The following is a 70,060-nucleotide window of genomic DNA, read 5'->3' as shown; positions in this document are numbered from 1 at the left end:
GTGGGGATTAGGGGATACCAGTTTGCCCTTGGGCTAGGCAGGAGGAACAGGTACAGTTCCGGATCTAGAATTGAAGAGCTGGCTTCCTGCCCTTGAGCCTCTGGTTGGGATGTGGGCATTATTCCGGGGGGGGGGGGCGGCTGTCTTGGGGGCACCCTGGTAGAGGGGGTTGGCAGCTCCGGTCGTGGCACTGGAGGCTGGTACGCAAACAGTTCCTTGGCCATTGGCTGCCCAGCCCCAGGAGACTGGCTGGCTGAGGCTCTCAGGGAGGGAGACAAGTAAGAGAGAACATCTGTGGACCAGGCCTCACTGCTCACCTGAGTGGGTCTGAAGTTGATGTGAAGGAGATGGAGGACCTTACAATTACTGTAAATCATGTTTACTTCTGCAAAACTCAGAAAGAAATGTAAGAAACTTTCAGGCGTTTGCAGAAATATCCACTTTATCTAGTAGAGTAGCAGCTGGAAATGCTAATTAGCCATCCTGTATAGGAACCCCTGGATAGCCATGATTCCACTCATCAGAACACCTGGTTAGTCTGCATTCTATTAAAGAAACTTCCAGGGCTATTTAGGTGAGTTGGTCTTGGTGGCGGCCTAAGTCCCTATGAGGAACTGTGGCTTTGGGGTGAAGTCTGTTTTCTGGGACTTAAGTCTGTACTAGGTTAACCAGCAGCTGGTTCCTGAACCAGGAGGCTGGGCTGATGGACTTGGTGGTAAAAGGGACAGGATAGAACATTCGGAAGAGCCAGGATGAGCAGGCCCTTTCTCCCTGCCTGGACGCCAGGCCCCTTCCTTCTGGGAACTTCTGGGCTGGGGCCTTCAGGCCTGGGGTCCTGTGGTCTCCTTTGGTGTCTCCCCAGCTCGTGGGCATCCTGGGGAGAAGGGAGGGGCTGAACGATGGCTCCCCTGGGCTGAGGTTTCATGGGCAGATGAGCTGGCTGGTGGGGCTGCGGCAGTGGTGGGGGGCAGTGGGTGTTGAGTTCTGGCTTCAGCCCGGGGAGTTGGTGGGACTTGGGGGCTGGGAAGTGCAGGAGGTGCGTTGCAGCTGTACCCTGCTATGCCCGCTGTCATGGTGTGATCTTGACCAAGTCACTTCACTTCTGGGCCTTGTCCTGTCCCACCATTTGTCAGGAGGGCCAGGGTGCTGCCTCTTGAGGCCCCACACAGGGCTCTGGTAAGCAGGGCTATGTGTGAGCCCTCAGTAGAGGGTGCCACCCCTGGGTGGGGGAGGAGAGCATTCATTTTGTCTCCTGCAGGTGCCTGTGGTGCCCTGGTGTGGCTGCCTGACCTTGGACATGTCACTTCCCCTCCCAGAACCCTAGATTCCTCATTGCAACGCAGCCACCCAACTGGGTGTCCATGGTAGTCAGACAGGGAAAAATATATAAAAAGTTCTGCGAGTGATAGTAAGAGTTAACCTGATGGCAGTGCACACCCATGCTCAATCCTTTCTACAGGGGAGACTGTCACCTGTCTGTCGGGGTGTCCAGCTCTGAGGGATGGTGCAGAGCCCACTCTGCCCTGTGGGTAAGAGCAAGGCTCTGGGATCAGGGTTCAAGTCCCAGCCCCAGCGCTTACTGTAGCTGTTCCCTTCCCAAGCGTCAGTGTCCTCATGCCATAAGGCCGCTTAACTCAGAGGAAGATTGAGATGGTTCAATGAGAAAATTCCAGCAAAGTGAGTCCTTAGCACATTACATTAAGAACTCGAGACTTTTTTATATTTTATTTTATTTTATTTTTTTTGGCCATGTCCCTCAGCTTGTAGGATCTTAGTTCCCCAACCAGGGATTGAACCCCAGCCCGGGATTGAACCCCAGCCCACGAAGTGAAAGTGCCAAGTCCTAACCACGAGACTGCCAGGTTAAAACAGTAACTCTGTTGCTAGGGTCTCCAGGTGGGCCTTCTGAAAGGGCCAGCACTCAGGGTGACCCAGGGCTGGACATGGGTCTCCTTTTTGACTCCTTACCACTCTGGTCAGCTCTGACCTGTGGGCATCACCAGGGAGTACCCAGGGGTGGGGTGAGTCGGGGCGGGGGGCGGTCTCTCCCTGTATCTCTCCGGGGCAGGGATTGGGAAGCTCCCAGACAGATCTCAGTCACTCAGTGGCTTGGCTTCCTAGGGATATTTCTCCCCGTGTCTTTACGTATTTTTTTTTTTTTTTTGCCTGCGCTGTGTGGCATGTGGGATCCTAGTTCCCCGACCAGGGATCAAACCCGTGCCCCATGCAGTGGAAGTGCAGAGTCTCAACCACTGGACCACGAGGGAAGTCCCCGCTCCCCATGTCTTTAATCCACCTGCCGCAGAGGGTCTGGAGGGCACTGCCAGACCCAGGAGCCTGGACTCAGTTCTGATCCACCCCCCAACCCCCCCACCCCCACCCCACCCTGCCTGCAAAGGGGTAGGCAAGCCACTGCGTATCAGGTCTCTGACCTGCATCCTCCCCTTTTCACCATCACCCCCACTGTAGGGGCAGGGAAACTGATAGAAAGGAGGTGCCCCTGGCCCAGAAGTTGGGGAGGCAGATGCCCGGCTGCCTGACCCTAAAATTGTGTCCCTCCCACTCTGAGCCCTAAGTCTCATTTGTAAATGGGGGTCGTGGGCCCCCTTTCCAGTGCTGTGAGGGAACTGTATCTTGGGGAGGGTCCCAGGGAGACGCTGGGGGTGCTGGTGGAGGACAGGGCTTCAGACCCCCAGCAGCGGCTGATGTGGAGCCTGCTCCCAGCCCACCCCCAGCTGATGACCCTCTCTGTGGGGAGAGGAGGCAGAGACCCAGGAGAGGGCAAGAGCGAGTTTAGGGTCCCTCAGGGAGCTGCGGGGGGACAGGTGGGGCAGGCCGGGGGGCCAGCAAGGCCTCGGTTTTATCTAGCTGTTGCAGATGTGCTCCTCTCCTAGGTTTCCAAGCAAACTCCTTTTTGCCTAGGGATGGGCATGGGAGCCTGGGCACCTACCTCTTTGAGCCCAGGCTCCCCCACCAATGGAACAAGGCTGCCCAGAATCCTTTCCCCATTCTCCTAGACCCAGAGGTGTGAACTCTCTTGGCCCAGGCCTGGACCAGGTCACCCCAGGAGGGCCCCTCAGGAAGAAGCCAGGGCTGTGGCTTTGGGTGGGTCCGGTGGCCTCTTCTGGGAGCCCAGCATCTGGAAGCCATCAGTCCAGGGGCGGGGGAGTTTCAGGAGAGGGCCTGGAAGGGGAGCATGCCTCCTCCAGGCCACACACAGGCCCACCTCTCGGGAGCAGTGGCGTTGGGCCCACAGGCCCCGCTGCAGTCTCTGCCTCTTGCCAATGCCTCTCGGCTGGCAGCCTCGCCCCCTACCGCTTGCTGCCTTCTCTCTCACCCCACTGGCTGCCGCTCCTGCAAGATGCAATCACATAATATGCAATAACATCGCCTACTGCATGCTGGGAGCCTCGATTCTCTGGCACAGGGTGGGCTTGCCTTTTGGGATGGGTGGGCTTCAGGGAGAACTGTCCCCAGGGGAGGTTGGCCGGGTCCTCTTCCTGGAGTGAGTGGTACCTGTCTTGTCTTAGCTCAGGGTCTGGGGCCGGGCTGGGGGCTTATGTAGTAGCTTGTGGCTGTGGGGATGGGAAGGGAGGAGGGACATCTCCCTCAGTCCTCAAGCCTGCGACCTTGGAGGGGGTCCAGGTGCATAGCAAGGAGCTCAGAGGTGTCCCAAGAGCAGGTGTCTCTGATTATCACCTGAGGCCACCTGCATCAGAATCACAGGGATTCTTAGCCATGTGGGTTTCTGGGCCCCACTCAAATCTGCTGGCCAGACACTGGGATCGGGACCTGGGGTCTGCATGCTTATTTTGACACCCAGGCATCCCAGAGCACGCTACTCCATCAGCCCCCTGATCTACTGGGGGTGTAAGCATCAGACAGAGCTGGTATCTTCTGTAGTGGGAGGGATGCCTGTTACACTTAGGCCCCTCTGGAGATGAATTGTAAAGACAGGGGCCACTGGGGGCAGGGCATGGAGGGCCCCCAGCCTGAGCCTGTCCCTGTCCTCCCCACAGCCTTGCCAACATTCCATTGACCCCTGAGACTCAGCGGGACCAGGAGCGGCGGATTCGACGGGAGATTGCTAACAGCAACGAGCGGAGGCGCATGCAGAGCATCAACGCGGGCTTCCAGTCCCTCAAGACCCTCATCCCCCACACAGATGGAGAGAAGCTCAGCAAGGTGGGCAAGCGCCAGGAGGACTTCCTGGAGGAGGTGGTGGGCTGGAGCAGGGAGATTCGGAAAACACTGTCAGCCAGGGTCCCTGATTTGTCTGTCCCTCCTGCTCTCAGGCAGCCATTCTCCAGCAAACGGCCGAATACATCTTCTCCCTGGAGCAGGAGAAGACCAGGCTCCTGCAGCAGAACACACAGCTCAAGCGCTTTATCCAGGTAGCGCCCTGCCCTCCTCCTGGCTCCCTCTCACTGACATGGGTGTGTCCGGGCCCAACCACTGGCTTGGGACTGTGATGTGGCTGTGGGTCCCTTCTTCCCCACTGACCTGCCTACTTTTGGCACTTGCCTTCCTGCCCAGGCCCTGATTTAGCCAGGGTCAAGTGCAGTGGAGTGGGCTCTGGAAGGAACTGGGTGACTTTTGGGAAGCAAGTCCATTCTGCCTCCTTTCCCAGCCTTGGCTGTCTGGTGGATTTGCACACTGGGGCTCCCCAGTGCCGGTGCACCTGGGTTTGACAGCTTTGGGGGGCTGCGATGGAGCTCCCCACCCCCACTCCTGGTGGTGGCGGTGGTGGTGTATGCAGTGTCACAGCACACTCACCGACCCCTTGGGGTCCTCAGGAGCTGAGTGGCTCATCCCCCAAGCGGCGGCGGGCAGAGGACAAGGACGAGGGCATCGGCTCGCCAGACATCTGGGAGGACGAGAAGGCAGAGGACCTGCGGCGGGAGATGATTGAGCTGCGGCAGCAGCTGGACAAGGAGCGCTCGGTGCGCATGATGCTGGAGGAGCAGGTGAGGCAGGTGGGCGGGCAGGTGGGGGATGCTGTCCAGCTCTCTTCCTTTCCTCCTGTTATTTACGGGAGCTCCTGCTTTGTGCCAGGCCTAGGAAAGGGGTGTCCAGTGGGGAGCAAACCACACACGTCCCAGTCTTTGGGGGTCACCGTCTGCCTGGGGAGAGATGAGTCAAAGGCTCTCACATCGTAATCATGCAGCTGTGATAAAGGCCACACCGGATGGGTGGGCATCAGGAGGGGGACCTGGGCTGGTTCCAGATGGGACGCCCCATAGCTCCTCTGTGGAAGTGACCTGAGCCGAGGGTGGGAGGGCAAGTCTCACCACTGACCAGGCAGAGAGGGGAGAAGGGTGCTCCAGGCAGAGAGAACAGCATGGGCAAAGGCCTGGGGCTGGAGGCAGGAAGGGAGGGAGCATGGCATGAGGGGGGCTGCATGGGAGGGGAGCAGAGTCAGGGCGGGCCTGGCTGGCTACGGTCAGGACTTTGGTCTCCACCCCGAGGGTGGCAGGGAGGCCGACCTCAGCAGTCTGTGGGCCCTGAGCTGGGGGAGGCGCCAGGGTGTGGCCCGGGTCCTACCCCTGAGCCTGCCGTTCCACCCCCAGGTGCGCTCGCTGGAGGCCCACATGTACCCGGAAAAGCTCAAGGTGATCGCACAGCAGGTGCAGCTGCAACAGCAGCAGGAACAGGTGCGGCTGCTGCACCAGGAGAAGCTGGAGCGGGAACAGCAGCACCTGCGGACACAGGTGAGCGGGAGATGCCTGGAGGGGCAGTTTGGGCCTGGGCCGGGGCCTGGGCCGGGGCTCTCAGACTCAATGTTGGTGCCTCTGGGTGTCTAGCAGGGTGGACCCCGGGCCTAAATCGGTAATGCAGATGTTCCTGGCTTCCAGGTGTCTTGCATACATTATTCCATTGAATCCTTCTTGTAGCCCTTTGAGGCCTGAGCTGTTATTACTCCTGTTTACTGATAAGGAAGGCACAGAAAAGTTCAGTAACACACCCAATATCCTCAGCAGTTTGGCGCAAGGATTTGAACCCTGGCCATCTAAATTCAGTCTGAACTCCCAACCACCACTGTATTTGTTAGATGTGAAGTGCTGGCTTGGCTCTGGAGAGGGAAGGGCCATGCAGTCTTAGACAGCCTAAAGCCCCTCTCCAGGCCACCTTTTCTTCATTCTTAAAATAAGAGGGGTGGGAGGGGTCACAAACAGGACAGCCCCCAGCAAGTGAAGGAGGCCGATGGGCTGTGGTGATCGGTGGAGGCTCTCCAGGCAGCGGGCAGAGGGAGATGGTTTTGGAGGGCCGTCCCACACCCTCTGTGGCGGACAGAAGGGAAGGGGCAGCTCCCAGAACCTTCGTAGAAAGACTGAGGGCCTCTGTCTTGCAGCTCCTGCCCACTCCAGCCCCTACCCACCACCCCACGGTGATCGTGCCGGCGCCAGCGCCCCCTCCCTCCCACCACATCAATGTCGTCACCATGGGCCCCTCCTCGGTCATCAACTCTGTTTCAACATCCCGGCAAAATCTGGACACCATTGTGCAGGTACCTGGCTTGGGGAGGGCGCAACACATGGGGGGTCGTCCTCTGAGAATGGGCCCTTTGTGGGGAGATAAGAAAGTGGGCGACTGGAGGGGATTGAGACAGAGCTTGAGCTTTGTGGGGAGGAAGTCTGGAAGCCAGATGGGTCTCCATCTCTGCATCTGGGGTGAGGGGCAGAGAGGGGGGACTGGATGGCCCGGAAGACCCCATTCCTTCTCTCCACGTGGCATTTGCTGAGGGGGGTCCTTTGTTCCCAGAGCCCCTGCTTTCAGAGTTCCTGCATCCAGCTCTTGGATTGGTCCAGGACCTGGGATGGGGGTGGAGGTGGCAGTGACCGGTTGGGTGACAGTGAAGCCTGGCTTCACTGTCAGCTCTGAAGGTCAAACCTGAAGTCACTATTGTGCCCAGCCTGGGGCAGAGACCTCTCGGGAGGCCCAACAACATTGCAAAGAAAGAAACAATTAACCCAAAACGCCCAAACAGAAAAAAGGCCATCAACCCCCAGAACTTGAGTTGCACATAAACCCGACAAATCGAATAATAAAATTTATAACAGAGACCTTCCATAAGCCAACAGGCAGGCTTTGAAATACATAAATGAGCGTAAGAAGCTTGTGACTTCATGCAGCTGGGCACTGTCTCCCCTCCAAGTCTTTTTCAGCTCAGCAGAGGGCTTCTGAAGTTTGTTCCTCCTGACACTGGCAGGCTGCCCCTGCTTTGCCAGGCTTACTTTTGGACCTTTCTGGGGGGGGGGGTGTGGGTGGTGGGGGAGATGGTGGCTGTCCACATGGCCCCACCATCCTCATGGCAGCCTCTCCCCCAGGCGATCCAGCACATCGAGGGCACCCAGGAAAGGCAGGAGCAGGAGGAGGAGCAGCGTCGAGCCGTCATCGTGAAGCCGGTCCGCAGCTGCCCCGAGGCCCACGCCTCCGACACCGCCTCCGATTCGGAGGCCTCGGACAGCGACGCCATGGACCAGAGCCGGGAGGAGCCAGTGGGGAACGGGGGGCTTCCCTGACCACCCCCCAGCCCTCCTCTCCCTTCTGGGGGCTGGAGGGGGCGGGGCAGCAACTGGGAGAGATGAGGGTGAACGAGTGATGAATTTTTACAAAATTACGGCATCATTTGGGTCTCTTTTATGACCTATTTTTCAATACTGTAAATCGACCTTTGAGTGAAGCCACCCAACCCGAGGTCCGGGGCTGGAGCGGCAGGAGCGCGTGGCAGCACCGGGACACCTGGGGCTGGGCCTCGGCCCCGGAGGCTGGGGAAGCGGACACGGAGGTGCCTGGCCTCTCTCCGCCAAAAAGCATTTTTTCATTGAAACATGTTTTTAAGAACAGGGAAAATCAAACAAAACCCCAAGGTATTTCTGCCCTCCCCAGAGCCAGCCCTATGACCGTCAGTTTTTAATTACCCCTTCCCTCCTCTTTTTGGTGTTCTTTCTCCTTTAAGCACTTACATGGGTTGGGGGTCTGGCTGGGTCGGGGCTCTCGGGGTCCGGGAGTCTCCATTGCTTCTCGGTTGGGGTTTGCTGCTGCCCTTCTTCCCTCCCCTCCCTGTCTCAGCACTAGGAATCGCCACTCTCCACCACTGTCCGGCCCTCACCTCTCCCTCCAGGTTTCCCATCTTCCACCCCAAAAAAGTCTTTGTCTTTCTCTTTTTGTTTTGTTTGTTGTTGGTTCTTTTTTGGTTTTAGTTTAGTTTTTTTTTTTTTTTTGGTTTGTTTGTTTTTTTTTTTTTTACAATTTTGAGGTCTTTGTGTTCAAGGAGAAGCTATTATATTTTGTTAAGAAAGTGGGGGGGAAAAACCAAGAGGCCACTGTGCCTTTATAAAGAAACAAAATAAAGTTTGTACTTTGTTTTTTAGATTCTGTGTCTCCTGGATGTGTGCTGTCATGAGGAGCTGGCGAAGGCTTCCTGGGGTAGTGTAGGGGGTGTTCTCTGGGCCCACTGGAGGGGATTGGATGTGGGTGAGCGTGATGACTCCCCCAACTTATGTGTGGTGTTATGATGAGAAATTGGCGTCCTTAGACTCCCTGCGTTTACTCTGGGGATTCTGCAAAGATGAGAGATGGTGTTGGGGCCGAGGTGAGTGGCTCCCAACTCCTCCTTGGTGGGAGGCAAGGAGAGAATGAACAACGAAGCCATAGGTTCCTGTCTCCTAGAGAAAGGACACAAGATGCTCAGTGGTCCTGATTGATCCCTAGGCTTTGCAACTTCCTCGGCTTGTGTAACTTCTTGGAACTTCAGTATCCTCATCTACAGAAGAGAAGTGAGCACTCCCTTATGGTGTGGTGTTTAAGAGCTCAGGTCCTGGGGTTGGTCTGCTGGTGATCAGATCCACCTTGGGCAAACCACTTGATCTTTGAGACTCAGTTTTCTCTTCTGAAAGTTGAGAATCATAATGGCACAAGGACATTACATCTTAACTGGTAAGGGGGTGGTCCTTTAAATTCCTTAATCCTCCATGACCAGAGATTGCTATATAATGTGTCCCTCTTGACCTGCTTTTCCTCAGGTACATGACAGGTACGTGGGGACTGAGGCCAGAGAGGAAGAATAGCTGATTCACATCTCACCCCACAATGAATGCCTCCAGACAGGAATTTGTTGAATAGAAAGGCAGGCAGGAGCCTGCATTTTTTTTTTTTTTTTAGAACTTTTAATACTTTTTTTTTAGTGAAATTCACATAACTTAAAATTAAGCATTTAGAAGGGAACAATTCAGTGGCATTTACTACATTACTATGCTGTGCAACCATCACCTCTATCTAGTTCCAAAACATTTCTCACTCCAAAATGAACCCCTTACCCATTAATCAGTTTCTCCCCATTCCTCCCTTCTCTGAGCCCCTGATAACCACCAATGTGCTTTTTGTTTTTTAGTGTTTAAAGAAATTAAAGTGTAATTTAACTTCGGTAAAAATTTAGTTTTTGCTTGTGGGAGTTTTGACAAATGTGTAACCATCACCATAATCAAGATATAGTTTCTTCATCCTTGTGTTCCCCTATGTCCCTTTGTGGTCCGCCCAGCCCCTGGCAACCACCGACCAATCTATTCCTATGGTTCCTATAATTTTGCCTTTTTCAAAATGTCATATACTATAAATATATTCATTTACAGTATATGACATTACATATTTAGCTTGAGTCTGGCTTCTTTCACTTAGCATTATTACTGTAGTTTTCTCTTTTGGGATATATTTAGATATATTTACATAAATTAAATGCGTGTTTGAGGGAGCCGTCTTCACTACGATATGGGCGGGGACGCCCCTTCCCAAGGCCAGCAGAGCGACCCCTTTTGGCCAGGTGCAAGGCGCGTCCGACGGGTTCCAGGCAGCTCCTGAGAGGGTCAATAGAGGGCGCTATGGAACCAGGACTTCTGGCCCAGCAAGGCGGAGGCTCCGCCTCCTTCCGGTGTCTGTGGAACTACGCAGTTCCTATAGGCCAGAGGCGCGGCTCAGGGGCGGGGCCAGGGGAATACCCGAAGCCCAGACCTGTCGTGGCGCGCCCAGCGGCCGTAGGCGGTCTTACCAGCAGGCGGCGGGAATCAGGGGCGCGGCCTCCGTCCCGCCTCTTCCCGGACTCGCTCCGCCCCGCCCCTCGGTGCGCATGCTACTTGGTGCCTCAGGCCATCTCGCGCGCTCCCGACTGCAAGCTCCTCTGGCCCAAGCTCGGCCCCGCCCCGCGCGCTCTCACGCACGCTCCGCACGCAAACGCCGCGAGCCCGCGGTTCCTGCGTGTCCTCCGCGTGGAGGCGCTCGCCGGCTTTCCCTTGCACCCGCGGGCTCGAAGGACGCGGCCACGGGTGGTGGTGCCTGCGCTGCCCGGCGGAAGTCCGGTACGCTGCACACGTGACTCACGACGGTCTAGAGGCCATGGTCAGAAAGGAGCAAGAGACATTAATTTTAATAGCACGTTTCCTTTTAACCCACAGTGTCTGAAACGTTGCCATTTCCTCACAGGTGATGAATGCAAGAAACTGCCCACGAAGTATCTCATTCTTTTCTTCCTGCCGAGTCTGGGAGCCCTGTGTGTATCTTGCCCTGGCTACACCTCCGTGGGTACGGCCGCGGGTCGGGGTGCGTCGGGGGCACGTGGGAGCCAGGCCAGGGGGTCGGAAAGGGCACGGTATCCTGCGGGCAGTGCGGACACCGGCCTGGGAGGAGGAAGAAGTGGAGGGACCAGATCGTAGAGGACTTCCAAGCCACACTAAGAAGCTTGGATTTTATTTTTTGTGATGGGAAGGGGTCTAGGAGAGACACGATCAATGCAAAGTTCAACAAAACCTGTCTTAAAAACCTTTTTATTGAAGTACCGTATAAAGTACACTCAGAAGAGGGCTCATAACTGAAGTGTTTAGCTCCATGAATTTTCACAAACGAATATACACCCGTGTAGCCGGCACTCCACCAAGCCCTCAAGTGGTTTGCTTCTTAAAACTTAATTTTTGGAAGTATAGAAATGTACGGGGAGGCCCCCTGCACCCCTCACCCCGTCTCTCCCAGTGCTAGCGTCTTGTTTGCCTAATGTATGGTATGGAAACCAGGTGATTGCTGTCAGTGCCCACCACAGGGCTTATTCAGATTTTACAGTTTTACATGCTCTCACTTATGTATGTGTGTGTACAGTTGCTGTGTACCATTTTGCAGCAGCAGTGTTTGAGAATTGGAGTTGCTGTGCAACCTCATCAGCACTTGATATTGTCGGATCATTATATTTTTCAGTTTTTTTTTTTTTTCCAGCAAATTTGGTAGGTGTAGAGTGGAATCTCACCACATTTTTATTTATTTATTTATTTTTGTCCACACAGCCTGGCATGCGGGATCTTAGTTTCCCGACGGGATGAAACCTGCACCCTCCGCAGTGAAAGCACAGAGTGCTAGCCACTGGATCATCAGGGAATTCCCCACAGTTTTAATTTCTATCACTATAGATTAGTTTTGTCTATTTAATTAATTTATTTATTTTAAAATTTTGGTCGTGCCACACAGCTTGCAGGATCTCAGTTCCCTGACCAAGGACTGAACTCCTGGACACAGCAGTGAAAGTGCTGAATCCTAATAACCACTAGACCACCAGGGAACGCCCTAGTTTTGTTTATTTTAGATCTTCATACAAATCATACAGTATATATACTCTTTTTGTCTGGCTTCTCTTAATATAATTTTTTGAGATTCATGTATGGTTTTGTGTATATTAGCAGTTAGTTCATTTTTATTGCCAAGAATATTGCATTGTATGAACATACCACAAATTTGTTTAGCCAGTCACCTAACAATGGGCATTTAGGTTGCTTCCAACTTAACGGCTATTATGAATATATTTTAGTAGATGCTGTCCCCCAGATAGATTGTGCTAGGCTATTGATTCTGCCACCAGTGTGGCTGTGGAGGGACATTCTAAGCATGTGACTCTCTTTGGTGATGGTTTCTTCGGGAGGGAGCTAGGCATTCTTGGTTCCTGGTGGCCTCCCCCACCCTATTTTAAGGTCTTTGTTAGGGATTAAATCTCATGGGAAATGTATGTCTGCTCTGATCTCAAGGGTCATTACACCATGTCCTCTTTGTGAAGATCTTCAGAAGAAATTCCTGTTGAGTCTCAGCAGCAGAAATAATTTCACTTCTCCCGAACAGTTGGCTTGTTCTTATTTTAAGGACACTGTGAATTGGCAAGTGATCAAGTTACACACATGGGAAGACTTACGTATGTAGTGCCGTTTGCTTTTGTATCAGCCTTACAAATGGCTCCATTTTGTGTGCCTGCCTTTGTGTGGTTTTCATCTCCTGTTACATCCAATTCTTGCTTTCTTGGTGTACTTTATGGATATTTGGGAGTCATCTTTATGCTTTCCTGGCACAGGGTGGGTTATGATAAATAAATGCTGCTTGTTGCCCTGATTTCGGGGCATCCCTGTCAGCAGGGCATTCGCACCAGCTCTGTGAGATGTTTGAAGGGTTGTCCAGTGGAAAGGGGTGGGGGGGGAGGGGGATTCCTGTGACCTTAGCCGCCTTAGCGGTTGGTTAACTGGCCTCAGACCAGTACATAAAGCACATGCAAATCCTCCAGCCGCCTCTTGGAGCTGGCTGGCCACTCTGTCCTTAGCCTGAGACTTTGTAGTCTCTGGCTCTCCCGTATCCCACCCGAGCCCATCCCACGGGCCCTTCTTTATCTGGCTGCCTCTCTGTGCTTTCCTGGATGCTACCATCCTTGTGGCATTTGTCTTTTTCCCTCTCTCTGGAGTTCTGTGTGCCTCCCTTGCCCTGCAAGTCCTGCGCTAGGGGTGAGGTTAGTGCCATCCCCTGCCTTGGTCCCCTCTCTCCTCTTGCCCTGCTGAGTTGCAGCTTCTGGTGTTGATTGATGTGAGCGTGTGCTGGCTGAGAGGAGGGGTAGGACTGGGGGCTGGGGGGCAGGTCGGGCCCTGAATCCGGCAGCTGTAGGAAGGAATGAGCTCCCCAAACCGGCTCTTCCCCCACTACACCCCTGGTGTTGAAAAGGAGCTAGGAGTGACAGCTGCAGAGTTTCCTGAATTAGGGGGCCTAGGTCACAGGTTCCTGCTGGTACGGCCTGTCTCCGTGGCAGCCTCAGGATCAAGTTCAAGAGGAAATGGCAAAGTGATTGGAGAAGGCTGCGGTGCTGTACACATTCCAGAGATTCGTTGTCTGCATCACGTTGCCTCCCCTCCTGTGGGAGATAGAGAGGATGCTCTGAAAATTCGGAAAGAGAATTGACGAAAATCTGTTCCCTTGTAGGGAGGGATTGTCTGGGGTGGACAGGCACAGAGGGTTAGTGGGGGGCTGCATGTTTGAGATCAGGGGAGAGGCGGTCTCCATTCTCTAGGGGACTCTTGTGGTGCGTGTCCCTGGCTTCCTGCGGGAAGGTGTGGTGGCAGGTGAGGAGGAGATCTGGAGCATTGTGGCTGGTTGTGGGCCTCACCTTGTATTCAAAACAGCAGAGTTAGTGCTCTGTGGTAGTGAGTTCCCTGTCACTGGAGGTATTCAAACAGAGGTCTCTGTCAGAGCTATTGTGGGGGGGATTCCTGCACTGGGTATGAATTTGGGTCCTTCTAAGGTAGACAGCCTCTAATTCCTGAGGTAAATGGGAAGGTTCTCTCAGTGAGGGCTACTTCAGAAGAAATGAAATCTGCTGACACCTTGATTTTGGACTTAAACAGCCTCCAGAACTATGAGAAAATAAATTTCTGTTAAGTCCCCAGTCTGTGGTATTTTGTTATGGCAACCCTAGCAAACTAATATACTGTCCTTTTGTGACTTTTGTTTCACTTAGCATAGCATTTTCAAGGTTTATCTATGTTGTAGCATGTATTAGTATTTTTTTTTAATGGCTGAATAATATCCCATTGTATGGATGGACCACATTCTGTTTATCCATTCATCTGCTGGACTTTTTTTCACCTTTTGGCTGTTGTGAATCATTGCTGGCTGTACAAGGATATGTTTGAGCCCAAACAGGGCATGTTTAAATCAAATGCAGTCAAGCCTTTAAGCAGTGCTGGGCTCACCCTCCCCGTCTGCCTAGCTTGGGTTCCTGTGGTTTCTCCGACCCTCTCTCTGTCCTGCACCCCCCGGCCCCTGTCATAGCCCTCCACCCTCTTCCCTGCCCTGCTAATTCCTCTCCTCCCCCCGCCCCATGGATGACATTCACTTGATTGATGGGAGAAGCCCCGGGTTTGTGAGTCGGGCAGATCCGGGTTCAGGCCCAGCAGCTCCGTTCTGAGTTGGTGACGTTGAACGAGTCCCTTCAGCCCTGAGCCTCGGGCTCCACTGTGAGGTGGTGACATCTGCCTCTCGTCCTTTGAATACCCTGGTGGGGCGGGCGCCTCCTTGGCTTGGACGTCCTTTTCTCTCCTGTGACCAAGCGCTGCCTCCTCCCTCATGGGGAGCCCCCCCCAGTCCCCCAGCCGTGAACAGGGGTTGGAAGACTCAGTGTTGGTGTGTCGGTCAGGGTCTCCCGAGAAACAGCCAAGGGGATATGTGTTTACAGAGGGAGGTTGGGGGGACCGGAAAGTCGGAAATGCATGGGGGAGGCGGCAGCTGGAGAGTCAGGCGAGTCCACGAGTCCAAGTTGCTGTCTAGTCTGAACGCAGAACTCCTTCCCCCTCGGCGGACCTCAGTCTTTTCTCTTAAAGCCTTCAACTGATTGGGTGCGGCCCACCCACATTAGGGAAGGTGGTCTGCTTGAGTCAGAGGCTGTGGATTTAAATGTTAAGCACGTCTGAAAAACACCCTCACAGCAGCACCAAGACTGATGTTTGACCACACAGCTGGGCGACATGGCCTTGTCAGGTTGACACATAATGTTAACCATTGCAATCGATAACTCATCAGTTCTCTTCAAACTGATCTATAGATTCATCCTAATCCAATTAAACTCCAAGAAGTCTTTTATTTTTTTAAATTTATTTATTTTTTTGCTGTACGCGGGCCTCTCACTGTTGTGGCCTCTCCCGTTGCGGAGCACAGGCTCCGGACGCGCAGGCTCAGCAGCCGTGGCTCACGGGCCCAGCCGCTCTGCGGCATGTGGGATCTTCCCGGACCGGGGCACGAACCCATGTCCGCTGCATCGGCAGGCGGACTCTCAACCACTGCGCCACCAGGGAAGCCCTCCAAGAAGTCTTTTAAAAAAACAATTGACAGGCTGATTCCAAAATTCAAGTGGAAGTGCATGAAAGGGACGAGAACAGTCAAAACAACTTTAAAAAAGAAGATCAAAGTTGGAGGCTTCACACTACCTGTTTTCAAGATTTATTAGGAAGCCATGGTGATCAAGATAGGTATTAGTGAGGGGACAGACACATAGATCATTGGAACAGAATGTAGTCCAGAAATAGATTCACACATATATGGTCAATTGATTTTCAAAAAAAGATGCAAAGGCAATTCAGTGGCCATTTTAACAAATGGCCAGTTGTGCTGGAACAACTGGACATCGATCTGTAAAAATCTAAATTTTGCTCCACATCTTGCAACATATTAAAAAAATAGCAGAAAGTTGATTATAGGTCTAAATGTAAAACCTGAAACTATTACATTTCTAGAAGAAAACAGGAAAAAAATCTTTGTGACCTTGGGTTAGGCAAAGAGTTCTTCAGTATGACACCAAAGCCATAATTCATAAAATAACAAATTGATCAATTGTACTTGATAAAAATTAAGAACTTCTGCCATTTGAAAGACACATGTGAATGAAAAGTTAAGCCACAGACTTGGAGAAACTATTTATGAATGATGTTTCTGATAAACAGCTTGTCTCCAGCGTATGTAAAGAACTCTTAAAACTCAATAAAAGAAAACAACCGGTAAAAAATGGGCAAAAGATTTGAACAGGCACTTCATCGAAGATGCACTGAAGAAGTGGATGACAGGGAATTCCCTGCTGGTCCAGTGATTAGGACTCCATGCTTCCACTGCCGGGAGCCCGGGTTCAGTCCCTGGTTGGGGAACCTGCAAGCCGCATGGTGCGGCCAAAAAAAAAAAAAAAAAACCAAAAGAGAAGTGGATGACAGATATACACATGGGAAGATGCTTAATATCATTAGTCGTTAGGAAAATGCAAATTAAATCTACAATGCAATATCACTACACACCTGTAAGGATGACTAAAATTTGAAAGACTGACCAAGTGCTGGCAAGGATGTGGAGGAAGTGGTGGTGGGAACGTAAAACGGTACAGTCATCTTAGAAAAATAAGGGGGCAAGGGATAAATTAGGAGTTTGGGATCAACATATACACATTACTATATATAAAATAGATAAACAACAAGGACCTGCTGTATAGCACAAGGAACTATACTCAATACCTTGTAATAACCTAGAATGGAAAAGAATATAAAAAAGAATATATATATATATGTAACTGAATCACTTTGCTGTACACCTGAAACACAATATTGTAAATCAACTATACTTCAATAAAAATTTTAAAAAATTAATTAATAAAAGGAAAAATTTAAACAGACACCTACCAGCCATTCCACTCCTAGGTATTTACCCAAGAGAAATGAAAGCGTGTGTCATAATGAATTGTACACGAACGTTCATAGCAGCTTTATTGGTAATAGCCAAAACTTGGAAACCACCCAAAAGTCTCTCAATAGATGATGGCTAACAAACTGTAGTCCATCCAGGCCATGGAATCAGGATCAAAAGGAGTGAACTATCCATACGCGCTGCAATTTGAAGAAATCTCAGCGTAATTATGTTACGTGAAAGAAGCCAGATAAAAAGAGCACATATGGGGAGATTCCATTTATATCAAAATCTAGGAAATGCAAACAAATGTGTAGTGACAGGAAGCAGATCAGTGGTTGCCTGGGAAGGGGTAGGAGGGAGGGACATGAGGACAATTCGCGAGTGAGGAATCTTTGTTATTTTGATGGTGGTTATGTACGTGTGTCAAAATGTATCGAATTCTACACTTTTAATACGCTGTTTGCTGTGTGGCCGTTGTACCTCAATAAAGCCATTTTAAATGTGAAGCACATGAAAGATGCCAAACTGACTTTCGCCCTTTCCTCCACGGCCGACTGTCACCCCCACAGGGACCCCTCCTCCCCAGCAGGACCAGCCAGTGCTACCCCTCCTAGAACTGGCTTTCAGGGGCCATCACGTGCCCTCAGGAAAAGAGCATTAAGTAGCACATAGCACAGGCACCGCTGGAAAGGGATCCGTCCCTCCACTGTCTGACCCACCACACTCAGAGCATCCAACGCGCCTCCTCGCACCCCCTTTTTCCCTCCCGTCACAATTCTGTCTCTTCCAGAGGCCTGGGAAGGTGAAGCTCCTCACCATCGACCTCAAAGGTCAGGTCGCGGGGTTTCCTTAACTTACCATCGAGGCTCTCCCCTCCTGACCTTCGGGGAGGGGCTAAAACCTGTGTCAGTGGCTGTCGAACAGGCCCTTCGTTCACAAAACTGAAGCGTGTGAATGTCACTGATTGCCCAGACTTCAGCTCAAGTTACTGCAGATGCTGGGAAGACTCGGTTCCTGAGTCCCAGACTTGACCCAAAGGACGCCCCACGTTTTCTCTGCTACCCCGCCCCGTGACCCCTGTCACGTGACCCCAGGCAGCTAGGGGAGAGAATCCAGACGGGGCCCTGCCTTCCGGGGTCGGCAGCTGGCGCAGCAGGGGCAGCCTTTGGGGTCTGAGCGGCCTCCTTGCAGCCTCTGGGGTCTGAGCTGCTTGCCCATCATGTCCGTCCAGCTGCCCTAGTGACTGTGTGACCCTTCTCCCCCGCCCCGCGCTGCCACCCACCCTATAAATAGAGGCGAGGAGCAGCTGGGCTCTCTTGGCAGTCACGATGAAGGCACTAGTCCTGCTCTGCTGCTTCGTGGCCTCGCTTCTGCTCCCAGGACAAGCAGGTATGACCCCTGCCCTGTCAGCCAGGCCAGACTGCGACCCCCGCGAGCCCCCGAGGTTTTATATTTACCATGGGGTGGGAGGCTCGGGCGGGAGATGGAGGATGAGGCCTCCGTGATTCCTGGAGCTGATGGCAGACCTTTTCTCCCAGCCGGTCTCACCGAGAAGGCACAGGGTGCAGAGACCTGAGAGCACTTGGGGCTCGTGGGGAGGCCAGAGGGAGCGGAAGCCGTGACCCGAGAGGTGCAGGCAGGTGCAAGGCCTGGAGGAGGGGACCAGGGCCAGAGACAAGGGCTGGCCAGTAGATGTTGCGGAAGAGAACCCCAAAAGTCAAGACTAGAGCCTCCTAGATGGACAGAAGACCCCGATTTTGGAGGTGGAGGGGCCCCTGGAGGTCATTGAGTTGACCCTCCCACCTGGTGGAGATCGCAGGGGCCTGGCTTTGCATGAGTGAGGGCAGGGTAGGGGGGGCACGGCTTGGAAACAATGGGACAGAGTGGGGGTCAGTTTGGGACGGGATTGGAGATAAAAGTTGGGGATCAGGCTGGAAACCAAATTGGACACAGTTCAGAGGAGGAATGGGACCCACTCGAGTGAAGCTGGGCTAGGCTGGGGGCTTCATCGGAAGGGGGCTGGGGCCTGCGTGCCGTGGTTTTCCTTTGACATCTCAGCACTTTGTGTGGCAGAGGCGGTGGCTCTGGTTACGGCATGGGGGTTATTTATAGGCGTGGAAGGGGTACCCGAGCATTTTGCCACCTCTGTTCCCAAGACTCCTGGGGCTGAGTTCCTCTCAGGAATGCTCCAGGGGTGCTCTGGGGACCCCCCAGGATCCCGGAACTCCTGCTTTGCCTTTTCACGACGGCTGGCTTCATCTGCACTGGGGATCGTGGGGCCTGGGAGCTTGTTTCTTGAGGTCCCAGACCCAGGCAGGAGAGCCCGCGGCAGGCAGGAGAAGCAGCCATTCCCTGGGGTTTAGAGACCAAGGTGGGGGGCTCTGGCCTCGCATGTGCCGCTGGGCCCTGCCCTTGTCTGCCCTTGAGTTAATTTGGGCTCCGTGGGGCTGCAGTGGCTGGGGTGGCAAGGATTCCAAGCGGCTGTCAGGCGGCTAAGTATGGAAACAGCCGTGTCATTTGATCCTGAGCCCGGGATCCACTGCCACCCTCTCCCCAGCTCCGCCCGGCCCCAGCTGCCACCTCGTTCTGCTTCCACGCCGCTGCCCCAGGAACTTTTAGCCTTTTAGGGACATCCTTTATCTTTCCTTCCACGAAGGGAACTGGACATCTGGAATGTTCCACAGGCCTCATTGGGGGATCTTGTTGTTGGGAAAGGAGGCGGGTGGGTGCTTTGTGCAAAAATCCTCTCTTTGCAGGCCCTTTCCTTCCCAAACTTTGCGGTGTGACCCTGACCTGGCTTCCGGGAAAGGGTTGTCCACCAGTGTGCGAGGTTCCCGCCCTCCTCACCCCAGCTCAGGACTCGGGCTGTGCGTTCTTCCCGGCGGTGGGCTTTCTCACCCCTCCAGTTGCATATTGCACACCCCAAAGACTGCTTCCTCCTGCGATACCTGGGGGAGATTTCAGCCATAAGAGTGGCTTCCCCCCACCCCCATAATGACAGTCCTTCCTACTGGTTGACTTTCCCCTAAAATATGCCACCCGGTAAATGCCACTGTGCCCACAGGCAGCAGCTTTGGTCCTGAACTTCCCACCCCACTGCTGAATCCTCATTTCCATTCCCGTGTCACTCGCCTCTCACTGGTGGCAGGCAGACTTCTCTCTAACTCCCCTTCCTGCTTCCTGGGGGGACCATACAGAGCTGCCCTTCCTTCTTTTGTGGCCATGTTGCTCCCGTGGCCCTCTGATCTGGGGTGATGGGCTCCACAGCCTCCCCCCTGAACCCTGATCCACCCCAGTCCTTTGTCTCAGGGTCCTCCTCTTTGTCTCAGGGACCTGGCTTGGGGACAAGCCTGCTCAAGGACAGAGGAGAACAGCCCCAAGAGGGTTTACTCAGTCTGCTCCTTGTCCAGGTAAGGGAGCGAAAGCCAGAGGAAAGAGAGCCATGTTCAAGGTCAGACAGCAATTGAGTGGCAGGCACACCCAGCCAGGGCTAGGCTTAGCCCACCTGGGAGTTTCTGTCCTCCCTCAGCTGCTCTCTCTCTGACACGCCTCCTTGGACGCCCCAGTCCCTCTGCCTGTGGGCGTGAGGCCACTGGAGGCTAGCTTCCCTCGGGATACAGGGCAAGACTGATGCCTTTGAACTTGGACTCCTCAGAGAGCATGTGGGGTGGGATGGGGGAAGGGCTGAGAAAACATTGCTTTGGGCTTAAGCTGCTGGTGTTTGTTAGGCCGAATTTGGGACATCCTTGCTTCCCATTACCTGCTTGAGGCAGAGATGGGGGGATGGCAGGTGTTCTGAGTCTGCTCACCTGTTTCCTCCAGCCCAGCCCTGGTTTGCAGACTTGCCCACCTGCCCTGGTCCCACCCTGACATCCAATGGCGAGAGGTTGGTTCACACTGGGGCTCCCCGGGCCCTCCATGAGCAATGGGGGTCTCTCAGGAACTCCTTCATGACCCTTCCTCACCCACCCGGTAGGAGGCGGTTTTCATATACCCTCAGCACGGCAGCCCAGATACCACGATCCACCATGGGGAGGGCTCTGAGAGAAGGTCATGTGCTCAGGGGTCCTGGGGAGATAGCAGACCCCAGAAGCCTCTCCAGCCCTCCTGCAAGTTGTGTCCCCAGCAAGGTCCCTGACTCCTGGCTCAGTGCAGCTGGACGAGCCATAGGGAGCACGTGGTCCACCGTGTGAGGCACTAGTCTGGATTTGCTCAATGGATGCAGCCCTCAGATGTGGGCACCTTGCCTGGTGGCCTGTGGAACCACAGTTTGGGAAATGCTGGCTTTGCCTCCCATCTGGGTGTGACAGTGAAGCTCAGACAGCTAGTTCAAGGGCCAGAGCTGGAATGCTGGACCAGAAGGAGGTCCCGACGAGGCCGGTTGCATCCACCTGGCCCTTTGGTGCTCGCTTAGGTGTGGTGGGCTGGGAAGGAGCCTAATCCCTATGGACACAGGAGAAAGATGGCTGGTCCTCCTTCGACCTGGTCTGAGGGGCCAGTACAGGGCATAGATATGATGCCTTCTGGCCTGGAGCAAGGGTGGTGGCTGGGGGAGGAGGAATGGGTGGGGTCTGCCGCTGTGGGATGCCCCTCCCCTACTCCAAATCCAATCTAAAGCTGGACTCACAACCCCTTACATTTAAATATTGCTCGAGGATAGTGTAGGTCACGGCTGGCATGACCTTGCCAGAAAAAAAAAAAAAAGGCCAGGATCATAAAAGAACCAATTTTAAAAGTTCATCTGGGATCCTTATGAATTTTGGGTTCTGGGGGACATCTGGATGGAGATAGTTAGCTTAGGAGGAAAGTCAGGTCTGGGGATCCAGAGATGAGATTTGTTTGAGTAAAGATGAGGGCGAGGGGCTTCCCTGGTGGCGCAGTGGTAGAGAGTCCACCTGCCGATGCAGCGGACACGGGTTCGTGCCCCGGTCTGGGAAGATCCCACATGCCGCGGAGCGGCTGGGCCCGTGAGCCACAGCTGCTGAGCCTGCGCGTCCGGAGCCTGTGCTCCGCAACGGGAGAGGCCACAACAGTGAGAGGCCCGCGTACCGCAAAAAAAAAAAAAAAAGATGAGGGCGAGGCTGTGAGATTGCCAAGGAAGCTCTTGCAGAGAAAGAGATTCAAGGACCAGTCCCTGGGGAGTGGGAAGAGGAAGAAGATAAATGGATTTCAGGAAGATGGGATGAGATCCAGGCAGAGGTGTGACCTGACAGCGGAGCGGAAGGATGCTTCCTGGAGAGGCAGTGAGTCTCACAGAGAAGCCGTGGAAGGTGAGGCGTTAGCTTGGACACCAGGAAACCGAGAACTGTCAACGAACGGCTCATGTTATTCAGTGAGGACAGGGAGGCAACACATTCACCCAGTGAGACTTTTAACATTAAGTCTGTGAAGGATAAATGACCCTAAGAGGAGGTGGCGGCGGGTGGGTTTGCCAGAGGAAGCTGTGTGTTTAGGGGCTGATGGGAGGGTGCAGAAGAGCAGGAAAGGCTGATGAACACAGTGGATGGAGTGGCCTGGACGTCAGAGCTTGAGTGGGATGCGCAGGTCCTAGGTGGGTCTGAGGGGACATGTCGTGGAGACCTCAGAGGGACACCATACACTCGAGGTCCACTCAGCAGCCCTAGTACACGTCAGGGAGCTGCACTAGGAAGTGCGGATCCTAGTCTATACTGGGGATTGCTATGGAGCGGGGAGGGCCATGGAGGGGAAGGAACCAGCTGATCTGCCCAAGAACCCTGTGGGGTGGAAAGGGAGGCTGGTTGTCCCAAGATGTGTGGACTCGCACAGCAGGGCCCAGACCAGAGCCTGGTCTCCAGTCCCGTCCGAGATGAGGCCAGGAGACGGCCAGTGAATCAGCATTTTAGTCACAGTGGATGTTGGTCTCTTGCTGTTGGTTTACCAGCCCCAAAATCCGACCCCAGGCTCCACACCCGAGGTGTGCATTCTGCAGATGTGCACTGGGCCTGCACCCGAAAGCGCTGTGTTCAGACTCCAGTTAGATTACCTCAGTGGAAGCCGCTGGGGGGCACACAGCCCAGAGGCAGCTGGGCTCAGGTTTCCTCCAGGGTGTTTTCCTGGTGGCTGCAAGGCCTCCCTCTGTGGCTCCCTGGCCCATCGGCGGGACTCATTTTGGGCTGAGGGGACCCACGATCTACTCTGGGAGGCCAGGCCCCTCTAAGACCACTCACCTGCCTCACCTGCCTTCTCAGGGGCCATCTGGACTCGGGAGCTAGAAGTCTGGCTTCAGACTCCCACCTCTGCCCTGTCAGGTTCCTTTTCTCCCTCTTGGTGGTTCCCTTCTCTTCCCCAACACTGGCCCTGCTCTGTCCCCCCATAAGACATGCCCTGAAACTTGTTCCAACAAGGGCCAATGGCTCAACACTTAGACCGTCACTTTCCCAAACCACTTGTTTCAAAAGAGTCAGAAGATTTTACCTTAAGGAATGCATCTCTAACATGGAATTTCTCATTGCTCTGATGGGCAAGGTCTTACCCAAAGTCCCTAATCACAGCATTGAGGCAATAGATAGTCCATCGATTCTGAGTGCCAAGGGGTGAGCTGTAGAGCGGGGCTTTCTCTACTGGACCCTGAAGGAGGGAGGCAGGGAGTGGACTGGAGCCACGGTGGCCACAGCTGCAGAACTTGCTCAGTCCTCAGGAGGCCCCATCCTCTCTGCTCACCCTCAGCCTTTGTGACCTCAGCTGGAGGCGAAGGGGGTAGCGTAATTCGGCAAATGGGATGGGTCAGTTTTAGGTGAGTTTCTGGAGACATCCATTTCCTGGTCTGTGTCACCTGTGCTGTGTCTTTCTCTGGGTTCAGGGACATCCTGTTCCATTTGGTTTCAGCTTCATCCCTCTCTAGCCCCAAAGGAGGATTTGTTCAGAGTCAAGGTCCCAGGTACCCCTCTGCCCCGGGGACAAGCCTGCATTTTTCGCTTCCTTGTCCTCCCTCTCAGAGAGCTCCAGATCAGCCTGTCCTGAGCTGCCCATCCTCAGCGTGAGGGGCTTGGGCGGGGAATCTGCTTTTAAAATGCCTGAGCTGTTAGGTCAGCTGTTCACAGCCCCAGGCAGGGCCTACAGTAGCTACCTCTCTACCCTCCAGCTCTTCCCTGGCTGGGCTGGTGTGGAGGGGAGCCTGGTTGTGGGTGTGCCCAGAGGTCTGCTTCTGAAGACCAGGAGACCATGGGGCTGGCTGGCTGGCAGCCGCTGCCTGGCCCCATCCCAGGAGCCTGTCTTTCCTGGGACTGTGTCATCAGGACCACAGGAAGGCACAGTCGCTGTTGCTCTGTCCAGCTCTCAGTCTGAGACCCAGAAGGATTTCGGGTGGGAGGTTGGCCCAGCTGGGGCAGGCTCCCAGGTTCATTGCAAGGCTGTTAAGTGATCAGAAGAGGCTTTTCTCCTCTGGCCCTTGGGTGGGCCCTCCCCCAGGGGTCCTTGTCTTTTGCAACCTGGAGAGCACTTGACCGCTAGCCCTCTGTCAACTCAGAGAGAGTGCTCAAGGGCACAGAATGAGCACAGGCTGTGTGGCCAGTCCTGGGGAGAGGAGGGCTCCTCAGAAGCAGAGGGTCCTGAAGAAATGGGTGATGTGGCCATCCCTGGGGAGCTCACCCTGAGTCAGGAACCAGGATGGACTTGTGATTTGGGGTGACAGGCAGTACGTGATCAGCAAGAGGCATGAGGGTGCAATGTGGATTTGGACGCAGCAGGAACAGAGGGGAGGAAGGGTGGGGCTGGTTAATCACAAAAGGTGGGCACTTGATGGGAGAGGCTGGAAAGATGAGGCGGATGGGGGCCCTTCTCCGAAAGGCCCAGCTCTCCAGCCCCAAGGCCAGGCTGTGCCCATTGTGAGGTCCCAGCTGGCCATGCTGTGCAGGCAGGAATGGGCTATGGCCCTGCCCCCAGGAGCCACATTCTATTTAGGGAGATGACACTGCACTGAAAAAAAATGTAACTAACACCCCCAGCAGCTCTGGTTGGAGTTCAGAGGAGGGCTGGAAGGTTGGCCTCATGGAGGGGCAGGGTTTCGGCTACACTGGGAGGAAGGGGACCATTGCTGGACTGTGAGCTGCAAGAGGACAGGGCTGTGCATTTGTTTAATTTGCTCACCACTCCATTACCAACACTTAGCACAGCACTGGGCTCACTGGAGGCACTTGACAATGTCTGATGAATGAGGAGGCAGAGACAGTGGAGTATCTGAAGATGTGATCAAAGCCAGGAGTGGGGGAGCTCGGAGCATTGCGCTGGCAGGAACAGGCTGACACTGGCTCTGGCTAGATCGTGGGGCTCCTGTTTGGGGAGATCAGACCACCCTGATGGGTTGGAGCCCATTTGGAAGGGCCTTGAATGCCAAGCCAAGTGGCTGTCTCCCTAGCCCTCAGCATACTCTAGCCTGCTCCCCTTCCAGTGAGCCCCTCCCCTTCCCCTCCCTCTCAGATATTTTTGGATACTTCTAGAGTGGGGACTGTATTTTGAGCTCAAACAGGTGCAGGCAAAGTCTGGCCTGGAGTTCTGGGCCCGCAGGAATTGGGTTGCACTGGGAGATCAGCCCACAACCAGGCCAGGGGAGAGCCCTGGGGTTTGGGAGCAAACCCTCCCTCCCCCACCGGGTCGCTGCCAAAACTGCGGCTCCTGGTTCTCCTCCAAGTGGCCATTCATCTGCCTCCCATAGAATTTTCCCTAGATGGCAATAGGTGAGGACAAAGCCATCGCCTTGATCACTAGGTCTCTGAAGTGCATCTGATTCCATAGCTGCCTGCCCTGTACACGTGCACTCACCAGAGAGGCTTTCAGCCACTGCTGGTTACTTGGTTTTTCCTGAATTTCCTTCTGCCCTTTGTTCCAAGGATCAGGTAATAGAAGATCGCTTATTTCTCTAGCTCATCCCAGGAGGTGAAGACACCAGGAATCTCCCTGGGACCTGGGAAGGGGTCTGGACAAACTGGTGAGGGGTCACAGCCCTCGCCGTGGCCTGGGGGAGCCCATCCTGGCCTCAGGCTCCCAGCAGAAAGAGCCTGGGTCCCAGCTGTGACAGGAACAGAAGTCCTGTGGCGAATCCACCTCCTTCTCCTGTCTTTTCCTGCCTCAGTTTTGTTTTTGAGTGGATAGTTAAGGCCAGTGGCCTCTCCACCCAGACCCCCCTTCCCCGAGGCTGCCCACATGTGTGCCTGGGGTGGGGGTGGCATGCACTCTGGGACTTGAGGACAGAGCAAGCCCTGGCATTGTCACAATTCGCCACCAAGCCCCTTACCATCTCTGCACCTGTTTCCTTGCCCGTAAAACAGGATAATAATACTTGCCCTATTTACAGCATGGGGTTGTTATATGACTAAAATAAGAAAATGGTTATTGGATGCTTAGGATGTTTTTCGATCTCAGACGCTTTTTAAGGTTAAAAGGACTGTGACAATGAGTACAGGGTCTCGCTGCAGACAGTATTCCTGTAGATTGACATCTGCCTCTGGTTTCCTCAAATATCATGAAACTTGGACAACTCGGGGAATCCATCAACACATCTGCCCCTTCTCAGCACTGTTAATATCCTCGGGATTCTCTGTCCTCAGAAAGCTTACAAGCAAGGAGGGGAGGCTGTCCCCGCTCATGATAGGAGTAGGGAACCATATAAGGCAGATGTAATCAGGGGCTAAAAATAAGTAGTCAGACCTTGCCGGGGGAGGGGGAGCAGGGGACGGGGCTGGGGCCCTGGGGCTGGTGAGCATGACCAAGTTAGCAAGAGAGGGGCCGGGAAGCTCTTGTAGGGCTGAGTTAGGTATTGGTTCCTACATTATTTTCCTGGGGCTGCCATAACAAATGACTCCAAACTGGGTGGCTTCAAACAACAGAAATGTATTCTCTCCCAGTCTGGAGGCCAGAAGACTGAAATCAAGGTGTGGGCAGGGCCGCGCTCCCTCTGGAGGCTCCTGGGGAGGATTCTTCCTGCCAGCTTCTGGTGGGTCCTCAGGCCTAGCTTCCTTGGCTGGTGGGTGCATCTCTCCAATCTGTGCCTCTGTCCTCACATGGCCTCTTCTCTGTGTGTCTCCTCCTCTTTTTTTTTTTTTTTTAATATATATATGTATATTTTAATTAATTTATTTATTTTTGGCTGCGTTGGGTCTTCGTTGTTGCACACTGGCTTTCTCTAGTTGCAGCGAGCGGGGGCTACTCTTCGTTGAGGTGCGCGGGCTTCTCGTTGTGGTGGCTTCTCTTGTTGCGAAGCACGGGCTCTAGGAGCGCAGGCTTCAGTAGTTGTGGCACATGGGCTCAGTTGCTTCGCAGCATGTGGGATCTTCCCAGACCAGGGCTCAAACCCGTGTCCCCTGCATTGGCAGGTGGATTGTTAACCACTGTGCCACCAGGGAAGCCATCTCCTCCTCTTATAAGAGCACCAGTCATTGGATTCAGCGCCCACCCTAATCCAGTATGACCTCATCCTGACTAATTACCTCCACACAGACCCTATTTCCAAATCATATCACATCCTGAGGTTCCAGATGGGACGCTCTTGAACCACTACGGTTCCTTAGCCCTGGACCCAGGCTGCTGAGCAGTTGCTGGCTATGAACAGATTGTTCTCGTCTCTCTCCCAGGTGGTCGCACCTGTTTCCTTGGTCCTCTCTCGGGCCCCACTGCCTATGCGATTGCACCAGGGGCTAATCTGGAGCTCTGCTGACACTCCCTGGACAAGTGTGTTGAATGAATGGATGGACAGCTGGCCAGGGGCAGGGGATTCCAGGAGCAGCACCTAGCCTAGCGGTGGTGCTGGGGAGGACACTGGGGAGAATTTTCCAGGAATAAGCATGTGCTGAGGGCAGGGGGTCTGGTTTCTGGCTGGTCGTGTGATGGGGAGAGTGGTGAGCTGAGAACCCAGAAACTCTCCTGGGGAGTGAGCGCCAGCACCCAGCCCCACACTGTCTCCTACGTGCTCGGCAGGGGAGGAGCAGGATGCAGGCCCCTCCTACTACTCTGCAGACGCCACTTGGAGAAAGAACTTCCTGTTGACCCTCTGCCGCCATCCACAAAGGGTCCACCTCTCGGCTTCTGCCTTCCTACGCTCTCCTTGCCGGCAGGAGCCCCTAGCTGGAAGGTGTCTGGGTCTCCTCACAGCGGAGTTAGGGGTCCCCAACCCAGAGACTGGGGTGTCGGCAAGCTCTGGGAGCTGGTGACTGTGGCTCTGTGGCACTCTCTGTGGTTTGTCCTGGCTCTGGAGGAGCGCAGGGGTGGGGGCAGGTCTCCAGGGGCCCCTTGTCTTTCCAGAAATGCTCACCAGTGAATCCAGTTTGCACCCAAAATGCCCTACCCCCCCCCCCCACCCCAGGAGCTCCTACGATGAGCCCCCGGGGTCCACATCCCTGCCTGGCACTGAAACTCTGCCACCAGGAAGCGAGTTCTCTCTTCCTGCCTGCCCGCCACCCCTCCAATTAGCTGCTATTTCTTTAAGGGGAGGATCTTTATATTTAGGAATCCAGATCGTGGTTATCACAGCAACCTCCTGAGCTGGTAAGGCAGATACTCCTAGGACCCTTTGATCACAAAATAATAGGACTGGGCAGGTAAAGTGACCCCGCCCATGGGTACTTTTCTGGTTCTGAATCCTGGTCCTGAATCTCCTGTCTTCTGGAACTTTGAACTTTCTGAGTTAAGGGAAGGCCTCATGTTTTGCCACCATCCATCCATCCATCCATCCAATGGCTGTTCAGATGCTGGGATACAAAAATCTCTGATAGACAGGAAACCAGATAAGTAAGTTATCTAGTTCATTAGACATTTATAGGTGCAGCTGACAAAGAGACTAGGATGGAAAGAGGGGAAGGTGCGTTGGGAGGTAGCCTCCCCAGGGTGGCTGGGAGGCCTGGCAGAGAAGGTGACCAGAAGCCAAGACTCAGGGGAGGAGGGGAGAGAGCTAGGCAGTTATGTGGGGAGCATTCCCAGCAGAAAGCACAGCACAGGGAGGAAGGGGGGCCTGACGCTCCCCGGAAGAGCAAAGCAAAGAGACAGAGACTGGTGGGGGTGGGCAGCGTTGGAGGGTGTGTGCAGAGGGGGGCAAGGGGCTCAGGAAGGGGCTGTTCCACAGTCCAGGTGAGAGACAACAGCACCTGGGACCAGGGCTGGTGGGGGCGGGGGGTGGGGTGGGGGAGAAACAGTTAAATTGAGGATAGATTTTGAAGGTAGACAACAGGTTCAACTAAGGTTTTGGAGAAAGAAAAGAATTGTAGATGCTTTATGTGCTTTTTTTTTTTTGGCTGAGCCCTGGGATCTTAGTTTCCCACAGTGAAAGTGCCACATCTTAACCACTGGACCTCCAGGGATGTCCTAATGTTTTATCTTTTTTTTTTTAATTTATTTATTTTTATTAATTTATTATTTTTGGCTGTGTTGGGTCTTCATTGCTGCGTGTGGGCTTTCTCTAGTTGCAGTGAGCGGGGGCTACTCTTCGTTTCGGTGCACGGGCTTATTGCGGTGTCCTCTCTTGTTGCGGAGCACGGACTCTAGAGAGTGAGGGCTTCAGTATATGCAGCCCATGGGCTCAGTAGTTGTGGCTCGCGGGCTTTAAAGCGCAGGCACAGTAGTTGTGGCACACAGGTTTAGTTGCTCCGCGGCATGTGGGATCTTCCTGGACCAGGGCTCGAACTCGTGTCCCCTGCATTGGCAGGTGGATTCTTAACCACTGTGCCACCAGGGAAGCCCTATTTTTGGAACAACTTTGTTGAGATATAATTAATATACTCTACAATTTGCCCATTTAAAGTGTACAATTCAATAGTTTTTAGTATATTCACAGAAATGTGTAACTATCAGCACAGTCAATTTTAGAATATTTTTCTTCACCTCAAAGAGAAACCCCCGTGTCCATCAGCAGTCACTCCACCCCCTGCCCTGTTCTCCCCTGCCCAGCCTCCCATCCCCTGGCTGCCACTAATCTGCTTTCTGCCTCTGTGGGTTTCCCTGTTCTGGACATTTCATGTAAATGGAATCATGTAATATATGGTGTTTTGTGTCTGGCTTCATCCACTGAGCATCATGTCTTCAAGCTTCATCCACCATGTAGCCTGTGTCAGTGCTTCATTTCTTTCTTTTTTCTTTTCTTTTTTTTTTTGCGGTACGTGAGCCTCTCACTGTTGTGGCCTCTCCCGTTGCGGAGCACAGGCTCCGGACGCGCAGTCTCAGTAGCCATGGCTCACGGGCCCAGCCGCTCCGCGGTATGTGGGATCCTCCCGGACTGGGGCACGAACCCATGTCCCCTGCATCGGCAGGCGGACTCTCAACCACTGCGCCACCAGGGAAGCCCCTTCATTTCTTTTTATGGCTGATAATATTCCACTGTATGGATGGACCACATTTTGTTTATCCATTCATCCATTGATGAACATTTGGGTTGTTTCCACTTTTTGGTTATTGTGAATAATGCTGCTGTGAACATCGGCGTATATGTTCTTGTGTGGAGATGTGTTTTGGTGAGAGTTTATCCTATCAGTAGAAGTTCCGTATACTTTTCTAGTAGTATCCAGCTTTCAGAATTCCATCACATGTCATTTAAGCCTCCCACCCTCTGACACGCAATAGGTGCTCCATCAGTAGCAGTGGAATGAAGGCAGAACGAATCTGGAGGTGGGGAGGCTGCATATTTTTCTCTTCTGTCTTATTACTGATGAAACAGGGACAGAAAGCTAAAATGCTTGTTCGAGGCCCACCTGCTGATTAGGGGAGCAAATTCGGGTCCTGACTCTGTCCTTCTCTTTTCTTCTTCCTCCCCAGAGCCACAGAGTTTCCAGGGCTTCCCCCCCGAACCTGCAGCTCTGCCTGGCCACTGGGGTTCCATCCCAGGGGTAAGGACTTCCCACCCTTTTGTGCTCTCCTTCCAGAAATATCCCCTGGAAGGGTAGCAAGGCCAGTTAGACCCCAGACCCACGATGTTCTTGGAGCTCATGGGCATCAGCCCTGCTGGCCGCCTGTGGCCTTGGAGATGGGCCGTTGCCTGGGATGGGGAGCCAGGGGCAAGCCTGCTACAGCCTCCTGCAGGGAGGCTCCACTACGCCACCAGGGAAGTCCTGAGCATGATTTCTTAAAGAATGCCGCAGGCGTCTATTGTGTGAGTCTTGGTGCTCAGAGCTTTCTCAGGCTCTTCTGTGGGGTGTAAAGAGATAATAGGCCTACCTCCTGCCCTGGAGGGGGTGACAACCTAGAAGGGAAGGAAGGACACCCTCCTCTGCCCCGCCAGCACACACAGGTCACAGCCACACAGGGCAGGAGCTGCGTCGCCTGGCTCAGTGTGGACAGTTGTGGACACTGAGTCAGCTGAGGTCAGGGGGACCCGTGTAGCCTGGGGTAGTGAGGCCCAGGAGATGTCGTGGGGAGGTGGGACATAGCTGGTTTAAGGGACCGGGTGCGGCTGGATCCGCAGGAAGCAGAGGGCGACCCAGGCATGTGGTGATGTGGCCGTCAGCAGACCTGTTACAGGTTGGATTGTGTCTCCCGAGAAGATATGCTGCGACCTGTTTTGGAAATAGGGTTGTTGCAGATGTAGTTAGTCTGACTGGTGTCCTTAGAGGAAAAGGAGAAGAGACACAGAATAGAGGCACAGGGAGAAGGCCACATGTGACGGAGGCAGAGACTGGAGACACCCGTTAACAAGCCAAGGGTTGCTGGGAGCCACCGGAGCTGGAGGAGACAGGAAGGCACCTCCCCTAGAGCCTTTGGGGGAAACAGCACCCTGTGACACCTTGATATTGGACTTCTGGCCCCAGAACCAGGAGAAAATACATTTCTATTGCTTTAAGCCACCAGGTTGTGGCGCTTTGTTATAGCAGCTTTGGGAAAGGAATACAAGACCAGGCTCAGGCTTCAGTGCAGGGATTTGGGACTCCTATCCGGGAAGGGTGGGAGGCCCTTTGGGCAGGCAGCCTGCTGCATCCTCAGGTGCGGCCTGGCACAGCCTGCGTGGGGCCCATGGTAATGACCAGGAAGGGTCACCCTGGGGACAGCGTGTGCGGAATGTCCACTCGCTCTTGCCCCGCTCTCCATCTTGCCCTTGGCTTTAACCTTCCTCTCTCCAGAGGAGCCACAAGAACTAAGGAGTAGATGGCCCGTCTGCATGGCCACCAGGTGCTGGAGGAAGAGAAGGCTCATGCATGGTGAGAGCCTTGTCTGGTTTCAGTATTTGAAGAGACCAGATGGAGAACCCAGGGCCTCGGTGACGCTGAGCCCACCCGAGAAGGAAGCTGCTCTCGGGTTTAACTGCTTTAATGATTCCTCCCCAGGATGGGATGTCCCGAGAGGGAGCCCCCCTGGAGGGCTGAGAGGCCTGGCCTGCAGGAGGGATGGAGCCCGGGCTCCCCAGGAAAGTGGGGCCCACATGTCTGGGGTTCAGGTGTCTTGGGGATACAAACCGGAAACCAGTCTGCTTCCAGAGGAGATGTGAGATCTCTAGGACATTCCACCAGAGAGCAGCCTGGGTGTTCTAGCGTCTTTGTCTGTGGTGTCCAAGCTCTGGAGCCATAACTGAGGGTAACAGATGGATTTGCTCCAGAGGCTTTGGAAGTTTGTACTGTTCAAGGAGCAGCATGTGGGAGGTGGTCTTCTGCCCTTTCTCTGTGACCTGGACGCTGGAACACTCCTCTGGTCCTGTCTTATGACCTCTGCTGTCCTGAACTCAGAGAACTAAGAGCTGGTCTCACGCAGCTTCACAGCAAGAGAAGCCACTGCAACGAGAAGCTCGCGCACCACAACGAAGAGTAGCCCCTGCTCGCTGCAACTAGAGAAAACCCGCGCGCAGCAACAAAGACCCAATGCTGCCAAAAATAAATAAAATAAATACATTTATATTAAAAAAAAAGCATTAAAAAAAGATGAGGACTTCCCTGGTGGCGCAGTGGTTAAGAATCTGCCTGCCAATGCAGGGGACACGGGTTCGAGCCCTGGTCTGGGAAGATCCCACATGCCGCGGAGCAACTAAGCCCGTGCGCCACAACTACTGAGCCTGCTCTCTAGAGCCCATGAGCCACAACTACTGAGCCTGCGCGCCTAGAGCCCGTGCTGCACAACAAGAGAAGCCACTGCAATGAGAAACCCGTGCACCACAATGAAGAGTAGCCCCCGCTCGCCACAACTAGAGAAAGCCTGCGCACAGCAATGAAGACCCAACGCAGCCAAATAAATTAATAAATAAATACAATTAAAAAAAAAAAAAAGATGAGGTTTGGGGAGCCCATCTGTCTCAAATTTGGGGAAGCCCTTTGTGAGAGAAGGTGGAAAGATCCGGCATCTTGGCGTCTGGGTGGCAGTTTTTCTGGAAGGGTCCATGGGCCAGGCACACAGGGTGGAATATTCATGTGTTATTGCTGCCCTACCCTCTCCCCTTGGCTTGACCTTCCTCCCTAAACTCCTCTGAGAAGACCTGGTGGCGGGGGCGCCTGGGGGTGAGATCTGCTAAGGATGACGCCTCACCCCTGAGCTGGCATCGTGGGGGGAGAGCTGTGGAGGTGGGCAGAGCTGCTGGCGGTGCCAAGGTGAAGGGGCTGCGGTAGTCGGGGCATGCAGGCCGGTGTGCGAGGCCCTTCCAAGCCGTGGAAACATTAGCTCTGATTGCTGGACAAGCAAAGTGCGGCTGAGGGGGAGCTGGAGCTGCTCTCCCTTGTCTCTGGGACAGCCACAGCAGCGTCCTCGAGGCCTGAGTCGCTCCTGAAGGGCAGACTGTTTTGCTCCTTGCGCTCACTGGTCTTAAGGACGGTGGTGAGGCCACATGGGCAACTCGAGTGGCCTATCTCCCATCGTGGTGCCTGTTCCCAGAGCGGGGAAGGGCCCTCACCTGTTCTCACACAGATGTGGCCCCTGATATGCCTTTTTATTGGGGTGAAGTGCAGGGTCACCTCACTTTAATAGCTGGATGGGAGGAGCCCGGGAGGCAGAAGACAGAGGGGGAGGCGAGTGTGGCTGCGGAAGTTTCTGGGTGAGTCAGGGCTGCCTGGAAGTGGGAGTCAGTGGCCGCAGGAGTTAGCCTGGGGCTGAGGAGGCCGAGGTCTGGGCCCGGGAGTGTTGGTAGCTCAGGTCTGTGTCCTGACCCAGGCCAGCGGGAACCATGGAGAGCTGGGCCACCCCCAGGCGCCCACAGCTCCTTGTCTGAGCTGCTTCCAGCTGGAAGAAAGGGAGAAGGACCCCGGGCAGAAAGACCTCGCCTGGCCCACTGACTGACCCCCAGAAACGGGGGGTTGAGGGGAGTAGGGTGCAGGTGAGCCAGCTCGGTTCCTGTCCGAAGCTCATTCTGTTTTTGGCCTGGCATCTCTGCTCTTCTAGGAAATTATTATTATCATACCTGACATTCGTAGAATGCTTTTTTTTTTTTTTTGACCATGTGACGTGCAGAATCTTAGTTCCCCGACCAGGGATTGAACCCAGGTCCCGGCACTGAAAGTGCCGAGTCCTAACCACTGGACCACTGGGAAATTCCCCGTAGAATGTTTTTAAACATTGTCTGATGTTTAAAATACTCCGAAGGCGTTGGCAAAGCAGGTATCATTCTCTGCGTTTTATGGGTGAATGGAGCTGGGTGTGGGGAGTGAGGGGCAGCCCATGTACTAACCTGCATGGCAGTGAGGAAGGCTCCAAGGAGCAGAGCCCAGCTCTCCTGGCTTCTGACGGTGTCCAGAGAGACCAGTGTGGCTCTGGGTCTCGCGGCAAAGGGAAGCCCTGAGACGTGGGCCTGGCCCAGGAAGGTGTCAGATCTGGTTCCTGAGCTCGAGAACCAAGCCAGCTTCCTGCCACTTCCCTGGCTCGGGGAGGAGGTGGGTCTGTGTCATTGCTCCCCCACACCTGCCAAGCCCATGATGGCTCTGACCTGAACCCAAGGCGTTTGTCTGACCGCGACCTTGGGGAGCCACACTCCTTTAGCCCCCAGTGGGTTGCTCCCTGCCTGGTACCCCAAAGTTAGACCATCAGCCCTCCCAGAGGTGGTCCTCGAGCTCCCAGGGAAGTTGTTTCTTCGGGTGAGGAGGTGGAGGTGGGGGAAACCACCCGCCTGCCTCAGCCTGTCTCAGAATCCAACTTGCATCCCTCCCTCCTTCCTTTTCCTTCCCACCCACCTCGGCCCCTCTGAATGGAGGAAGTATTGCCAACGACTCCTGCAAGGATCTGTGCTCACTTCAGGCAGGGAAAGCCGAGCATCCCTTTAATATCGAGTCACACCCAGGGCTTAGGGCTTAATGTTTTGCTTCTTCCAAAGGTACTTGCCTTTTAAAAGTGAGTACTCACCCATATTCATGGATCCTCCGGGCGTCAGTGCTGAGCATGTGTGTACACCATGGCTGTGGGATCCCGGGCGACTTCTCTGTGTACCTCCCAAACCAAGAATTCCCAGGAATTAGGGGTGGGGAAGGGGGATGGAGTTATTCTGTCAATCTCTGGACTTTATGGGTTAAAAACAGTTGTCTTGAAGTCTTGAACATCCTTTTCAAAGGGAGGAAGAAGAGGGTAGGCAGAGAAGTCGCTGTCCGTCTGAGGCTGACTCACCCCCTCTCATTTTGGGGTGGGCGGGAGAGTGGCCAGATGCTGGGACAGCTCAAGAGACCCGGAACTGGTGGAGAGCTGGGTTCCAGAACCAGCCCACTGCTAACTAGCCTAACTAGCCCTGTGGTCTTGGGATAATCACTTATCAGAGTTTTAGGATCCTGATCAGTGAAATTAAACCAGTTTGTCCGTGAGGAGGTCCTTTTTGACCCCCATCCCATGGTTCCCACTGACTTCTGCCACATCATTGTGTCCTATCCCCTGGGTGAATTATTCTGGGGCTAGAGTCCAGCCCGGGACAAGCTGTCTTGGTGGGATTAGCCTTGACTTTAGGAGCTTGGCCAGGAAGCCAAAGAACCTTCTGCGAATGGCTGCCTGCTCTCCTTGTCTGGGGGGAGGAGAGAGGGGCCCACAGAACGGTGAGGGAGAGGGTCTCAGGGTCCCAGAAGGGGGTAGGCACTTCCCTCCTAAGTTCCTTTTCAGCATCAGCGTCTGTAAAGCCATCTGAAGACTCATCCAAGTGGTGAAGAAACAAGGGGCTCTGAGCAGTGAACATTTACTCTATAAATAAGGCCAAGAAAGAATGTGATGCCAGAGGGGTCGCTGCCATTGGCTCAGTCCAGGAGTGCTCAGGGACAGGATCTAGAACACGGAGGGGTTGGGCTGCCGCTCTGGCCTCATGAACTTTGATTCTGAAGTGCCCTCCACTGCATCTCAGGCACCGCAGGTGAGACGTCCAAGTGTCTGGGCAGAGGACAGCCTGATGAAAGACGGGGGACTCCCTGGACGACCAGACCACTGTTCCTGACTCCCAGGGACAGGTGTGTCCAGAGGTAGAAGTGGAAAGTGATTGTACCACCAGGATTCTTTTTTTTTTTTTTTTTTTTTTACTGATGACGCATCTGCATCATCATGTATGAGTAATGGTGTATTCTACCTGTGTGTGACTTTGGACTCAATGGTTTCAGTTCAAACGGATGAGAAGTCACGTCGACAGATGCTTGGAAACATGCACTAAGGAGACTTGGAAGGTTGGAACTGAGTCTACATTCTGGTCCGTGAAGAGGTCGGCCAAAGCAGGTCAACCAAACAAAAGATCTTGGGTGTTGACCTCTCTTCTCCTGAGGTCCCGTTCCAAACTCGAGACAGACTCCCTGACACTTGGTACTGAGGGTGACCCAGAGCAGGGATTCTCAAACTTTGGTGTTCATTAGAATCACCTTGTGAAACACCCAGATTCACACTGACCCAACCCTGGAGATGGGGCATCTGTGCCGGGAAAGCCCTGCAGGGCTCGGATGCCACTCGCTGTGGTCCAGAGAGCTCAGCTTTGTTTCTTGGCCTGAGTGCTAGCCCAGCCCTGGATGGCCTGTTGAGCCAACACTTGACTTTGCTGTGTCTGCTTCCTCATTTCAAGAGAAGTTAATAATCCTTGCTTTCCCTGCTTCAGAGGACTGCTGGGGGGGATGAAGAACATGAAGTTACTTGGGGAAGTATGAAGTTCTGTGTGAAGGTCAGATGTCATCTAGCTCTGTGCCAGGTGCATGTTTATCAGCAAAGTGAAAAGATGCTGTGATGGGGGGCTTCTTGGGCTGCTGGAGAAAATGATCAAGAGGAGGAATTTTTAGGGAAAAGGCAGGGGAGGCAGGAGAGTGGTTGTCAACCACCCCACCCCCACCCGACTTAGGCAGTGGGACAGACAGACCCAAGGAGAGCTGCTGGGCAGGAAGTACCAAGGCGGTGGCTGAACCCCAGCTCCTTCATCTCCCCTCACTCACTAGGCCCTTCCATGGAACCCTAGCATCTCATGGGACATGGTTTGCAAACCATGTGGGAGCAGAAGGAACTCTAGACTGAGGGCCATGAACTTGGGCTCTGTCCCACCTCTACCCCTGATCTTGGGCAAGTCTTTAAAGCTCCCCAGCCAGAGCTTCCTCCTCTGCAGTGGACTCACCAAGTCCCCTGGCAACTCCGCAGTAACCTGAGTCTGTACAAAAGTGTTTGGGAAGAGTTAGGAGCTGGAAAAAAGTCCAGTGTTTGGTGGTGGAGAGAGGAGAGAGGAACTGAGCTTGAGGTTTCCTGCTAAGGCTGTGGGAGGGTGGGGGAGCAGCTGAATGGTTGACCCCCCACCCCCCAGAGAAAGGCTGATGGCAGAGGGGGCATCAGGAGAGAAAGCAGAGCCAGTGTATGCCGTGCTTTGCCTGGGGCACCAGCCTGTCAGGCTCAGGGGCCTTCCCATGATCGCCGAGGCTGAGCTGGGGACTTGCTATTCACGTACCCTGTCCAGGGCCTGGGCGGCTGCCTTGACATTAGCACATACAGTGCAGTACTATGTGTCCTGGGGTAGACTGAGGTTCATCTTACCAGGCTCTCACACTGGCCAGCATGTCCTGGGTCCTCTGCGTCCCCCACCCCTCCTCCGGGGCCGCTAGGGGGCTTCAGCAAGACCCTAGGGAGGCCAGAGTGGGTGGTAAGACACTGGGTTTGATTTCACAGAATTGAACTGAGTTTAACTGGAGGCTCTTGAAGCCTCTGACTGCCTCCTGGAGGAGAGATTGGGCCCAATGGCACAGCTGCTTCCTGGGGATTGAACTCTGGGGACCCAATGGCATGGCTTGTTCCATTGAGAGACTTTCTGTCAGAGAAGTTATTTTTAGCCTGGGAAGGAAGGTCACAGGGCATGAAACCATCACCCTGGGTTTTTTTTTCACTCCAAATTGCTTAGACGAAGGGCAAGGGCAGCTTGGCACTACGTCATAAAAACCAGGGAAGAGTAATGGATGTAAATGTGTATACACACATGTACCCACTTGACTTGCTGTCCAGGGCCCAGGCGTGGAAATACACAACAGTGAGAAGGTCACGTATACATCCAAAGTCTGGGGTCCTTATCTCCCTTCAGAGATGGATGCAGCTCTCTCACCCCCACCAGGACAGATGGTATTTGACAATATTAGAAATACCACAGGCAGTCAGACCCACAGTCTGTTCAGCCCGGTATCACCACCAGCAACGACACCATCAAAATCACTATCACCATTATCATCATCACCACCATCATCACCATAATCAACACCATCAAAATCACTATCACCACCATCATCAACAACATTAATAGTAGAGGGTGACAGGGCCTGTTGGGAAGGGCTGGATTCCCTAGAGGAGAATCCTTGACCACTGCTATTTCAAGGTCAAATGCAAAGGCCTGTTGACCCATCCAATTTGGGAGCCTCCAGTGGGCACGTGAGTGGGGAGGGGCCAAGAGCAGAAACCTTGGGGTCAGGACAATTTGGCTGAGCAGAGGTTTGCAGCTTTGGCTGCATGTTAGAATTGCTCCCCAATTTTTTTTGTGGGGGGCAAAGTTCTGATGCTGGGGCTACACCCTGGACTAATTCAATCAGAACCTCTGAGGAGGGGGAGAGGAGTGGGGATCGAGAACCAGGTGATCCCAATACACAGTCAGTGTCAAGAACCACTGGTTCAGAGGCAGTTTTCTGAGCTCATGTAGACTGTGCTTCTCAAACTGTAATATGCAACAAATGAATTGTTAAAATGCAGATTCTGATTCAGTGGTTCTAGGCTGGGGCCTGAGAGTCTGCATCTCTACCAGGCTCCCAGGCCCCTGGACCACACGCTGAGTAGCACAGGGGAGTGGGGGGGAGTAGGATGGGGTAGGGGGCAGGGTAGAACCCTTCTGTAGGGTCAGGCAATCTCCTCGGCAGCTCTGGAGTTAAATGGCCTCAGCCAGTTGCTAGCTGTGTGATGTTGGGCAAGGCATTCAGTGCCTCTAATTCCAGTCCTCTCATCTGTAAAATGGGGATGAGTAAGACTTGTTTTACAGAAGTAAGCAAGTTGAGAAAGATCAAGTAAGTTCATGTTTTATACATAAAGTGCTCAAGCATTGCCTGGCCCACTGAATAATTGTACAAATGTATCTCACATATATCTTGCTGCTCAGAGGCCTGTCAATCTCTTGGGTTATACCAAATTCCTGCCATAAGATTTTTTTCCAGAGGTTGTCGGGGGTGGGAGGTGGGGGAGGTAGACATGCAAGCAAAGGAATCAGGACTTACAGGTATTCAGTGGTAATGAAAGAAAATTTTAATGAGTAACCTCCAGCTCCCCCACTAAGGGACCAGGAATTCCTATTGTACCCAGATCTCCCCATGGACCTCTTCATAGCACTTTCTGGGGGTCAGGCAGGGTCCCAGCTCTGGGAACAGAGGGAGGATTAAGCCTTGGTTCCTGCAATCCAGGAGTCAGAGAGGGCGCATGCAGGGAGGGGCGAGGTACCAGCGGGAAGGGGTTCCTCTATGCTCCCCTCAACACAGCGTAGCATGGAAGGCCTGGACAAGGAGCGGGCAGTTCTGGGTTCCACTTGCCCTCTAGCTGCCTGGTGTCTTGGGCAAATCAAAGACTTTCTCTAGACCTTCACCTCTGAAACCTGGCTGACAGTAATAAGGGAGGTGACTGTGGTCACAAATGTGAAGGTTGTTGGGGGAAGTGTTATATCAACATGTGGACTCCTTTATAATAAAAGGCACCCAAACTTCCCATCCTTCTGAATTTGATAGCAGGTTGTATCTGTGAGGGTTAATGAGAAAGTATTTGTTCCTGGCCCCTGGAGGCTTCCCCAGCTTTCAGGGAACAAGGGAGTGGGTACCCCGAGGCAGAAGGGGTAGGTACCCCCAAGAAGTGGCTTTTCTTTATGGGAGGCAGAGCTGGGCCTGAGAGAGGAGGCGCTGTACCCAGCAGGGAGGAGGGATGCTGCTTCCTCAGAAAGAGTCCTGTGAATCAAGGGAGACCTAGGGATGTCTCAGCTACCCTGAGGCAGGGCACCCACGGTCCCGTCCCCTCATCCCCATGTGTCAGCGATGTTCCCCCCCTCTGTGGGTCTCCTCCTTAAATAGGTCCCAACCTGGGTGGGAGGGGGCAGAAGGGTTAGGCCCCACACTCCCTTTTGACCCCATTGTTCAAATAAATCACACTTGTCCCTTGACAGAGGCATCTGACACAGACTGGGCCCCTTCCTGCCCTCTGCTTTGCTCTCCCAGTGCCCTTGGCTCTCCCAGTAAAGCTCTGGGCCCTTAGAAGGGGATCCCCTCAGGAGGGGTTCGCTAAGGCCACCAGGAAGCCCAGGCCTGCCCGTTTTGTGTATCTCTTCCTCCTCAGGCCATGTCCCCACTAATCTTAGGTAGAGAGGCCAGCAAATGCCTGCCCTTAAGGGGACAGAATTGGATGTGTGACTTAAGGTTGAGAGCCACAAGTAATCCCCTAAGTGCTCCGCCCCTTAAGCTAAGAGGATCTGGCCAGCACACACCTGTTTTCACTACTTTGTTGGTAGCAATATAAAAAGCACGCTGGTTAATGACTCTAGGAACTGATGAGGGGTGGGGTGGACATGCATCTGTCCTATCCTGGAAAGATCTCCGGGTAAGCCAGGCTGCACGTGCCTGCCCGCAAGGCTGAGGAAGGGCTGGAAGGGCTCGCCCAACTTCCATCCCCACGGGGAGGCTGGAGAGGCAGGGTCAGGGGCGGGGCTCGGGGTGGGTCAGCTGCTCGCTCTGAGCCACGGCTCCCATCAAGAGGGAGGCTCTGCCGGCCACGCAGGGCGGTTATGAAGACCAGGGAGGGAGGTGCCCCACAGTCCCGCTGGTCCACACCGCTCTCCTGGAGACAGGAGCTAGGCTGAGTTAGACTTTTGAGAAGCAAAGCGAGTGCCAACCCCTTGACATTTACCAATCGTGTTCTAATCATCTAGAACTGCAAGTTTCCGCCTCGGGTGGCACAGAAGATGTTGGCAGTTTGTTGGAGAATCATTTCTGTGCTGGAGACGCAAGTCTAGAGGAGAAGGAAAGGGCGCTTCAGGCAGAAGCGGCCCCTGGAGAGACGAACCTGCTCCTTCACCCCACAGATGGCAGGGAGGCTGGGGGCTCGGAGAAGACAGCCGCCGGGGCCCCCGCCACCAACGGCCTGGGCTCTGATCCCGAAGCCAGCCTCTCCAAAGCCTCAGCCTCCGAGTCAGCTCCCCCCGGGGAACCTGCGGGGTCTGGGGAGGAAGATACGGGCCAACCTGGAGCAAACGCCCTTCCCCCAGGAGGGGAGGGGGCGCCCGGGGAGGAGGGGGCGCCAGAGTTCAGCTCAGGAGAGGGCCCAGGACTGGAGACGGAAGGACAAGCTGGGAGGGGCGAGGTCCCCGAGGAAGCCGCGGAGGCGCTAGGGGACGACCCCGCGCAGGGAGCAGCAGCAGGGCCCCCAGAGCCTGAAGACTCAGGGGACTCTCCCAGCAAGGAGGTCGAGACAGGAGGGAAGGGCAACCCAGGGCCCGGTCAGGAGCCAGAATTGCCAGATGGAGTCGCGGACTTGGACGCAGAAGCCGCGGAGGGGGCGGAGGACCAGGGGGAGCCCAGCCCCAGCCCAGCGTCGGACGCGCGCGCAGAGGTGGGGGGCGCGCAGGAGGACCGCCCCGCAGAGGGGATGCCCGAGGACCACGAGGACGCGGCCTCCTACGAAGAAGAGGGGGGCGAAGAATCCGAAGAGGACAGCGGCGACGGGGCTAGTTCGGAAGAAGCAGGGGGCTCCTCGGAAGAGGAAGAAGCCGGGGAGGAAGTCAGGGAAGGAGCCCAGGAAGCGGCGGGAAGCAAGAGCAGCGGGGAGGAGGGGGCCCGACCAAGCGCTGAGGAGTCGCACGCGGGGCCCGAGGGGGCCGAGGCGCAGGAGCCCAAGGAGGAGGGGCCTCAGGGTAGGGGATCCCAGGGCTGCTCCGGGCACCTCCGCGGGGAGGCGGCGTGGCGGGGGCGTGGCGGCTGCTCCGGGAATTGGGGCGGCTGCGGTCTTCCCGGAGGTCTTGTGTGTAGGGGCAGGCAAGGACCCACAGGGCGGGAGAGCCCCCAGCCAGCCCCGGGTTTGTGGGGTGGAGGCCCCATGGGGGTTGCCCGGCCCTCGGGGTGCCTTCGGGCTGTTCATTAGCCACTTATACCCACTTCGGAGGGACTCTGGAGAACCCAGAGGAACCTGATCTCGTTATAGGCCATCAGAAACTTACCGGTTAAGGTCTCTCAGTGCACTTTAACACAGACCAGTGCCTTAACCCAAAAGACGGGGTGGGGGTGGGGGGCATAGTGGCAGGATTTGAGGCCCAGAGGCAGGCTGGTGGGTGTGAGGGGGCACTGCGGGACCATGTTGGTGGGCTAGCTCCTGGGGTCTCCCCTTGAAGACTAGGCCATGTCAGGATGGTGATAAGAAACCTCAGGCTGTCTGTGACACTAATGTCCCACAGATGTCCGTCCACCTGGAGCAGCAGCAGCCTTGCTTGCTCTCAGGGCCGGGGAACGGCGGGGGGTGGGGGTGGGCAGGGCCAAAGCTGCTGGGCAACATTGGAGGCTGTAGCATCCTAGGGAGGTGTGGCCTCATCCACCGGGTACACTGACCTGGGCCAAGAACTGGCTTGTAGGATGGAGGCACTGGGGTCAATCTTCACTTTCCAACACAGGTTTCCTGGCAGAGCTTAGCTTCCACACCTGGCAGGTACACGCACTGGGGGAGCAAGCCCCTCCCCTTTCCCTGGCCTCCCAGCTCTGGATCTGATCTCAGAAAGAATCACTCTCTTGAGGTGCTGCATGAGGCACATTGCTTCTTCTCTTCTCCCTTCCCTCCTGGAACTGGTCTCCCTCTGCCCCACAGGCCAAGTCTATCCTCCTTCTATCACCTAAAATCCTTTGTGCCATCAGCCCACAGAGACAGCTGTGATGTTAGAGGCCCAGGAATGTGAGCACCCCTCCCTGGAGCCTCAGGTAGTCAGGGACATCTCCTGCTGGGTCAGAAGCAGCAGTGCTCCCGCCTCTCCCTCCCCACCCCGCTCCCCAAGACTCCCTGTAGCAGCTCTTCCTGATAAAATGCTCACTTGACCAGGCCAGTGGTTCTCTTAGAACCCAAAATGCAGACTCCTGTAAACCGCTCCTCTCAGGAAGTTTTCTAACTCCCCCTGCTAAGACTTCGTAGGCACACTTCTTAGGCCCTCCTAGCTTCTGGGACCTTTCCTTCCGTACCCACATCTCTGTCTGTAATTATATTACTCTCCAGGTTACTTCCCTCCCTCTCTCCACCAGACTGTAGAAAACTCCACAAGGGCAGAGCTGGGCCGGTTTTGGGCACCACGGCATTCACAACGCCGTGCTCCGTGCTTGGTGTATATAGTAGGTGCTCAATCAACAGTTGTTGAATACCTAAAATGGATCGAGGAGCTTAACAAGTTGAGTTTGAATTTTAAAACTCCCTCCTAGAAACAGGGCTCCTTGCAGTTGAACCTGGCAAGCCTTGGTCAGCACTTGCTCACAACCCCGCCCTTGCCCGACTGGAGGGAACCTAGAGCCACTGGCTCCTAGTTCTGCCCTAACCCTGCTCTCTGCTTCTCTCCCCAGAAGAGGCGGAAGATGTGACTGAGGAAGCCCCGCTGAGGGACCGCTCCCACATTGAGAAAACTCTGATGCTGAATGAGGACAAGCCAACTGATGACTTCTCTGGTAATCAGGGGCAGGAGCTGGGAGGTGGAGGGGCTGGGGCGGGGGGTGGGCTGTGTGGTGTGTTCGTGAGGACCTGGGCTGGGCTGGGAGAGCCCTGTGGCCAGAGGCCACGCAGCACCTGGTGGGGCATGACTGCAGCTCTGAGGCCAGCAGGCACCCCAGGCAGGAGGAGCGCCCTGGAGATGGGGGGCTTCATGGAGAAGGCTCCGTGAGCAGCATCCAAGGCTGGGGGGCTCTGGGTTGGCGGGGAGGAGGAAAGGCGATCCAAGCAGAGGGGCCAGCGAAAGGGTGAAAGGCAAATCCCAGTGCTGCTGCCTGGGGACGGTGTAGCCTCCAAGTCATGGCCAGGGAGGGTTGTTCATCACTTTGGCTTTGATTTTTTCAGTTGATAAAGCCCTCTGATGTCCAGTATTTCATTTCATTCTTGTAATAACTCAAGGCTTTCAGCTGGGCTTACTGTCTCCTCTTAATCGATGAGCTGGTGAAAGCTCAGAGCAGGGCAGGGCTTTACTCTGGCACACAGCTGGAGGTGGGCAGCTCACGGGCAGGGTTTGGAAAGACTGACCCTCGGCGGCCCCATGTTCTTCCCTCCCTGTGCCTCACCCCATGAGCCCCTTCTCCCTGGAGCCACACTCTTCTCAGGAAGATACTTGGGATGTTTGATTCCTCCCAGGGGCACCAAGGATGCGGTGAAGGGTGCAGGGCTGGGGCGGCCATGCCTCCTTGCCCTCTAAACCTAAGGCAAGCATGAGTACAGTTTGGGGGGGAAGAGAGAAGGAGATGGGGTTGCCATCTGCCATAGAAAGGCCTTCAGGTAGCTGCAGGCTGAGGCGGTGCTTCTGGACACACTGTTGAGGGGAAGGAGAACAGGGTTAGGTTAAAAAAAAAGCTCTGGGGCCTCCCTGGTGGCGCAGTGGTTGAGAGTCCGCCTGCCAATGCAGGGGATACGGGTTCGTGCCCCGGTCCGGGAGGATCCCATATGCCGCGGAGCGGCTGGGCCCGTGAGCCATGGCCGCTGAGCCTGCGCGTCCGGAGCCTGTGCTCCGCAACGGGAGAGGCCACAACAGTGAGAGGCCCGCATACCACAAAAAAAAAAAAAAAAAAAAAAAAAAAAAAAAGCTCTGGAGGCTTTCAGGGGTTGGGAGGATGCCTTTCGGTTTAAAGATTTCTGAGGGTTGAGATGTGCACCAGCTCCCCCCAGGAACACTGATGTACTGCACGGGCCCCTGCTCCCCACCAGGCGGGGCCAGAGCCGCCCTGGGGAGTGAGACGGATCCACAGCGGTGAAACCACCCGGTGAAGCCCCTGCCTGACCCTTGCCCTTCTCTGCCCCCAGTGGTGCTGCAGCGGCTTCGAAAGATCTACCACTCATCCATCAAGCCCCTGGAGCAGTCTTACAAATACAATGAGCTTCGGCAGCACGAGATCACAGGTACCTCTAGTGTCCGGAGGTCGGAGGTCGGGCCTATACCTCTGACTGTCCACACTTCCCTGAGCCCTCAAGGGGAGTTCTCCTGAGTTATCAGGGAGGGGCAGAGACCTCAGTGGCACGAACCATCCTTTCCCAGCAGGTGTGCCCCTTAATTTGCACAGGGCTTTATGGGAGAACAAGTGTTTCATCTGTGAACGTTCATGCAGGCAGTTTTGGTTTCCAAGGATGGAGATGCCAACTTCCATCCCTCCTGTGCTCAAGAGCCACGAAGGGCTCCCCATTCACATACAGGTCGTGTCTTCAGTCCCCTGATTGGCCTAGAATCCTTCCCTCCTCCTAATGGCTTCTCAACTCAACTTCCCTCGGGTCTGGATTCTTTCAAAAATTGATTTTCAAAATCATAAAAATAAAAGTTCTGTGCAAAATAGTATAGATTGAAATAGTATAGATTGAAAAATAAAAATCTCTTTCTTGATTTCCAGCCTCTCTAATTCCACTCCCAGAGACAGCTGCTGCTATGGTTTCTCATGAATACTTCCAGATACTGCTCTGCTTACATGAGCATATCCAAGGGTGTCTTTTCGTTTGTTTTACAAAGATGGGGTCACACCACACAGATGCTCTTTCTGGTCCTTGTGAACCCACCACCCTAAATAACATACCCTGCTGATGGACCACGGGGTGTTTGCCATGTTCTGTTTTTAAAGCGTTACAAACACTGCTATAAGTGTTTTGTATTTCATGGAAGTATATTTGTAGGATACATTTTTTAAAGAAATGCTGGAATTCAATATTTTGATAGTTGTTGCTCAGTTGCCTTAGGTTGTCCTCTGTGTACCCACAACAACAGGATAGGGTTCTTGTTGCCCCACAGCAAGGCCATTTTTAAGTGTCGCTTGTCTTGGAAACCTGTTAACAATGGCATCTAATTGCCATTTAATGGCTAGTGGTTTGCACGTCTCTTCCTATGTTAGTTGGCTGTTTCTGTATCATCTCCGCGATGTTCCCAATGGCTCTACAGCAGATGGGGTGTTGTAGGGCCTACATTATTCCTGCTTTACAGAAGGTGGACCGGAGGCCCTGAGAGATGCTGGGCTACTCAGCCCACACAGCTGGAATTAGGAGTGGTAACTTTCTCCTTCTTCCTTTTTTCTTCCTTCTTCCCTTGCAATCTTCTTCGGCAGGCGGCCCAGGGGGATGGTTTCTCTGTGGGGAGAGCATCCCAGTGTCGTGATCTCACTTTCCAGGCTCCCTCCTCGCCCCTCATCTCTCGCCAGTGCCAGGGCTCCTCTGTGCCCCTGGGCAGCCTCCTGTGTGACCTCCCTGCTGGGTCCCTCACTTGCAGCCTCCTGCGTGTGCCAGTGCCGCCCCCTGCTGCAGAGAGCGGGAACAGCAGCCGGCAAAGCCCGCTGGGGTGGTCTCGCGGGAGAGCTGGAAGGCCCAGTTCCCCTTGGCATGGCCTGGGCCTGGGGAAAAAGGCTTCTTGTAGGATCTCTGTGGCTGCAACTGGGGACTCCTGCCACCCCCAACCCCCAGCCCACCAGTCCCTTCCTGTCCCCGAGCCAGGGGTTGAGAACCCAGCAGTGCGAAGGACTCACTGAGTGTCTTTACCAGCAGGGAGGAAGGGGCATGGCCTGGTACCAATTTCAGGTAATAAATATGTGCTCTCCCCTCACAAGACACCAGCTTGGTCTCAGGGCTCAAGGAGGGGCTGTAAGTCAGCGGGAAGGAGCCTCTCACTGCCCCTTCCCTGAGCCCTGGAGAATTCTGCTTTTCCTGCTCAGGGACCCCAACTGGGGAAGCCCAGGCAGGGTGTACTCCCCAACATGGGACAAGAACCAGAGAACTGCCGAGTCAGCGCTTGGTCTTGGACACTGGCAAATGTGCCGTGGACTTTGGAGACTAATATTTGAGACTGGCCCTGGAGCCTGGCTTGGGCTGAGCCTGAGGGGTGTCAGGAGTTGCAGTGAAGGGGAGGCAAGCAGGGGACAGGCAGCGCCCGAGTCCAGACCATCCAAGGGTGTATTAAGCCTCTTCTGTATCCTTTGTTTGGTTACCAATTCAGATAGCGGCATTTCCGTCTCTCCCCGCATGGCTGCTCTCTCCTGCCCCTTTTATGAACCGTTCGCCTCCAGATCTGAACCAGGAGGAGTTGACTTCAATTGATCCCTCCCACTCTGGGGCCGGTGTGCTGCAGATCTGTGCATGGCCCAAATGCTGTCTTCCCATGTTCTCTAACTGGGTCATTGCACTAACATAGCATGAGATGTGCCCCTGAAGGTGACACGCTCTCTGGTCCAGGGTAGAATCCCACAACTCAAGATGGACTGTCTGGGACGCAGAGTGAAGAACCCTGTCCCTCCGCAGTAAGGAGCTTTGTGAGTTCACCTCCATGTCTCATCCCTGCTGCCCACAGATGGGGAAATCGCATCCAAGCCAATGGTGCTGTTCCTGGGACCGTGGAGTGTTGGCAAATCCACCATGATAAACTATCTCCTTGGGCTGGAAAACACTCGCTACCAGCTCTATACAGGTAACAGTGAGACTTTCTTGTGTGATTGTTGGTATTTTAGTGTCATATGTAAAAAGCATTTTGAAGAATGAAAACATTCAGGGGATGTAATGTACAGTACAGGGAATATAGGCAACAACAGTGTAATAACTTTGTGTGGTGACTGATGGTAATGAGACTTACTGTGGAGATAATTTCGTAATGTATGAAACTATTGAATCATTCTGTCATACACCTGAATCTAACATAATATTGTAAGTCAATTATACTTCAATTAAAAAAATAAAATATGACAGATTAAAAAAAGAAAAAAGAAAAATTAAAATACTCATACGTATCTTCAATATAATAATGAAGATTACATGCAGGAAACCAGCAGTTACGCCCATGTTCACAGAGCATTATTCACAATGGCCAAGAGCTATAAACAACCCAAACGTCCATCAATGGATGATGGATAAAAAACATGTGTTCCATCCATGCAGTGGAATATTATTCAGCCTTGAAAAGGAATGAATTTCTAATACATGCCACAGCATGGATAAACCTTGAAGACATTATGCTAAGTGAAATAAGCTAGACACAAAAGGACAAATATTGTATGAGTTCACTTATATGAGGTCCCAGAGTAGTCAAATTCATAGAGACAGAAAGTGCAGAAGAGATTCTAGGGGCGGGGGGTGGGGGAATGGGAGTTAGTGTTTGATGGGGACAGAGTTTCAGTTTGGCAAGATGAAAATATTCTGGAGATGGATGGTGGTGATGGTTACACAACAATGTGAATGTTCTTAATCCCACGGAACTGTATACTTAAAAATGGTTAAAATGGTACACTTTGTTATGTATATTTTATCACAATTGAATTAAAAGAAGCCACTAGGTTAGCAAACATAGTATCCAACGCCTGTGGCAAGCCCTCCATGAAACATCTTGCTTGTCCATGTCCTTGGTGGTGGATTGCTTCCCCAGAGATGACTGTGTTCCCTTTAACCCCATGCCTGTGTGTGCAGGCGCCGAGCCCACCACCTCCGAGTTCACGGTCCTCATGCACGGGCCCAAGCTGAAGACCATCGAGGGTATCGTCATGGCTGCTGACAGTGCCCGGTCATTCTCGCCCCTTGAGAAGTTTGGCCAGAATTTCCTGGAGAAGCTGATCGGCATTGAGGTTCCCCACAAACTTTTGGAGCGGGTCACATTTGTGGATACGCCAGGCATCATCGAGAACCGCAAGCAACAAGAAAGAGGTAATTTAACAATCGTTTCTGAGCAGCATGAGCGCTGTCTTAGAAAACTGTTAATATTTTAGACAGTGGATGGTAGGCGGACGTGGGAGAGGCTAGTGTTGTCCAAGACCAGGGGATGCATTCTTTGCTTCCAGCCCCTTCTTGTTGTCACTGTGGTGCCTCTTGGGTGTGGGGTACCTCATCCTTTTCCCTTCTCAAGGACCAATCAGGTTTGGAGGCCATCAGCATTTTCCCAAGGGGAAGCCTGGTCTTCTCTGTCAGGAGCTCCCTGAGGTCTGTGCTGGGGCTTAGCTGTCTTTGGGAGGCCCATGGTGTCCGGGTGATCAAGAGCCTGGACTCGTTGGATCCCAGTCCACATGCACTTGACCTCTGGCTAACTTGGATCTGGGTTAAACCTGACCTTCAACTCTTCCTAGTCCCAGTATCTGCTTTACCAGGCCTGCTTCAAGAGAAGCCTGTCTCAGACTTTCCAAAGCTCTGCTTGCCTTCAGGTGGCAGGGGAGCGCCACTTGGTGTCACTACGATGCAGGGCCGTCTGCAGAGATGAGTCATAATGGGGCATTTGTAGGAATATATGACCAGATGGTGGATCTCAGTTTATGGTTATAACCAGAACCCTGTTTTATAGCTAGTAATAATATTATCACTAATAATTATAATAATAAATTAATCTTTATTGCACTCCTATAATGCATAGGATAATTTTATTCATTACTGATTGATCACTGTAGAAACATTTCAAGACAGGTATTCCTAGTCCTCTCATTTTGGAAATAAATTGAAGGAATTAGAATGTATCAAGCTGGCTGTGTGACAGGCTGGCAGTTTTAGTTTGGTGCTTTCCTAAATTTATAGCAACATCGTAATCTTTATATCATCTTAGGTGTTACTGTTCTTCTTGTCATTTTGCAGCTAAAATGCTAAGGCTTAGAAGCATTTAATATTCAGCTGGCCAGTGGCAGAGCCCAAGTTCTAGTCCAGGTCTTGATGGCAGGTCCATGTTTCTTTCCCCTAAGTAAGGCACCTTCTCTTTTATTCCTTCTAATTCCCTGACATTTTTCCTTCAACATCTTTGCCACTGCCCAGATCTTTGCAGACAGTGGGAAAATCTCCATTTGGAAAAAGTGTTTTGCTTTCCTGGAGCCTTGGATTCCACTGTGGATTAAAACAAGGATCAGGCTGTTCTTTTTTTTTCCCCTGGCCTTGCCATGCGGCTTGTGGGATCTTATTTCCCCATCCAGGGATTGAACCCTCAGCCTCAGCAGTGAAAGCACGGAGTACTAACCACTGGACTGCCAGTGAATTCCCCAGGCCATCCTTTTTTTTTAATAAAAATAAATTTATGTATCTATTTATGTATTTTTGGCTGCATTGGGTCTTCGTTGCTGCCAGCAGGCTTTCTCCAATTGCAGTGAGCGGGGGCTACTCTTCCTTGTGGTGCACTGGCTTCTCATTGCGTTGGCTTCTTTTTGTTGCGGAGCACAGGCTCTAGGCGCACGGGCTTCAGTAGTTGTGGCACGTGGGCTCTAGAGCACAGGCTCAGTAGTTGTGGCGCACAGGCTTTGTTGCTCCGTGGCATGTGGGATCTTCCTAGACCAGGGCTCAAACCCGTGTCCTCTGCATTGGCAGGCAGATTCTTAACCACTGCGCCACCAGGGAAGTCCCCCCACCAGGCCATTCTTGATTGAGGGTTGACAAGGGACAGGAGATATGTAATTAATTCTTTAAAAGTCTTTAGAAACCCAGAAACTCCCTGATGCCGTTACTCCCTTCGAGCCACGGAGTGGTCTGGTTCTGGAAAGAGGGGCGAGGGGCTTGAGGTGGCGTCTGCCCAGCCTGACTTCTCGCTCCCTTTCCCCAAGGTTACCCGTTCAACGACGTGTGCCAGTGGTTCATCGACAGAGCGGACCTCATCTTTGTTGTCTTTGACCCAACCAAGCTGGACGTGGGTCTGGAGCTGGAGATGCTCTTCCGCCAGCTGAAGGGGCGTGAGTCCCAAATAAGGATCATCCTGAACAAAGCCGATAACCTGGCCATGCAGATGCTCATGAGGGTCTATGGGGCCCTCTTCTGGAGCCTGGCCCCGCTCATCAACGTCACGGAGCCCCCAAGGGTGTACGTCAGCTCCTTCTGGCCATATGTCTACAAGCCCGACACCCACTGGGACCTGTTTCTCAGGGAAGAGATCTCCCTCCTGGAAGACCTGAATCAGGTGATTGAGAACAGGCTGGAGAACAAGATTGCCTTCATCCGCCAGCATGCCGTCCGGGTCCGCATTCACGCCCTCCTGGTCGACCGCTACCTGCAGACGTACAAGGACAAAATGACCTTCTTCAGTGATGGGGAACTGGTCTTTAAGGACATCGTGGAAGACCCTGATAAATTCTACATCTTCAAGACCATCCTGGCAAAGACCAACGTCAGCAAATTTGACCTTCCCAACCGCGAGGCCTATAAGGACTTCTTTGGCATCAACCCTATCTCCAGTTTCAAGCTCCTGTCCCAGCAGTGTTCCTACATGGGAGGTTGCTTTCTGGATAAGATTGAGCGGGCCATCACCCAGGAGCTCCCCAGCCTCCTGGGAAGCCTTGGGCTGGGGAAGAATCCAGGTGCTCTCAACTGTGACAAAACAGGGTGTGGCGAAACCCCAAAGAATCGCTATAGGAAACCCTAGGTTGCTGTGTTGCCATTCTCGGGCTCCTGTTGGTGAATGAGCTTGTGTCCTAACTGTCTGAGAAGTCCTGGTTTATTAACCCTTTGAGCCACACTGGCAGGAACCGTTACGCATTGGAGATTTGGGAGTTAATTGAGGCCAGTTGGTGGGGTAAGGGGTGGGTCGAGGGGGGAGAGTGGAAACTGTGAATTGTGGCATGCTTGTCTTGTTGCTTCAATTAGGGACCTGACTGAGGCACGTCAGGCCACACCTGCTTTTCCTGGATCCCCTCTTGGAGGGACAGAGAGCAGCTCAATTCTAGTGTAAACTGGATTAACGAGCATCACATGAGCTAAAAGCAGCTGAAATTCCTTTTTCCCGGTAAGCTGGGAAACTAGAGATTTGAGTTCCGTAGGGCTGTCTACTCTAGGGCTGTCTGCTCTGTCCACGTGGCTGCCTTCCACACACAGTCTTCTGTTTGTCCCCAGCCCTCGGCTGCCTCTTGAGCTTGGGTTGGCTTCAACAGGAGCCAGTCTCTCAGGGTCTGAATCAACCTGGGTGTTGAGCCTACCCCCAGGCCTCTCCCCTGTTCCCCCAAGGGGTGCGGAACGATTCAGGATACCAGAATGCTAAGAGAGAACAAGAGTCCCCGGCTAGAAGGATCTGCCTCCCCCGGGCCATTTCTCTGGCATTGTTTTCTAAGCCAGCCAGGAAGCTCAGTCCCTTCCTTGGCCCCAAGAGGAGGGTGACTGTTCCATGCATTCAGGTAATTTACTTGTTGGAAGTGACTTCAGTGAAAGTCCCGGCAGGGCTCAGAGGGTTAATTGGTTTGCAGTGTGTCTTTGTCTATTGCATGTCTTGGAAAACTCAGACCCCAAAGGCTTTGGGTTTCAGAGGGGACAGTGGAGAGCTTCTTGCTGTTGCCACAGCTTCTCCGTGGAGACACTTGGCAGAAGATTCGTTCCTTCCTGGTTTTCATCACGCGGCTTTTCCTTTCCCTTCTTCTCCATTCCCTGATGCGCTGACACTCGAAACTCGGAGCAATTTCCCAGGAGTCAGAACCAGCACCAGCCACTTGGTGCTGGTGGCAACCTAGGCCTGACCTTCAGTTTCCCACCTGAACTTGATGCCGATACCCACCGAGCGCACATGGTAGGGGAGCCTGGCCTTCAAATACCAATGAGTGTGAATGTGTGTGTATTACGTTGTCCAAGAGAGATTAGGGAGATAACAGATGCCTGAGGGCACAGAGGAGGAGCTAGCTATGAGAGTCATGCCTGCCTGGCGGAGGGCAATGGGGATGGGGGACGGAAAGAAGAGCCTGGAGGGGACAAGCCTCTTGATGGCAAGTGGGTGGGTGAAGAGTCTAAGTCCAGGAGACCCTGGCCGGCCCGGCTGCCCCGAGGGCCTCCTCCTGCCGAGTGACAACTGAGCTGGCCCCTCCTGGGAGTGACCTGTCTTGGGGGACTTCACCAGGAGGACCCACCAGCACCAGGGGGTCACCAGGACCAGAAGGACAGTGAAGACGAAGCAGAGGGAGAGGTGCCCTGAGGATTAGGCAGTGGAGGCAAATTGGCAAATTGGTGTTCAGATTAGGCCCACATGGAGAACTGCAATCCCGGAATTCCTGTTTCTCAGAATGATTAGCACTCCAGCGAGTGCTGCATCAGAGGCTGCCTCTTTTGGCTTTTTGGAGGACCCGGGACCTCCCACAAGAAGACCAGTGGCCCCACCGCCACCAGGATGCTGTTTCTAAGGACAGAGCCAACCAGAGAAGCAAAGTCTGCCAGGGGCATCCAAGGAGCCTGGTGACCAGCACCTGGGGAGCTGCTTCCTTCTCATTAAAAGACAGCCCTGGCTTCATCTCCCATCCTTTGCACTCTCAAGGGGCTGCCCTCCCACTTTGCTCCTTAATGCCCCTTCTTGCCCTCGGCTACTCTTGGCATATGTTTTTCCCAGTGAACAAGGGGAAGAACAAGTGGAGAACTGGGCATTGTCATAGCTGCTGAGGTCACCACTGCTTTGGGGGAAGCAGCTGAAATGAGAAGAACATATTCATACAATATTTATATTTTCTGGGGGGGGCGACATTATCAGCGATCTTTCCCCCCTTTTCTTTTCTCCGTCCAGCTAACTTTTCTTACTCCTTCGGTTCCTCTGTTCACCCCTTGACTTCCCTTCTTTCTAACTTCCCGCAGGCTTGTCAACCAGCTGGGGCTTTAAGTGCTGTTTTGTGCCCCGCTCTGTGGAGGTGGATTTCGAGCAGAATTCTGACTCTTTGGGTGAGCGTGGGGGGTAGTGGGGAACTGGGGGGGATTCGGAAGCAGCGATTCCCCCAGGAGGAGTATCTGTGAACGTTTGTGCCTGAACAGTTGCTGTTTCTCTCCGAAGCAGAACCTTTCCAGTGCTCTTTCCATTCTGAGTTCATCAGGGAGAAAGTCTCAATAATAAAGTTCCAATCTCTCTTTAATGCCTCGTGCTTTCTCGTTGCCTCCAACCAGTGTAATCTCTTTTTCTTCCTTTTATCTAGTGGAGTGTACTGATTTTTATTGACTTTTAAGTTTTTTAAAGAGCAGTTTTAGATTCATGGCAAAATTAAGAGGAGGGAAGAGATTTCCTACATACCCCCTCCCCACACAGCCTCCCCCAATATCAACGCCCCACCGGACGGTACATTTGTTACAACTGACGAACCTACATTGACACATCATAGTGACCCCGAGTCCAGAGTTGACATTAGGGTCCCTCTTGGTGTTGTACCTTCTATGGGTTTGGACAAATGTACAATATGTGTCCATCTCTGTAGCATCATACGGAGTAGTTTCACTGCCCTAGAACTCCCTCCTGCTTCTGGCCTCCCGGTGTCAAAGGTGACTTGTTCCTTCAGCCGGCTCTGAAACTAAGGCTGTTGTACAATTGGAAACTTGAAGTAATACTCTCTCCTCATCACCTTGAATTTGTCATTTTCCCTGGCCTCTGCGGCAGTAGCCCTTTAAAATAGGAGTTATTGAAGCTTCTGTCCCACAGAGCTGGCCCAGGCGGTCACAGCATTTGGTCCATGCCCTCAACCACGCGGCTGCCCACCTGGCACCTGAGGCTCAGGTGGAGATGCTAGAGGTCAGGCCTGAACGTAAGGATGGTGCCTCCCCTTGGCTCCTGCAGAGAGTGGTGCCCCCACGGCGTGTCACACTCCTGCTGGTACCCGACTTCACGGAAACCCAAGCCGGTACCTGCCTCCCCGAGCCTGTGCCCTTCCCGCCACACCTTACTGTCCTGGCGTGAGCACGTTCCCAAAAGGAAGAGAACCGGGCCCTGGGGTGTTGGTGGGAGGTTGGGGATAAGCAAAAGGGGAGTGTGAGAGCTAACCCACGCCAGCACTGATGGGCTCACACCGGAGAGGATGCTGGACTCAGCGAATTCAGCGCGAGGCCGTCTGCTCTGGCTTCTCCTGAGATGGGGGCTGATCTTAAGGCAATGCCCTCCTCCCCTTGGCCTCCTCCCGATTAGGGGGCCCACACTCCACAGACTGATCAGCTGAGCAAACTGCTCTAACTAAGGCTGCTGCTGCCACCCACCCCACAAAGTCACTGGCCCTGCCCGTAACTGCAACTATCGTTTTCCCACGAATGGAAGAACATGGAGCTTTTCCCAGGAATAGGCAAGGTAGGTGAGGTCTGTTCTGAAGATAAATAAAACACATCAGACCCTGCTGGCATGTTCAAAATTGTGCTGTTTCACAAGCCTCATCCTACTACATTTACGTTGAGACTGCCGTTAGGATGATAGGGAAACAGAAGGGCAAAATGCAGAAAGCAAAATCAAAGACCATTCTAAACATAGCCTGATGTTATGAGGGATGTTGTGGATGGAGAGTCTACAGCGATGTGTATGTGTCCCTTGAAGATCTGGGGGTTACAGGGGCATCTATAAGGAGCATGCAAATGCATGCGTGTAAAGTCTGTGTGTGGGTGTGTGTCGGGCAGCAGATGCAGATGTCGAGAGGGTGTGCATTGTGTGTTGTGTGCAGAAGGTCCATGGGCAGTGGGGATGTCTGAGGTGGGGAGGTGGGCGTGGCTGTGAAGTAACTATGAACAGTGTGTGGATTTCAGATCATGGGAGCATGTGTGCAGGCAGATGTGTGTAGGGGGTGCCCAACCCAGGGTGGAGACCCAGGAAGATTCCACCCGAGGAGAACATCCCAATGGTCCCTGGGCTTTTCATGTGTCCCCCAGAGTCTGAGCCTTCAGACAACGTTACAAGCCAATTCCACTTTCTGTGACATTCGGCTCAAGCTTTTCCCAATCCAGGGAAGCTTGAATTTTTCCTTAGAAGACCATAAAGGCAATAAAAAAGAAGCATAAGAAAGACAAAAAAATGAGACTAGAGCAATGCAGCAAAGGTGGATTCAACAGGTTCTGAGGTATCCCCTGCGCCAACCTCTTATCCAAAGCATACAAAAATGACATGCATAAATGAGCATATTCTGTGTGTGCTTGCACTTTGGAACCCGTTCTCTGTTTTCCCATAAAGTCAGTGGGGAAGGGAAACAACTTCTAGAGTACCCCTTTGTGCCAGGAACTGGTCTATAGACCTATAGACATTACCACTCTTATACCTCAAGATAATGCAATAATTCTAACAGCTGTGTGCCAGGCCACACTGAGTGCTTTATGTACTTTATTTCTTTTCTTTTTTTTTTTTTTTGGCCAGCTGCTCGGCTTGCGGGATCTTAGTTCCCCAACCTAGGCCACAGCAGTGACAGTGCCGAGTCCTAACCACTGGACTGCCAGGGAACTCCCTGCCTTATTTCATTTAATCCTCAAAATAACCCCACAGGGAAGGAGCCATCCAGCACAGACATGAGCACAGGCTCTGGAGTCAGAGTGCTTGGGATTCGTCTTGGGCTCCACCACTTACTAGCTGGGCAGCCCTAGGCAAATGACTTAACTTCTCTGTGCTTCAGTTTCCTCACCCACAAAATGGAGATATTAATAGTCCCTCTCTGGACCGCGCACCGCGATGAAGAGTGGCCCCCGCTCCCCGCAACTGGGGAAAGCCCTCGCATAGAGACGAAGAACCAACACAGCAAAAAAAAAAAAAAAAGTCCCTCTCTCATGGGGTTGTTGAGGGGATTAAATGACTTAATGCAACATGCTTGAAATAGTACAGAGCCCACAGAAAGCATTCATAAATGTTATTACTATTATTAATCATACTTTACTAATGAGGAGACTGATGGTCAGAGCGGTTGGGATGATGGCCTGTGTATTTGGGAGGGCCAGAATTCTATCTGAAGTCTGACTTACCCTACAGGTCATGTTAGGTTACTTGCCCAGGGTCACATTTGGTGACACTGTTCTTTCTGATCCCTTTCCCTCCTCTTTACAAACTGGCAAAAACTGAGCATTGTCTGCTTTTTTTTTTTAATGTTTGGTCAGTACCTTGAAACTTGTTAATAACAAAAAATTATCATTTAAAAGTAATTTGCATTAAAAAGATTATTGAGGATTATTTCCTGAGCAACAACAAAAAAATATTAAAAGAAAAAAACCAAACCCTTAATTCCATTTCAATTTGATCTCTACCATAATCATCTTCTAAAGTAGATGGGGCAGGTATATTTTTTATCCTTAAATCCAAATCCAGCATGGGGAAACTGCATATCCAGAGAAGTTAAGTCCAAGTTCACCCTGTTAAAACATGACAAACCAAACTAAAAGGGCAGTTTTCTGTCCATCCCATTATTCTTTCTACTATATTCTATCACATTGACTTGTGCTAATCTGGAGCATAGGCCAAGTTATGATAGTACATTTTTTTGACACGCTAAAAAGAGTGATTTTGTCTTTGTGAGGAGTGCAAAAAATATTTGTTTGTTCTACTTCCATTTTCTCCAGGCTTCTGGATTTTTTTCCACCGCAACTTCAAAAGCCTAGGAATTCTTACATATTTATTCAGGCATAGTCTCTGCCCTGGGGAGCTAACAATCCAGTTAGGGATACAGTCATGGAACCCGAGTGACCAGGGAAGCCCTCTGGGATGAAGCGACCACACTTTCTAAATCATACATGGGGATACATGGTCTGGCAGAGGATTTTTTTCTCATTTGCAAATGTAATTATTTGAAAAGTCTGACCAATGCATATAGACTGTGTAATTTACTTAAGCATTTAATAGATTTCCTTTGTTGAGAATTCGTCTCCTGAGAATACTGAGACAGCCAGGGAGTTATGGAGCTTGGGAAGGGAGTGGAACGCTAGTTACACTTTGACGGATGGGAATTCTAGCTACACTTTGAGGGATGGGTGGGTTTGGAAGGTCAGAGGCCAGGGGGGTGAATTCTGGGGGAACATCAAGGGCCCAAACCCACAAAAAGGAAGACATCTGTGTGGCCAGTGAGGAATCAAGGTGAGATGAAGTGAATTAGGGAAAACTAGCACTTAAATGGAAGCCCAAGGAACCTGGGTTCGAGGCCACTCCATTTCTGAACAGAGAGGGCCAAAAGAAGCAGGGAAGTCTCTGCAGGCAGCAGCACTGGGGCTGACTGGAGAGGTGAGAGCTTAGCACCAAGGAGCCTGTTTCAGCTACCCAGATAGTGTCCACGGGCAATGCTCCTCTGACAGCGATCCATGGCCTGACGGGTGGGGGGGCACAAGGTTTCTGTCCTCCCTCGACGCTGACCCACTCCTAGGATCTGGGAACTAGGATCTGGAGCCTGGTAAGGAGGCGGCGGGAAGGAGCCCACCCCTTCATTCTGGCCCTACTTAGGAGCCCCCGTTGGGCCCTGGGCCCCTACCAGCCCCGGGGCAGAAGCAAATCTGTGTTCCTTCTCTGGACCCCTGTGACGTTTCGGTCACTCCAGCCCAGGTGACCAGGGCCAGCAGACAAGAGGACACGCAGGTCTGTGTGACCCGGGCCAGACGAGGACACGGGTGCTCCTGGCCCGCGGCCTCGGGTCTCAGATCATCCAGCGAGACGAGCTCCTGAGGGGGTCGGGGGCGGCTTCCTGCGCGGGGACGGGTCTCCCCGACCAGCGACCTCCGCGTTTGGGGGCCTCGGGCGCTGTGGTCCGAATCCTCACCGCGGCCAGGTCCAGTCCGAGGTCAACGCCGCGGCCGTAGGGCCTCAACCTTCGTCGGTGCACGACCCCTACCCCCCACCCCCGCCTTCCAGGGAAAACCGAGGCCCGGAGCAGGGCATTTCTGGACCAGGGTCGTGAGGGTGGGGGAACCCGGTTCCCGGCGCCGGAACTTGGTCTCGCCCCCTCAAGCCCGGCTCTTGACTCGCAAATTGTTATCCCCGAGAGGCTCCTCACCGCGACCCTGCGGAGGTACCGCCCCCGGCCACGGGGCCAGGTTCCGGCCGAGCCTCGCTCCGGCTGACCCTCGCTCGCGGGAGCGCGCCCCGCGTACGCGCCTCCGCTCGTGCCCGTGGCCGGGCCCCGCCTCCTCCAGGGCTGCGAGCTCCCGACAACGCTCCCGGGATCACGCATGCGCAGGCGCTTGGCGGCGCTTCCTGGGAACGCGGGCTCGGCTGAGCTGGGGCGGGCGGTGACTCAGCGCCGGGGGCAGGGCGGGGTGGGCAGCGGGGTCCCCTCCCTGCGGGGCGCAGGAGCTTCGCTCTGTCGGCCTTTACTGCCTTTTGAACGGAGGCTGACCTTGGGCCTGGCTGCGGTGCAGGCTCGTCCACCCAGCCGGCTCTGTGCGCGGTCCGACCGCTGGAAGCCCGGAGGGGCTCGGAAGTTTTCATTTGGGGTCGGGAAAGGCCTTGAACTTGCTCAGAGTTGTGGGGTGAAGCCACAGATTTCCGGAGGCATTTGGGGGACGTGAAGAACGTCAAAGGCAAATTGGTGCTGGCAGTTACTATGTTGTGGTTTTCACCTGCGGTCAAACCTCAGGTAAAACAGGAACTGATAATTTTAGGAGGTTATTCCACTTCCCTCCCCCCGCCAGAAATTCAGAGAAGCTGGTAAAGCTAGAATCCACATTGCCCTCTCTTCCTGTCCTTTAGGACAGAAACCCAGCCTTACCTTGCTCACTTTCTTCTATTTCTGGGTGACCGCAGGTGGGAAAGCACTTAGGGCAAATGAAACTTCAGATAAGGGGGCCATGGAGGGTGATATTATTAGAATGTCTTTCTTGTGGCTCCTGGGTTTTCCTGAGTCACTAATTTCAGGAGATAAAAAGGACTTCAGAGATTCTGTAATATCTCATAAAGTGGTCGTTAGCCTTTACTTGATGCATACCCAGCGACAGGGATCTCTATCCAGGGTCTTCAGACAGGATGCTGGTTTAGGTCCCTCTGCCTCAGATGCCCCTTCTTTTGCAGCCCTCTAGGCATCAAGTGTTTACTGGCTTCTGTGCTTGGACCCCTGTGCACACTAGAAATTGGGAAGGGACCTCTGTGGCTAAACCAGGGTTGGCCAGCTGCTTACTGAAAGTAAAGGGAATTTCTTTTAATTCCCTGAGTTTTCTTGGCTGTTGCTTTGGAGTGGAGATCATCTGGGTATCTAGTACCCTGGTGGCCTGAGAGGAAAAGGAAAGTCCTTTGGAAAGGGGTTAGGTGATTCCTGGGGAAGAATGCGTTGGTGTGTGGCTTAGCTGCCTCACCTGCCCTCTGCTCAAGGCAGCTCTACTTCCTTATATGCATCCCTTTCCTGGGTTTAACTTCACAGAATGCCCAGTGGTGGCGGGGAACTGTAGGACAAAAGAGCTATTCTTTTTACAAATGAGGAAGCTGAGGCCTAGGGAAGGAGAAACTGGCTTAGGATCACAGAGCCAGTGAGGAGGAGAGATGGGACTCAAATCCAGGTCTCCTGATCCCCAGGCCTTTTCCCACACTCCTTCACCCTGTATGTCAGGGGCCAGTAGAAAACAGACGGCATATTTCAATTGTGTAATTTGAGGCAGAGTGTAGGGAAACAACTATGGAGAGTGAAATATTCTGGGGCTAGTCACAGTGGGATCTTACCACCTGTATGCCTGGAGGCAGGGAGGCTGTGTGGAAGGTCATTTTCCTAGAGCTGGGACTTTGAGTCAAGGGGCTCAGGAAGGGAGTTGGGGGAATAAAAGCCTTGTCTTCAATTTCTCCCTCCCCCTAATCTGGCTCCCCATGCACCAAACGCAATGGGAAGTCAGGGGCAAGGGAGTCTTGATTAGTCCATACAGAGCAATTCTAGGGCACTGCACAGGGTGGAAAAAGATGTAGAATGTACGGGGGTGGGGTGGGGGGAAACAAATGAAAGATAACCAGTATAACATGCAGTCTTGCTTCTACCAGTATAACAATAGTTTACATTTCTTGAGCACTTACTCTATGCCAGGTATGTTCATTATCTCATTGTATCTTGCCATAAACCCATTTTCTCCATTTGACAGATAAAGAAACTGACTAGAGAAACAACTTGAGGGATGGAGGTGTGGACAACTAAGCTGACATCTGCCTCTCCAGGATCTTATCTTGTGTATAGTAGTTCCTCTGTGGATGTTGGTGGGATGAATAAATGAAAGAGGAGCACATAGAGGCTGGATTCGATGGAGAATCGCCCTGAAGATCCTTAGCTGTGCCTCTTCTCTCTGGGGCTGGGGCACAGCTGGAGGGACTGGAGTCTGTCTGCAGAGGTGAGTCCCGAGCCTGTTGGTGTCTCTCCTGCCGCTTTGTTATAAGCCAGGTTATTCAGGTTAAAAGAGTAGGTTTACAGATCTGAAAAAAAAAAAACCCCAAACCTTGGACATTTTGCCTTTCCTAGTAGAGGATATCTTTGGAGTTAAAAACATTTCTCTTTCTGCAGCCAGCCTTCCCCACCTCCTGATTTCTGGTCCCCCCACCATCTGGGCAGGGGCCCAGGTGCTGCCTCTCTTCCCTGCTCAACTCCTGTGCTCCACCCACAAGTTCCGTCCTGCTCACTGCATCGCTGTGCTGTTCCTGGAACACAGGGTTCTTCGGGGATGAACCAAAGACCAGTGTGGCCGGGAGCATTTTACCAGCACCCCTAAAGTGGCCTGCTATGGAGCAGAAACCTCAGCTCAGAGGCACTGGGCTCTTTCCTCCCTGCTTCCTCTTCCTTCAGCACCCCCTTCCTTCAGAATCCTCTTTTATTGGTCTCTTCCTTCCTCAGGGGTCCCCCAGAGTCTTTCATTTGCTGTTCATCGTCCCAACACCTCAAGCGTGGAGAGGGAACCTGACCTATATTGAGCACCTGCTGTGTGCCTGACGCTGCCAGGTGCTTCCTAGCCATGATCTCATTTCGTTTCATCGTGATCTACTCGATACGAAGTATTAGGGAGGGACCTTGCACAAAAGCAAGACTTTGGTGAGGTAACGTGTCCAAGAACACACAGCTCTTAAGGGTAGAGCTGGCATTTGAACTGTGGTCTAATTCCCAGGCTCATCCTGGCCCACTCCTCACCCAGGATAAACCCTGCTGCTGCAGTATTTGCGTTCCTCTTGCACTTTGGCTGTCCAGAGCCTTCTCTGGGTGCCATAGCCTGCGACCCTGGGGCTTGGGCATGTTGAATGCACTGTTTCAGCCCACCCTTGTGGGTTTCCGCGTGGATCTTCCTCACATTTGATTCCATCCATAGTCCGTGGATCCTCCTCCAGTCCTTTGCTGATGATGCCTCCTCCGTCTGGAGGGCCGTTCTACCTATTTCTGAATGGCACATCCAACCTGTTCTCTAAAGCCCGGCTCATATGCCACTTCCTTCAAACTCATTCACCTCCAGATTCCCAAACTCACCTTGGTGAGCCTCCCCTAGAGGATTTATCGTATTGTCTCCTGTATGTGCCCTAATTTGGATATGCAACTTATTTTCTTTGCTGGGGGCAGGGATTATCCTTATACGCAGTAAGCCACCAGCGAATGAATGCATCTGAGGAGCTTTTTGTGGTGAAAAGAGTTAAGTGAAGGTTTGTCCCACTACTTTACATGCTAAGTTTGCTTGAAACAAGATTCAGCTATAAAATAAATGTCCTGGTTGAGTCTGGGGGATGGGTGGTGGAGGATGCCTTGTGTTTTCCTCGGGGAGCCTTGAATTTGGGGAAATGAAGACACACCAATGAGGGCAGGCAGTGGAGAACAAGCTGCTTAGGTGGAAAGCCCTACACATCTGTCTCTCCAGATGGGGCCCAAAGAGTGGTGAGCTGAGTCCCTTGACCTTTATCATGGGTTGCAGCTTTTCTGAGGCCATTCCCTGTACTCCCTGAGTCCCTTTATGTTTGCTCCGATAGGTAGAGGCCATCACTTCTGCTTTCACCACCAGGGGTGGGGGGGACCTTGGCCACAGTGACAGCCCTCCCTCCCTGGGACCAGAGTTGGTTCAGAGCACCATTTCCCGTATCACCCAAGACAGACAGGTGACAGGTGCTGGGGCCCTTTTGAGCAGAGAACGTGCGTGGGCTGGGATGACTAACCTTCTCTGTCACCGCCTACAGCTTGGTTCAAAGCCCCTCGGCATCAAAACAGTTCCCTAGGAGGAGCACAGAAGGCTCTCCTTACAGATGACAGCTTGGGTTCCTGCTTCTGCCAATGTCTGTCACTGCCCCAGTGCTTCAAAGTCCAGGTCAGTGAGGAGCATCCAATGGGATAGGCATGGAAAACAGGTAGAAGAGGCCACCTAGGAAGGAGAGGCCTGATCTGGGCATCAACAACCTAGATTTTAATTGGGCTCTGCCAGGAGCTCACTGTGTGTTTATAAAGGAAAAGGGTTCATTCTTTATAAGTCAACATTTTTTTGACCACCTGCTCCCATCATGCTAACTAAGGGCAAGGAGGGCTGTGAGAAGTCAAAACCCATCCCTACCTGGATGGTTTCTCAGTCTCTGTAAATCAGTACAAATCATGGTAATAAATGCTATACAGAGGTGTTTTGGGAGCACAGAAGAGAAACTCACTCATCCTTCCTAGGGGACGTGAAGGGAGATTTAACTGAAGAGGTGACACTTGAGCTGGACCTTGAAATTGGAATTCTCCTGGCAGATGGGAGTAAGTCTACTGCATCTTTGGGGAATGTCGTGCAGTATTTTGTCAGTGGAATGAGCTCAGTGGAAGGTGGAGAGGAGTAGGGTAAAGACAGGAGATTATACATGAAGGTCTATCTGTGTTTAGCAGAGAAGGGCTTTCTTAGGCCGTACGGACTTTGGACCTTATCCTGAAGGTAGAGGGACAACTTGAACTGACTGTGTTGCAGAAAGACCACTCTGGCAGCAACCTGGAGGATGGATTGGAAGCATCAATGATGAAGAGAGACACTGGGTGGAAATGGGTTAGACTGTCACAGGAGGGAGTGTTTGAGGACCTCAACTGTGGGATTAGAGAAGAGGGTTGGACTAGATAATCCCTAAACTCACCACCTGGGCCTTTGGTCCTTTTTGCACCTGCCCTCCCACCCTGTTCCTACTTGGTTACCCTGATGGGCCATCTCCCAGGGAGATGGAGCATGAGCTGCCCCATTCCCCCATGGGGACCTGTTTGGATTTTGACCCTCTCCAGTGTGCCTGTTTGTCAGTTTTGTCCACCCAGTAGAAAGCTGTACTCTGTCTTGGGGTCCTTTCCACTCCCACCTCCATCCGGCCCTGACTGTGCTCTCTCCTCCGGCCTTGGACCGTGGGTCTCCAGACTGGCAGTGACAGCTCTGCTGTCCTTCCCATTATTCTCTCCAAGAGGAAGGATGAGACACCATGTCTCATTGGAAGATGTTGACAAGCAGGAACTAGAAAAACAGATTAAAGGAACCTTGGGACTTGGTCAGAGAGCAGAAGTGAAATACAGGAAATGCAGGGCAGTCCCACAGAAGGACCCAGCAAGTCTGAACCCCTTGATTTAAATTCAGCTCAGTTCTATAAAAGGTAACCCTAAAACCAGAGGTACATGTCTTCTCCTAATCGCTTCACTGTTATCCCAGGTGAGGGTTACACATTGCTATCCTTTCTTGTTCGCCTTGTCTGTGAAACTGTCATCTCATGATTCTTGGGCCTATAGACTTCAGCAACCAGTCAACAAAGAGGTTTTTGGTACTTACTGTGTGCCCAGCCTCATGCTGGCTGGGATAGGATACAGACGCCCCCTGACTGTGTTCCCAAGGAATCTGGTGTTTTAGTCTAGTTGGGAAAGCAAAACAGACATAGAGAACAGAAAAGGTGAGTGGTTAAGAGGGCGGTTAAGATTGGGTGGGACGTGCCGCAGGTACCATAGAACCTGAGAAAGTAAGAAGCGGATGGTCTGGGTCTCTTGGATTCCCTCAAGTTGGGAGCAAGATCCAGCCTAGATCTAGCTGAAAGCCTAAGCTGGATCTCAACCAGCCTCAGGGTAAGATTGGGGGCCGAGCAGACTTCAAGGTGCTCTTACACGGGCTTCGTCCCTGTTTCCCAAATGTTTACAGTGTTTCTGTAGTCTGCACCTGTCTGCTTCTCCACATTCTCCATTGACCCTTCAAGGCCCAGCCCAAATGCTGTTTTTTTTTTTCTTTTTCAGGAAGACACTTTCCTTTTTTTTTTTTTTTTTAATAAGAATGTATTGATTTTTTTTTTTTAAAGAAGATGTTGGGGGTAGGAGTTTATTAATTAATTTATTTTTGCTGTGTTGGGTCTTTGCTTCTGTGCAAGGGCTTTCTCTAGTTGCAGCGAGCGGGGGCCACTCTTCATCGCGGTGCACGGGCATCTCACTATCGCGGCCTCTCTTGTTGTGGAGCGCAGGCTCCAGACGCACAGGCTCAGTAGTTGTGGCTCATGGGCCTAGTTGCTCTGTGGCATGTGGGATCCTCCCAGACCAGGACTCGAACCCGTGTCCCCTGCATTAGCAGGCAGATTCTCAACCACTGTGCCACCAGGGAAGCCTGACACTCTCCTTTTTAAAAAAAAAAAAATTATTTATTTGGTTGCACCGGGTCTTAACTGCAGCAGGCGGGCTCCTTAGTTGCAGCAGCTGGGCTCCTTAGTGGCAGCATGCGAACTCTTAGTTGTGGCATGCATGTAGGATCTAGTTCTCTGCCCAGGGATCGAACCCAGGCCCCCTGCGTTGGGAGCGTGGAGTCTTATCCACTGTGCCACCAGGGAAGTCCCAAGACACTTTCCTTCTTAACAGTTGGAATTGTCACTGATCCTCCACAGCCCTTTGCTGATGATTCTGTTGTGACATTTACTTCGTCTTTTTATATGTTCGTGAATGTCACGTATCTGGTCACATATTTGTGTTTTCTTCACTTCCACTAGATTGTGAGCTTCTCATTAGCAGGGAACATGTCTGGTTCATTTCTCTAACTCCCAGGGACTAGCCCAGAGTGGTGCCCTGCTCAAAAACATCTGTTCAATGAATGGACAGCAGTTTGACAGGTAACGTTCTCCCTGGTGTATCAGTTATATAAAATCAGTTGTGTAAAAGTAATCCTAAACCAGAATGGGGAGGTGCCTGCTTTACGGGGACAACTTCTGGCAGAGGGACAGTGAGATGAAAGGTCATTATAGGGAATTCCCAGTGGTTAGGACTCCATGCTTCCACTGCAGGGGGCCTGGCTTTGATCACTGGTCAGGGAACTAAGATCCCGCAAAATACGCGGGCATGGCCAAAAAAAAAAAAGAGAGAGAAAGAAAGAAAGGTCATTATAGGTTGGACTTGTGTGGATACACAAGAGAAGGGTGTCCAATTGTCTCTCAGTCTTGACCCTCAGGACCAAAGGGACAAAAGCAGGGTATGAGTGTCAAGAATGCCCTCCCTTAGGTTATGGAAAGAGTCTTGGAATCAGAGTGTTAGGGATTAGTTCTGAGCCAATCTCTGGTGACAATATGCTTGCTTTATTAACCTTTATGGGATTTTTCTTTGACCCAAATGAGGTAAGAAATATGTGAGTTCTTTGAAAAATATAAAGTGTTACTGGAATATCAGGCATCCTTGTATTCTCCTCTTACTCCTGACCCTTACTTCTCTTTCATTCTTTCGGTAACAAAATTCTCAAATCAGCAGCCGCTAAGGCCAGCTGGGAAGAGCTTAGGTAGTCTCCCTTTGAGTTCCTATTTAGGCCCAAGGACTAGATCCAAGGTGGTAGAGAGGGAAGAACATGTTTTTTTGTCTTCTAAACCAGGTGACCTTGGGTAAATCACTTCAACTCTCTGAGCCTCAGTTTCCTCACCTGTAAATTGGAGATAATAATCTTTACCCCACCCACTTTCTAGGGCTCCTGGGAGGGTCAAATGAGACAGTGAACATGACAGTGCCATGTAAACTGTAAAGGTCTGTTCAGATGCTATGGATTTACTTTTTAATCTGTGCTTGAGGGCCCTAGATAAAATTTGCCAAGACAGTTGTAAGTTTAGACAGTGACATCATATTGGCCTGTGATTGGAGTCCAGGGTGGGGCAGAGAAGGCGGGCCCAGAGTCACAGGTGGGGGTAGAACGCAGCAGGGACCCCACCCACTGCCTGCCTGGAGAAGACCTGAGTCTGCTGCCACTCGTTTTAATGACGTGAAGAAATTCAGTTTCCTGGTTTCCAAACTGTCAAAGACTCTGCTGTGACCACTGTGTTCAGGGGAGACTTGGATTCAAGTTCAAGTTGGGGCCACTCTGATTTGGTTCTCTGTCTCCAGGGTGTTTCTTAGCTTGGTGCCCATGATAAGGATAGAATAGGATAGTTTACAGGTGAAGTCCCAGTAGGGGACTATAGATAGAGAGGGAAACCTAGGAAACTTTGGAAGACCACCGTAAGTTAATGATCACTCAAGAAAGCTATTGGAACATCGTGGAACAGGCAGGCTTGCTTAACTATAAAGCCATAAATAAAAGCATGAGATATGTCCTAGGCCATTAAGTGGAAGAAAAATGTCACCACCCTTCTACTGATTTGAATAAGTGCTATGATAATCCTAGTTTGACCTTATAGGGTCAGACACCCTCCTGCCTGATACAGAGGAGGAACTAGTGATGGAAGCCTCATGTCTACCTGAAGGAAGGCCGTCTTTTCCCCACCCTCTTTCCCTTGACTCTAAAATTGTAGCCCACTTAATCCTCAGGGCAGAGCTCCCTCACCTCCCCACTTGCATCTCTTACAAGCGTTCTATATCAATAGATCTACTTCTTGCCTATCACTTTGCCTCTGCTGAATTCCCTCTGTGCTGAGACACAAAGAACCTGAGCCTCAGTAAGTCCAGATACCAAGTGAGTGATTCTAATTAAAAGACCGTGGGTTCAAGTCCCAATCAGGGTTTTGGCTGGGTTCGAGTGCTGGCACGTGGATTCAAGTCCCAATCTGAGGTGCACTGTTTTACCCAGACATGGTGAGCATCCAAAATAAACCTGTTGTTGAACAAAAAGATGGGGGCCTGTTTTTGGTTCTCATGGTGTGCAGAGCTTTCCTCTTCAGGCAGGTAAGTAACTCTGGGCTGGAGATGCCTTTCTCTTCTTTGAATCTGACAATGTAGGAAAAAATAAGCCCAGTGATGATACAAATTGTGAGGAAATGAGTCTACTATCGTATTAGGTTTCTGTTATCACATGCACGGAAATCAGCTGGACTTAGTTTACAGCAAAGAGTAGAATTTCTTTGAAAGATTCAGAGATATAACATGAGATTGAAGGACAGGAGCAGACTGGGTCTCAGGAAGGGACTTGACCCAGGGGCTGGCTGGCCACCAAGAAGCGAGGCAGCATCTCGGTATGCAAGGTGGCAGGTTGGCTGTCCCTGCCTCCAACCCATGCGTGAGGCAGAAAAGGGCCATCCCGATCTGTTCAAATACAGTTCCCTCCACTCACGAGGCCGGCCAAGACTCAATGAGGATCTGTTACTCCTGATTCCAAATACGTTCTGGAGAACCGCCCTTAGGCCAAACAACAGGGACCAGTTGGGTTCACAGAACACAAACCCCGGATTTTGGAAGCCTGGCCTATGGAAGGGGCCAGCTTCATCAAAAGGGGCTTCCTCCGAATGTCTCTCCTGCCAAACCAGACAGATGGTCAACATCTCGTTGTTACCGGAATGCTTTTCATGTTTCACAATGAACTAGAGACATTGTGTAGAGACGGTGGAGGTGATGGAGATTGAGTGACGGAAGGAACTACATAAAAGACCTGAATCTGGCTTGTTTTCGGTCCTCAGCTCTTCATGGGCTGCCAACTTTCCAGTAGAGGACTTGAAAGATGTGGGACTTAGCTAAGACATCATCATATGCATTTGCTCCCAAACCTCATTCCATTTAAAAAAAAACAAAAAAAAACGCTTGACTGAATGTTTTGAAGGTTTTATTGTAAGGGACGCAGGCTTTTAAAAAATTATTCTTGGAAGGTAATTGGTAAGCTATTGGTAGAGAATTGCTAAGAAAAAGGTTTTTGGGGTGGATTTGTTTAAACAGGCTCCTAACTGATGAGAGTAGATGTTTTCATGCTTCTTGAGAACGATTGTCCTTTAATAGAAATAACACTTAGTACTCGTCTTGGATACAGAAGACTCGATTGGGACTCTGGGCAAGTTCTTTAGTATCTCTGAGCCTCAGTTTTGCTACTGTGAAATGGGATCAGTAGTCGGATCTGCTTCTTAGTATCGGAAGCGTGCATGAGTTAACGCGTGGTGTGTGCTCGTCATCCTTCTTTGTCTATAAGGATTCAGTCAATGCAATCTTGCAAAATTATTGATTAAGCCTGTGCTAATAGTTAAGGATTAATGAGAAAGGAACAAATGATGCTTGAGTGTTTGTCGTTTAAAAAGCACACTCTGTGAATAACATTTTAAAAATATTTGCTAACGTTGCCTATGTTTAGCGGTGTAATAAAACGTTATATTTTATTTTTAAAAGGAAGAAAAGTAGGCTTTTGAGTGTCACAAGAAAGGCATCCCTGGCCTAAGCCTTTTGGTATCAGTCATGAGATTTTTTTTTTAATTTTATTTCTTTTGTTGAAGTATAATTGATTTACAGTGTTTCAAGTGTACAGCAAAGTGATCCAGTTATATACATGCATACATATATATACATATACATGCATATATATTCTTTTTCAGATTCTTTTCCATTATAGGTTGTTACAAGATATTGAATATAGTTCCCTGTGCTATCCAGTAGGTCCCTGTTGTTTATCTATGTTATATATAGTAGTGTGTCTGTTAATCCCAAATTCCCAATTTATTCCTCCCCCAACCTTTCCCCTTTGGTAACCATAAGTTTGTTTTCTATGTCTGTGAGTCTATTTTTTTTTTTTGTATTGGGTTTTTTGTTGTTGTTGTTTTATTTATTTTTGGCTGCGTTTTGGGTCTTCTTGCTGCACGTGGGCTCTCTCTAGTTGCAGTGTGCGGGCTTCTCATTGCAGTGGCCTCTCTTGTTGTGGAGCATGGGCTCTAGGCGCATGGGCTTCAGTAGTTGTGGCCTGTGGGCTCAGTAGTTGTGCCCCACAGGCTCTAGAGCACAGGCTCAGTAGTTGGGGCGCGTGGGCTTAGTTGCTCCGCGGCATGTGGGATCTTCCCAGACCAGGGCTGGAACCCGTGTCCCCTGCATTGGCAGGCGGATTCTTAACCACTGCGTCACCAGGGAAGCCCTGTGAGTCTATTTCTGTTTTGTAAATAAGTTCATTTGTGTCATAGTTTAGATCCCACATATAAGTGATATATGGTATTTGTCTTTTTCTGTCTGACTTACTTAGTATGTTCATCTCTAGGTGAATCCATGTTGCTGCAAATGGCATTATTTCATTCTTTTTTATGGCTGAGTAATATAGTCATAAGATT

The 70,060-nt window shown here is 52.5% G+C and overlaps 2 protein-coding genes across 6 annotated transcripts in view; both read left to right on the top strand.

Annotated features, from left to right (window-relative positions):
* Nucleotides 1–7,523, top strand: part of TFAP4 (transcription factor AP-4) — a gene marked incomplete at both ends in the record, with an annotated part of 10,910 nt that extends 3,387 nt beyond the window's left edge. The window contains 6 exons of one of the 5 annotated variants that reach the window (XM_079718503.1): nt 4,020–4,185; nt 4,296–4,394; nt 4,797–4,967; nt 5,628–5,711; nt 6,353–6,508; nt 7,329–7,523. In XM_079718503.1, the coding sequence (XP_079574629.1) occupies nt 4,020–4,185; nt 4,296–4,394; nt 4,797–4,967; nt 5,628–5,711; nt 6,353–6,508; nt 7,329–7,523 (871 nt within the window). Of the gene's footprint in view, nt 1–4,019; nt 4,186–4,295; nt 4,395–4,796; nt 4,968–5,570; nt 5,712–6,352; nt 6,509–7,328 lie in introns of all 5 variants that reach the window. The other 4 variants (XM_079718502.1, XM_079718501.1, XM_079718504.1 and 1 more) reach the window with 4 other exon arrangements.
* Nucleotides 7,524–17,831: 10,308 nt separating this feature from the next.
* SRL (sarcalumenin) lies at nt 17,832–51,382 on the top strand (the record flags this gene model as incomplete). Its single annotated transcript, XM_079719263.1, has 7 exons — nt 17,832–17,892; nt 40,760–41,740; nt 43,419–43,520; nt 44,857–44,952; nt 47,369–47,485; nt 48,475–48,708; nt 50,571–51,382. The coding sequence occupies 7 exons, from the start codon at nt 17,832–17,834 to the stop codon at nt 51,380–51,382; spliced, it is 2,403 nt and encodes an 800-aa protein (XP_079575389.1).
* Nucleotides 51,383–70,060: the final 18,678 nt, after the last annotated feature.

The sequence above is a fragment of the Hyperoodon ampullatus genome (assembly GCF_949752795.1).
Source record: "Hyperoodon ampullatus genome assembly, chromosome: 14".
Taxonomy (NCBI): domain Eukaryota; kingdom Metazoa; phylum Chordata; class Mammalia; order Artiodactyla; family Ziphiidae; genus Hyperoodon; species Hyperoodon ampullatus.
The sequence above is the reverse complement of the archived record's forward strand: the minus strand, read 5'-3'. Positions and strand labels throughout refer to the sequence as shown.